At 31.9% G+C, this 72089-nt stretch overlaps 4 protein-coding genes and 1 non-coding gene across 7 annotated transcripts; 2 read left to right on the top strand and 3 right to left on the bottom strand.

The window, feature by feature from the left end:
- Positions 1 to 15153: 15153 nt before the first annotated feature.
- LOC108480928 (acid beta-fructofuranosidase 1, vacuolar-like) lies at positions 15154 to 18986 on the top strand. Its single transcript, XM_017784068.2, has 7 exons — positions 15154 to 15644; positions 15758 to 15766; positions 16844 to 17703; positions 17842 to 18003; positions 18101 to 18321; positions 18411 to 18498; positions 18602 to 18986. The coding sequence occupies exons 1-7, from the start codon at positions 15335 to 15337 to the stop codon at positions 18806 to 18808; spliced, it is 1857 nt and encodes a 618-aa protein (XP_017639557.1). The 5' UTR covers positions 15154 to 15334; the 3' UTR covers positions 18809 to 18986.
- A 15363-nt stretch (positions 18987 to 34349) lies between these two features.
- LOC128282467 (small nucleolar RNA R71) lies at positions 34350 to 34456 on the bottom strand. The gene has a single exon (XR_008272747.1). It is a non-coding gene; the product is annotated as a small nucleolar RNA R71 (small nucleolar RNA).
- A 14223-nt stretch (positions 34457 to 48679) lies between these two features.
- Positions 48680 to 52479, bottom strand: LOC108482562 (NAC domain-containing protein 7). Its single transcript, XM_053029188.1, is given in 5 exon segments — positions 48680 to 49037; positions 49039 to 49485; positions 50126 to 50397; positions 50463 to 50638; positions 52063 to 52479. Coding segments are annotated over 4 exon segments (921 nt in total). The 5' UTR covers positions 50623 to 50638; positions 52063 to 52479; the 3' UTR covers positions 48680 to 48995.
- A 6641-nt stretch (positions 52480 to 59120) lies between these two features.
- Positions 59121 to 63865, top strand: LOC108480442 (pentatricopeptide repeat-containing protein At5g62370). 3 transcript variants are annotated; one of them, XM_017783449.2, is made up of 5 exons: positions 59121 to 62355; positions 62496 to 62573; positions 62850 to 62941; positions 63067 to 63176; positions 63262 to 63865. In XM_017783449.2, the coding sequence occupies exons 1-2, from the start codon at positions 59390 to 59392 to the stop codon at positions 62512 to 62514; spliced, it is 2985 nt and encodes a 994-aa protein (XP_017638938.1). In that variant the 5' UTR covers positions 59121 to 59389; the 3' UTR covers positions 62515 to 62573; positions 62850 to 62941; positions 63067 to 63176; positions 63262 to 63865. The 3 variants fall into 3 exon arrangements, with proteins under 3 accessions (XP_017638938.1, XP_052883398.1, XP_017638939.1); XM_053027438.1 differs by having other exon boundaries at positions 63050 to 63176; XM_017783450.2 differs by having other exon boundaries at positions 59121 to 62364.
- On the bottom strand, positions 63679 to 65653 carry LOC108480443 (pectinesterase-like). The gene is made up of 2 exons (XM_017783451.2): positions 64773 to 65653; positions 63679 to 64661 (listed from the first exon to the last, which is right to left on the bottom strand). The coding sequence occupies exons 1-2, from the start codon at positions 65635 to 65637 to the stop codon at positions 63970 to 63972; spliced, it is 1557 nt and encodes a 518-aa protein (XP_017638940.1). The 5' UTR covers positions 65638 to 65653; the 3' UTR covers positions 63679 to 63969.
- Between the last annotated feature and the right edge of the window lie 6436 nt (positions 65654 to 72089).

The following is a 72089-nucleotide window of genomic DNA, read 5'->3' as shown; positions in this document are numbered from 1 at the left end:
TGTAGACTCTATCCAATTTTCAGCAGTAGATGGATCAACTCCATTTAAACCCAAAAATTCAATGGCACCATACTTACGTAGTTCTTTAATAGAAGCTCGCCGTGTTGTAAGTACAGATGTTGTAGCAGACGCAGTCCCTGCTACTCATTGAAGGGCATCGGCTATAACCCTAAGTAACTGTAAATAATCTTTCTCTCTAACATTACCTATTTCAACGTTAAGTGGTTGATTTCTTACTGGATTTACACTTAGTGTTACTGATTCAATTTCATCCCTTTCATATGATTCATCATCTCCAGTATACATTTATTGATCAGTATCAACAATATATTAATCTAACATCTTTAACTATAAAACAAAAACAAACAAATATATCAACATTCAATCCCGACTCAATTCGACTCAATTATGGCATGTACCTCTAAACTCAATTCTGAGCTCAATTTAGTTTGAGAATAGACTAAATTGAATAGCTCTGATACCACTAAATGTAACACCCTCTAACCCTTATACGTCATCGAAACAGGGTTACGGAGCATTACCGGACATTATAGATCAAATACGAACAATTCATAATTATTTACACATAAACATCATAATATAATTATATAGTCCCTTTATGAACCTTCGAGGTCCAAAACATGTGTTACAAACAAATCGGGACTTAATCGAAAACTTAGAGAATTTTTCACAAAATTTCAAAATTTTTTCCTAGGTTCCCTGCACACACGCCCGTATGGTCAAGGGACACGCCCGTGTGACCCTATACCATGCCTGTGCTTCAGGCTGTGCCCTAACCCGTGTAACTCCCTGACTTACCTTACACGGCCAAGCCATACGCTCGTGTGACTAGACCGTGTGAGACACACGGCTTACACATGGGCGTGTGATTAGGTCGTGTGTCCCCTGCATCTTAAAAAAAATTAAAACAGAATGCTCATGTATTATTGCAAGGACAAAGACACGGCGGCGTGTGTGCCCTGCCTTTAGGAAAAATTTTGAAATTTCGCGGAAAATTCTCTGAGTTTCTGATTAAGTCGCGATTTGTTTCTAATACATGTTTTGGACCTCGAAGGTTCATAAAGGGACTATATAATTATATTATGTTGTTTATGTGTAAATAATTATAAATTGTTCGTATTTGATTTGTAATGTCCGGTAATATTCCATAACCCTGTTTTGGCGATGGATAATGGTTAAGGGGTGTTACAAACCCTTATTGTAAGCTTAAATAATACTTACTGTAAACTTAAATAAAGGTAAAAGAATAACTCTATCTTGAAAATTTATGTAAAAGTCTTAAAGATTGAATTTCAAAAAAATTTAAGTAAATATCTTAAAATTGAATTCAAAACTAATTATGATTTTAATGTATTAAAATTATTGAATTAACTATTAATTTTAAATTTAATGTTAAAGCATTAATTATAGTTTTAGTTTTAATATTTAAATTTTTTCAACATTTTAATTTTAAATATTTTCCTATTTTAAAACCAAATAACAACGTTAGTAATTAAAAAGAAAAATTGAAATTGTATTAAATATAATCAAATTAAATTTTATGAATCTTATTCAAAATTAACTTATATAATTGGGATGAAATTATAATATATATTTCAATTTTATAATAGTTTATGGAAGTTCTTAAATGATAATTGCAATCAAATTTGAGTAGTGCCAAAAGTAGTGCTTAAGACTACCATCTTAGCAACAAGTCCAACAAGCGATTACAACATTCAACACTTTCCTAATTATACTCCTCACTTTTGTACCTAAGATCTAGACAACTCTCTTCTAAGTTTTTCCCTTGAAAACTTAGGACATTAACCAAGTAATATACTTGATTTTTCAGTCAATGCACTCACAAGAAACGTTCCTTAATGAATAAGAATAAGTGCTTTCAAATTTGTACATTATTTATACAAGTCTCCTTAATTTATAGGAAATCGAGATTAGCTAATATACTATATCAATTACAATCAATCTTCCCACAAAACCAACAAGATAATAAGCATAAATAATATATTCAATGAGCTAAGGATAAGACTCGAATCTTCAATTTATGCATCCAAGGTTTTACCTAATTCGATCCAATCTCGCTAAAGTTGGGAAGTTGATTTCCTTTATCCAAATCCAAACCAATCCCTAAGATATGTTGCTATATGTAGTTTGGATCCAAATGATGGGTTTGCAGTTGCTAAAAATATCAGCAAATTTTGAACAAAATCGTACTAGGAGAGCATACTTAAAAGATCCAAATGCTCCTCTAAGTAACTCCCCCTTAATCAACCATACTTAACTATTCTATATTAATATTGATGTTTTGGTTAATAAATTTAAATAAAATAGTTTTTATTATTTAATTTGAATTTAGATCAAGCAAACCCAATCCATGAAAAAATTATATATTTTAAGCTAAAGGGGTATATAAGCTCCTAAACGTTGATAAAAAAAAATCAATTAAGTTCTTTTGCAAAAACATGCTCAATTAAGCACTCCAACTCTCAAATTGCATAAATTAAGCCCTTTGACTAACATTTTCTATCTTTGACTGTTACAACATTGATTTGACTGTTAATGATGCTGACGCGACACTCCAAGTGAGGTATAGTTGTTGATGTATTGCCCTATAATCAAAAATAAAAAATTCAAATTTTAAAAAATAATTTTTTTACAATTTTTACCAGAATAAACTTAAACAAATGGTCGTCTAGGTTCATTCATTTGAAACTTAATTTTTTAAAATTATAAAAAATATTTTTTCAAAAAATCTTTAAAAACTTTTATAGGGAATCTGACCCTTTACATTATTACAAAAATCACACAATTATTACTTTTCAAACTATTATTACAATTGTAGAGAATATATTCTCTTATTACAAAACTTTTGCAGAGAATCTTCACTATTAATCTCCGTCTTTTCTTTGTATATAATCTTTACTATTGATCTCCATCTTTTATTTGCAGAGAATCTTTACTGTTGATCTCCATTTTTTCTTTGCTTGTCTTGGCTTTGCAAGGAACCACCCCAGTTCATTTCTATCTTTACTTTGCAAGGAATCACCCCTATTTATCTCTGTCTTTGCTTTGTTGCAAAACAATTCTTTATTTTTCTTTTTCTGTATTCCATTAAGCTAGGCATTTCAGCCATGAATTTTTTTGTATTCCTTTTTTGTTTTGGCTTGAGCCAACAATGCATTGGCATTTGATTTGGGTTGAAGGGATTTTGCAGTAGTGTGGTCCGAGACAATTGGGTTGCATAATCTTGGATTTTTGTTCAAAAAATCATCCAAGTACTTGGAGTCACATTTTTCATTATCAAATTTGTTTCACCATTTTGTTCTAAAATTTCAAACTAACAATGAGATTCTCATATATGGATCCTATTCATAAAAATAATTACAGGAAACAATCTAAGAGATACACAATTTTGAGAAGAAATGGATAGCTCAGTGGATGTGTTTTTGATTCGATTCTGGCTGGAATTTGTCAAAGAACTTGGGTTATAAATTTTGAATTTTTGTTGGTAGGATATCGAAAGAAGATGGTTCATCCTAGTTCCACTAATCTTGAAATGAATTTGGGAATTTGAATTGGGTGTCATACTTGAAATATGTATGAGCCAAGAATGACTCATATGTTGATTGTTAATAAGGAAAGCGTTGTATCAGGCTATTTGATAATCCCGATGTGTAAAATATGGGTGATGGTCTGTTTTTGTGGTAAATTTGGTTGGGAATTTCTTTGGAGAGTTTGGTTTTTCACCCTAACCTATTGGTCAAAGAATTTTAATTATTTGAGCTGTCAAATAGGTAATAAAATTAGGATCTTTTGGATTTGTGTAATGTTTGAACAATACTGATCCAATTTGAATCAGTATGTTTTCATAATATTGTTGTCTAATGGCTTAAAATGTCATCATTTGAAAAATTCTTTGATAACAATATATGGAGGTTTTTAAAAAAATTCTTCCTCCATAACAAAATGTTTTTCGAAACATTTGATTGAAAAATATTTTAAGGATTTTTGTGTAATTACTTCTTTTGAAAAAAAAACTCTCAACGAGATATTTCTTTTGAAATATTTTTGAGAGATTTTAATTTGTGTAGAATAATCTCTCTATTTTTTTTTTTTTGAAATTTTGGTTGCTTCGGCAGCAATTTGTTTGAGAGGAGTTTCTTCTTTTGATAGGTGCATTTACTTTAGTTAAATTTTTAGTTTACGACGTTAAGTTCAAAATGAATCTAAACAAATGATTTTCTAAATTTAAACCAAATGTCCAGATTCATCCAAGATAGTTTTTTAAATTATATAAAATTTTAAAAATATTAAAACTACTTTTCTTTAAAAATATGATATGTGTATAGATGTTTCAATTCTATTGGTACCTTTCGAATATAAATAAATTTTAATTTTATTAATTTTACGTGTAAAGTTTTTTTTTAAAGTGTGAATATATTTATATTTATTTATAGAAAATTTAAAATAAATTTTAAATGGTTTTTATTAATATTTAATTTTTGAAAACTTTGAAATTTATTTAATATTTTTATAAATTTTAATGATATTTTACAAATTTATAAAAATTAATTTTTATAATTTTTAAAAATAATTTTTTTAATTTTTTTAATTTTTAAAAATTAAATTTGAAATGAAAGAACAGTTCAGTCCTGCAAATATTTTTTTTAATAAATTTAATTTTTTTACTAATGTGGCAACTAACATAGCATTGTCGCATCAAAATTGTAGTTGATGCGGAGTGCCATGCTAATGTTATTAATGGTCACATTAACGTTGTAACAGTCAACAGAAAATATTGGCCAATAAATTTAATTGATACAATTTGAGAGTTCAAAAACTTAATTGAAAGTATTTTCCGAAGAGGAATTAAATTTTTTTTTTTTCAAAATTTAAGGACTTATATACACGTTAGCCTATATTTTACAAAATTAGAACATGTAAATCCACTTTAACTTATGAACAAGTGTTTATGTAAGTGATAAAACAATTGATGTTTATGAAGTAAAACATAAATTTAATTCAATTTGAAACAATATTTTGGCAATATAAAACTAATTAATTGAATATAAAATGGGGAATTATCGTGAATTGTGTTGAATTAAGGTGTTAAGTTTATTAGATGAGGGACCACAAGGAGCGGGTGATTGGGTTCAAATGAAAAGGAAGGATGGTTGGTTGTGTGCACAAACCATTTTGGCATGACACAACCCTAATTTACACTGCTTTTAATCCTATTTTATTTCCTTGGCTGCCTGCAAATTGATTGCCAACCACCCAATTTATTGGTCTGCCTCTATCCACAATTTGTGATCACCAAATCTCCTTTTTCAATATTCATCCATGCTCCTCTCTCCTCACCCACTTCATCTTCTTTGAGTTGTTTATGTAAAATTAAGTGATTAATGATGTTATAAGTATTATAAGTATTAAAGTCTTACGGAAATAATGTGTAGATACTATAGGTCGTATTTATAATTTGATAAAGGGTCAAATTATAAATACTCAAAATTGATTTAATAATCAACTATTTAAGGAGGTAATGGTCCCCAAGAAATATGGTTATCTCATATATCTTTTCCATCCCGTCAGAAAATTATACTAAGAGAAAAACTATTTTCTTGAAAGATCAAAATTTTTTGTGCAATCTCTAACAATGGATTCAAGTACGCTTTCGCATATAGTCTTGTTCTTAATTATCTAACATGACAGGTCTTGGTTTTATTAAGTTCTGTAATAAAATCTTGTTTTACGATTCTAACATTTTGTCGATTGATTTTTTGTCCGTTAATAATCTTCATTACAATCATTATCCATTAAATGAGGATTCATCTATAAGTTATACACATAATATTTAGGTTTTTTTTTGGATGTTTTTTTTCAGTGCAATGGATTTATCTTTTATTTTGTCTCATATTACAGTGTTACTGCAATATCTAATTTCACCGTCAACCGTTATTTTTACACTAATCATAAATACCGTTCATCCAAAGGTTGTTAAGAATTGCAATTCAATTTGTATTGAATTAATGATAACGTTGAGCCAACTCTATTTGTTGTTATCCCTCTCAGTCCATTTATGATACTTATCTATAAATTGAAAGTGACAGTGAGAAGTATGTATAATTAATATAAGAAAATTTCACCTTTCCTGGATCCAATTTGATTTAAATTAAATTTTAAATGAGAATGACTCATATAAGATTTATAAATTATATATATAATTGAAAATTATCTTTAATTAATCAAATATTTTTATTTAATTTCAATATTAAGATTATTTAAAATAAATTAAAGATAAAATATGGGTTAAAGCCAACATTTTGGACACTAAATTTAGCTTTAACCGGTAGTAGCTTCATCATTGGTAAAGACAACAAAACAAATAATAGTATAGATAAATTAGATTATATGACGTTCAAGATGACTATTTTATGTAAAAAGTATTTTTTTTTAAAATTATTCAACAATAATTATAGGTGGAGTGGTAAAAAAATATTGTATATAACTCTTATTAAACATGTGTTCGATTCTTAGATGTGGTTTTTAATTGTTTTATATAATGATTTTATGAAAGTTTATTAGAAGGGTAAAATAAAATTTTAAAAGTTGGGAGGGGAGCAAAGGTAAAATTTTTGCTTAAATACATTATAATTGAGAGGGAGTAAAGTTGGTATTATTCCATTTAATTAAGGGGCTCCCAAGACCTCTATCTACTCTCCTTACCATCACAATAATATTAAGAGAATATTAGTCTTAGTATAAACAGGAAAATGATTCATATTCCTAACTCTAAACTGTCAAGTTCACAAGCATTTTAAATGATTTACTCTAGGTTTGGTGTTTTATGGTAATGATTTTTATTTTCTTTTCTCAAAAATGATTAAATATTAAAAACAACATGCAAAACCCTACACCAAACTCAACTCTTTCAAATTTTACAATTTTTATTTTTATTTTTATTTTCAAGAATTTAGTTTTTTTACATATCAAAATTCACATCTAAATATTAACACAATTAATTTTTTTATAAAATCAAATTTATTATAACGTCATTATGTAGTTACATAGCTACTAAATGAGTTTTTTTTAAATGTCACACCAATAAATTTTACAAAAATAATAATAGTGTTAACAATTGAACTTGAATTTTGAAATTTGAAAACTATAGAGACTCAATAGCTACAAAATAAAAATATAGGGACTAAATTTCAAATTTTTAAAAGTATAAGAAGTTATGGTATATTTTAACCTATATATATTTCCATAAAAGAGTACCCTTCTAAAAAAAAAGTGAAGTATTGGGGAGAAGAGTTATGATAATGAATCGTTGATGCATAAGTCTCATACACTATTAGTGAATAGTAACATGACACTTCATCATTAGCGGAATGTTGTTCATAGAAAATGATATACAAAAAATATTTTTTTGCATTTTCCTATGTATGTTTCATAGAAAAATGCTTGGTCAAGGAGGAATAACTAATAAGTTAATGGAATTGACCTTCCATTTTGAAAAGCACAATTCATTTTTAAAAAGAATTTCTTTGTTAGTAATTCGACTTTTATATAAAAATTATCTTGAACCAAACCTAAAACTATTATATTAATGATAACTTTTTTTGTTTTAATTTTTAAAATATTGTGAAATATTAGAATTTCTAATATTATTAAATATACATATTTAATTATTTATATTTAATAATATAATAAATTTGTAACACCCTAACTCGCTTCCGTTGCTAGATTAAGATTACGGTATATTACAATAGTTAACAAATTCGATAATATCTCAAAACAATTCAAAATCAATTTAAATATCAATAATCAATATCCAATTATTATTCATAGCATATATTTGAAAAAAAAAACTTAAATCGAGCCTATGGAACCTAAAAATCAGTTCGAAAACAAGTAGGGACTAATATGAAATAAAACAGAAAAATGTGAAAAAAAAATTGTAAATAGAGGTCACATGGTAATGTGACAAGACCAGGTGGTACTACGCCACACGCCCTTGTCCTCAAACCATGTATAACTCGATGTTGTGAAATATAAGGTGACACAGTTGTGTCACCAAGCCGTGTAACAAACTAGGATCGTATGAAACATCCTGCACCTAAAATCAAACAGACCACACGATTGTGTGGGGTGACTGTGTGTGATACATGACCGTGTAGCAAATCGTGTCACGGGTCGTGTGTACCTAAGAGTGCCTTCAAAACCAAACAATTTCAATCCAAAACACTTAGGCCACAAGTCATACCATTTCCATCTCTTAAACCTACCTAAAATACATCAAAACATGCCAAAATATACCATATAACATTCAACTTAAGTGCCTAACCAATGTGCCTTCATTGACAACACAGTTCAAACATTTAAAATCCAACTCACAAACATCATTTACCAAATAACAAAACATGTAACTAAGCATTTCAAGAGCATAAATCATACTACTTATGTATACTTGACTATACCAAACCAAAAGTACCTATTAGGTAGTACCTTAACCATTTTTATAAAGTTAAACATACACAAAATGGTTATATACATTTGTACTTATAGACTTTCAGTACATGTCATTTATAACCTAAACCAAAATGATCATTCCACAATAAATGATCAAGATAGGCATCAAGTAATAAGCTACCAAATTCAAGTCACCAAAAATAGGGGTGAGCATTCGATCAAATCGAATGATAAAATTTTGAGTTAATCGAGTCATATTTTATCATCTTAATTTGATTTGAAATTTTCTCGAATCAAGTCGAGTGAGATGGAATTCAAATCGAATCAAATCGAATTGAATATATTTGTTCGAGTTAAATTTTAAAAAATAATTTTGGGTCCTTGTAACCACTGTCACCCATCATAATAAAAATTTTCCACCGTAATCAAATTTTTTATTAACTTTCGTCACCTCATAATTTATTTATTAATATTTTATATACGGATTAGCTTCTTTGCTTGCTTAGTTGTTTCAATTATCTTCGATTCTTGTCACTATATATTTTGGAATTAAAAATATATTAAATGTAAAAATGTGATTTTTAATAAAAGTTATTTTAAAGATAAAATGTGAAATTGATACCAATATAAAATTTTAACACAAATATTTTATGGCATCATTAATAATTCAATTTTAATATAAATATTCAATATGACTAAACAATTCAATAATATAAAAATATAAAATGTGAAATTTAATTTAATAATATAAATATTTTACATAAATAAAATTATTACTATTTATGTTTAGGGATTTTTTGAATACTTTTGACTTTTATTTGAGAGTAAAGAGTGAGAAGTAAAAGTTTGGGGGAAAATAAAAAGTTTTGTAGAGTAAAAGTTTGAAGGAAAGTAAATAGGGGAGTAAAATTTTGGAGGGAAAATATTAAAAAAAAATAGGGGGGATGGATTTGGGATAGATGTGGGGTGGGATAGGAAGGAAGTAAAAGTTTTAGGGGGAAAGTGGAAGGGAGTAAAAGTTTACGAGGAAAATAAAAAGTTTTAAGGGTTTTTTGGAGTAAAATTTTGAGGAAAAGTAAATGGGAGAGTAAAATTTTGGTGGGAAATGGATTTTAGGTAGATGGGGGGGTTGCGATAGGAGGGGAGTAAAAGTTTTGGGGGAAAAGTGGGAAGGAGTAAAAGTTTTGAGGGAAAAATAAAAAGGTTTGAGAGTTTGGGGTAAAAATGTAAAATATTATAGTTTGATATTCGAATTATTCGAATTATTCGAGTTATTCGAATTTGAAAACTCAACTCGATTTGGACTCAAAATTCAAAAAAAAATTCAACTTGACTCGAATAACTCTAACTCGAACAACTCGATTCATTTAACTCGAAGTTTGAATTTTTTTTCAATTTTTCGAGTCAAATCGAATTTTGTTCATCCCTAACCAAAAACATGATTTCATCTCAAAAGGCGGAAAACATCCCAAGATAGCTATTAACATAAACATATCAAAACAACCATTCAAAATGCATTTACATACCAAATCATGGATTAACCATCACACACCACAATCAACCAAAATACCAATTAGAATTGACATCAATACACATACTATATACTTCAAATGGCACAAAATATAACCATAGTGCTTATAACAGATATAACTAAAACCTTATTTACATGCCACTTATAATTGGACCAAAATAAACAATTAGTTACCGAATAAGATGTCAGATAGTGTGATCTCCAAAACCAATCCAATTGATAGCTCGAATCCTACGATCTACAAGGAAGAAAAACCAACATGAGGTAAGCTTAGGTAAAGCTCAATAAGTTCGTATATAATATAGACTTTAACTTACCGTAATGGTTGTAACTTAAACATTTCTCAACTAAATACCATAACCAGATTAATAGTTCATTATTAACCTATAGATATCACAAGTCTTACAAGATTAGTGAGTTCATATAAACATAACATGAAATTTTCTTATCATGTCATAGAACATTACAACTGAACACATTTAAAATTTAATTCAACCATCACCTATTCATTTAACAACTCACATTTCATTTCAAATATTCACATCCAATGTCCCAATTTATACATCTATTTCCATATAACCAAATCATACAACAATTTCATGTAATCATTTCATATAACCATTTCATCTAAATATTTCATTTACACATTTAACATGTAATCATTCTGTATATCACATTTTGTTTCAGTAATTCATATAAATTTCTCCATTTAATGTCTAATTCCATATAATTGTTTCGTATATTTTGTTTCATTTTATATATTTAGCACTCAATGAACCAAATGAAATAATGTCAGATATGCGAAAAAGGTACTCATACAAGTTGTAACTGTAATTGCTCTCATGAGCCATATCTGTAAATGCTCACATAAGCTGTGAAATAGGCCTACTCACACGAGTTGTGAGTAGGGATGTTAGGCTACACAATGCTGCTCACATGAGCTGTGGAAAATCTGCAACAAATGTAGGACCTCAGCCATCGGTAGGACATATCCAAGATCAGTACTCGAAACGGTAAATAACCTTAATGACATGTCATTTGTATCCTAAACATTCACAAAGTTCATATGGGCCATGTTCCATATCTATATCATTTGATTATTTACACGTTATTTCATTTATGTGGTTTCCCATTTTCAAACATAATCTTTAACTTAATTAACAATATTGCAACATAATTCGTTTCATTGCTTACCATTTATTAAGCAAATGAATTCAATCACAACATACGTAAATAGATATTTAATCACAAAAAGAACAAATAAATTTGTTTAATTTAATTTTTACGAACTTACTTAAATCGATTCTGCAACAAACACGACTCTAAGGACTAATCATCAAATTTTCTTTTTCTGCGTTTGTCTATCGATTGATCCATTTCTTGATCTATATAATAATTTAATTCAATTATCCAATTAAAATAATTTTAAATACAAAAATTCACATATTTGACCTTTTATCAATATTTTACACCTCTACCCTAAAATTTTACTTTTTATTCAGTTTAATCCTTAAATTCGAAACTTTTCAAATTGAACACATTTAACCCCAAATCATGCTAATCAAATTTCATATAGTCCTTGTACAACCCATATTTAACACATTTTCATAAGAATTTCATATAATTTTGCTATTTTAACAATTTAATCCTTAAATACAAAATTAACAAAATTTACTTAATCAAATAGTCCTTAAATATTTCATAGCTTCTAAATCTAAAAATTTCTATAAAAAAATCTAATATTCATCAATGACAGGTTTTAAAACCTTTAATAATTTTAAAATTAGATATACGGATTAACTGGACCTAATTACAATGATCTCAAAAATATAAAATTTATTAAAATGGATAAACAAAGGCATACATGCATAAACAAAATCAAGGCCAAAACTTTAAACTTCATAACGATGGAGGTTGGGCGGAAGAAAGTTAAAATGGAAGAGATGATGCTTTTCGTTTATGTTTTTTTTTTTTAAGTTTTATTTATTTTATTAACCTTAATTAATGATTTAAAACATATATAGTTTAATATAAGCTAAAATATAACCGGCCACTAACATAAATATGGTTAAATTGACATTTTAGACCATTTAAATATACTTTTATAATCAATTTACACTAGCTATTGATTTTGTAGTTTTTACAATTTAGTCTTTTTTTCTTAATTAACTATCCAAACGTCAAAATTTATAGACCAAGATTCAATAAACCTATTTAATCACTCTGTAAATATTTTTATTAACTATTTACAGGCTCGGTTTATAGAAACGATGCCTCAATATCTTATTTTCCAAAACCACTTGACTTTAGAAACAAACCATTTGTATTTTAACTATTCTTTCAATTAGCAAAAAAATTATCAAATCAAAATTTAATATAATACTATATTTGACTTATAAATATTAATTAATAATATTTATGGATTCACTCATTAAATTTGTAGTCCCGAAATCACTGTTTTCAACACCAATGAAAAATGAGTCGTTACAAAATATTAATATAATTTATTATTCTAATAAATTATTTAATGTTACAATTTTATTCTAATAATAAAATTTTAACATTACTAATAATATTAAAATTTAAACAATATTCTTTGTTTTTATTGAAAATTATTTATATTGATATATTAATAATAAATACAAATTGCAATTTATAAATATTTAATAATTACTATTTAATAAAAATATGAATAATTTAATAATATAAATATGAGTATTTACTTTAATTATGCTTAACTTCATTTATTCCTTCCGACTCTAATGTGTCACTATCCACTATCATAAAATATATATTTCTTCTCAATTTAAGTTTTAATTATGCATTGTTTATTATTAAGTTTATATAAGATATAAAATATTATCTTATTATAAAATAAACTTCTACTGTGAAAAGGCAATGCTTCTATAATATTTTGTGACAAATATAATTTTGTTGTGTTTGTTTCATTAAGAAAAATTACCAGAAAATGAAAAGTATTTTATGCAAAATCATCCAACACCAGAAAATACCAACTTTTCTAAAAAAATCAATTCATTTTTCGAAATTATTTTTCAAAAGTTATTTCAAATGAAACAAATGAACTTAAATAAAACAAAAAATTGGACTTATAAATAAATATTAATAACTTGGTTTTTGGTTTTAGATTTAGAATTTAGGATTTAATATTTATTTATGTTTAAATAAAATTATTAATATCTACTTAAAAGTCTTGTACTATTTTTTATTTTTATTTAATGATGATGTATCATGTAATAGTTTTTTGGTAAAACGAAGATTTTAACCTAGGAAGATGAACACCGGACTAATAAGCTATAGTTTAAAATGCTATATCATCTTATTATTCATTAATGGTATATGAAATTCTAGTATTATTAGTATGTCAAATATTTTGTTTAGTTTAGTTTTTCTAGAAGTAAATGTTTTTTAATAAAAATAAAGAATATTAAAATTTATATAAATTATTATTTAATGTGAATTGTGTGGATAATAATTTAGGATAATATGGTTTGACATTTGGGGTCAACGAAATTAACAAGGATTTAATTTCTGTTTTTGGTCATAGTATCGTGCCTTAAATGAACAGATTAGTGATGACCGTACGTTAATGCACACACATACGCCATCTATCTAAGTAAGCAGGCATTGCTGAATCATATTTTTCTTCTTTTATGAATAAATGTTTTTCTTTTGTTGGAAACTTCCTTCTCCATTCAACCTATTTCATCCTCCTATTTTTTTTTAGGTAATTTATCAAACTAGTCATTTTTGTTTGTCTTAGATTACATTTTAGTCACTTGTATTTAAAATGTTACGTTTTAGTCACTTACGTTATCGTTTTTATTACGAAATAATCACTCTACCATTAAAATCTGTTACCTCCCAAACGACAGTTAAAATGGATTTTAAATGCCAATGTGGATGTGCAACTAAGTAAATTAATTAATTAAAATTTCTAAATTAATTAAAGTAAAATGTTAATTTAGTTTTCCGAAATAATCAAAACCAATGCATTAGATTAATCTTTGAACTAGAAAAAAGAACCTTTGGTCTCCTTTTTCTTTTAGTTTTCGTTTCCATTTTGACTGAAAAAACCATCCATTTTCATAGTCATCTTTCTTGAATCAAAACAGTAGAAATCAAATTGAGTGCTCTATTAATCGATTGGATTTTTTTATTCAAAATGGATGAACAAAAGACCAATTCAATGGAGGCTCCAAGCATGGATTATTGTAAGTAATGGGTTTGTTTTTGTTCTTTACTAGGGTTTTGGTTTCAAATATTATGATTTTTCTTTTTGCAAAAAGGTGGTTCATCTTTTCATGTTTTTCTGTATATGTGATAGACAAAAATGACATGCTTCATCTTTGTTTATTAGTGTATTGTAGGCAACCACAATAGCAAGCATGTATAGAGGTTGGTCTGTCAGTTTCTTCTTCTTATTCTCTATCATTTGACTATTCTCTTCTTTGATGGTAACAAGTAACAGATCTTAATGACAGAGTAACCATTTTGTAACAAAACGATAACGTAAGTGACTAAAATGTAAAATTTCAAACTTAAGTGACTAGAATGTAACCCAAGGCAAACAAAAGTGACTATTTTGGTAGTTTACCTTTTCTTTTATTAGATATATATGGCTCTATTTAAATACTATTGGTATTTTATATGGAATACACTTCAAATTATATATTTTTGATTGGATAAATGAATGATCTGATTTTATTGTAAAGGTAAATTACAATATTAGAAAAATATTGTTTGAATTTTAGTTCGTAGATTTGTGATATCTAAAGTTATTTTAAAAAAGGAAAAAAATTGAACTATAAAGAGAAAGGGCAATGAGAACTTTGGATTGAAGCAAGCAGTGTGAAGAGAAATCCATGTAGCATCAATTTTAATAGTTTAGTGACTTAAATGAAAATTTTTGATAATTTAATGACTATTGATATAATTTACCTAAAAAAAAAAGTGGTAAAAGGGTTGTCTTAATTCAATTTAAGAATCAGATACTGTTATATAATATAGTTTGACTAGAACTCTACAAACTAGCAGGTAGGAAACAAAAGAAAAAGAAAAAGTCCCACAAACTTTCAACATCAAAATCAATAACAAAAATAGAAATGGTTTTGAATTTTTTAGTTGAAAATTCAATCCAAACATTTAAGCATTTCACCTGCCCTCATTGTTTCGTTTCACTGCACGAAACACGAGATCAGCCACCCTTCCTCCATCTTTCTTTTTTATTTAAAATTTCACCAACTAAATTGGAGAACCACCGATCTTTTAAGCTCTCTCCATCTATTAACTGTCATGGAGGCCTCCTACGACCCCGAACAAAACCCACCACTCCATGCTCCCTTGCTAGACCGGTCCTCACCCCGGACTGGACGTTTTGCAGCCGTCTTTGCCTGCCTCTTTTCCTTGATCTCGCTCCTGGCATTAATCATTAACCAAACCCAACAACCGTTTGAGAAAGTGCAGCCAAGAGGGGTGGCTGAAGGTGTGTCAGCCAAGTCAAATCCATCTTTATTGAACCAAGTTCCCTTTAATTGGACTAACGCTATGTTTTCTTGGCAAAGAAGTGCTTACCATTTTCAGCCCCAAAAGAATTGGATGAATGGTAGTGGATATATATATTTGTTTTCATATATTTGTGATTAAATTTATTTGTTTGGTTTCTAACGTAATGATTTTGGTTTCTGTTTCTATCAACGTCTGGATATTCTGCTTCAGATCCTAACGGTGAGTTTTCACAACCGCATTCTTTTAGTTTATCCCATGTGTGTTGCATCTCAATCTAGCATTTTGGGTTGTTTACCACTATTATGCCTCCAAATTTAAACTGTTTCATCTCTCATAAAACTGCAAATCACTTTTTTACCTCTTGTTTATCATTTTGTGTGGCAAATATGTTTTATTTAAAGATGATTATTTTCATTGTGTCATAAAGCAAAGCATACATGATTTGAATGTGTGTACCAGTTGACGCTCCAGTTCCGGTAGACATTCAAGTCCAGTTCTTTTTATCAAAGCTCACGCCACAAAATGAAACCATTTTAATGCCTACTAATTTAGAAGCCGAGATTGAGGAAGGGACTGTGTGTATATATGTAATGTTTCGGGTCTAGAGAGGACTTGTGACTGAAATGCAATGGTAGGAAAGAGTGATTAGTGGATTCCCTGTGGCTGTAACGTATACAGACTGACCAATCAGGACTACTGTACTTGTTTCATCCTTGTCCTCACTCCTCACCATTTGGCGTTAGCCGACTCTAGCTTTCACCAAAATTTAACATGTGATTATTTTAGGGATAACGAATTCAAAAAAATCATTTTAATTTTATATTTAATTTTGCCTATTTTTTATTTTATATTTTTATTAAGTCATCCTGAAATATATGAAAAAATTAATATTTTTGATGTGGCATACACATAAATCATCACTTGGATGATATGTCAATATTTAATTAATTTTAATATTCTAAAATTATCAAAATAAATTTTTGTAATTTTATACTTTTAAGTAATTTTAATGATTTTTAATTTTAAAATAAATTTTATAATTTTTTAAAATTTTAAAAATTATTAAATATTGATATCTCATCCACATTAGCAAAGTTAAAAATATTAATTTTTTTATCCATTTGAAATGATTTATCAAAATCACAATTTTAAACGTTAAGTAAAAAGAATAATTAAAAGGTTGAAATGATTTTTTTTTTTTTTTGAAGTTAGAATGCTTAAAAAAAATGAAATTATGCATTATTTATTTTATTGTTTGGAGCTAAGAATGCATGTGTTTTTATACTGTTGTTGCAGGTCCATTGTATCATAAGGGATGGTACCATCTTTTCTACCAATACAACCCTTATTCAGCTATATGGGGTAACATCACATGGGGCCATGCCGTATCGAGGGATCTCATTCATTGGCTCTATCTTCCACTAGCCCTGGTCCCAGATCACTGGTACGATATCAAAGGTGTATGGACGGGGTCTGCCACTATCTTGCCAGATGCTCAAATCATAATGCTTTACACTGGCGAAACCAACGAGTCTGTGCAGGTACAAAATCTTGCATATCCTGCCAACTTGTCTGATCCCCTCCTCCTTCACTGGTTAAAATACCCGGGCAACCCTGTTATGGTCCCCCCACCCGGTATTAAACCCGACGATTTCCGGGACCCAACAACAGCTTGGCTTGGACCCGAAGGTACCTGGCGTCTCACCATGGGCTCAAAGTTTAATACCACCATTGGAATATCCCTCGTTTATCATACCACAAACTTTAGGGATTATGAACAATTGGATGGGGTTTTACATGCGGTTCCGGGTACGGGTATGTGGGAATGCGTGGATTTCTATCCCGTTGCAATAAACGGCTCGGTGGCGTTGGACACGTCATCATTCGGGCCTGGAATTAAGCATGTGTTAAAGGCTAGCTTGGATAATACAAAGGTTGACCATTATGCCATCGGGACTTATGCCCCGAAAACGGATAAATGGACACCCGATAACCCGGAAGAGGATGTGGGTATCGGGTTGAAAGTGGATTACGGAAGATACTATGCCTCAAAGACATTTTTTGATCAGCATAAACAAAGGAGGGTTCTTTGGGGTTGGATTAATGAAACTGATACTGAAACTGCTGACCTCAAAAAGGGATGGGCTTCCCTTCAGGTACCTTATAATGCTATTGCTAGCTATAACAAGATAAATCCATACGATTAGTTTAAATTCTAAACATGCAATTATTCAAATATTAAATTAAAAAAAAGGATGGGATTCCCCACTGTAAGTCGTTTCTGTATTTTACAGACAATTCCCAGGACTGTTCTATATGACAACAAGACTGGAACCAATTTACTTCAATGGCCAGTGGAAGAAGTAGAGAGCTTGAGATTGAACAGTACAATGTTTAAGGAGGTGCTAGTTGAACCAGGATCTGTTGTGCCCCTTGACATAGGCACCACCACTCAGGTTTTTGTTTAGCACTCCATATAAATCCTTTAGCTACGTCCATGTTATTGCAGTAACTCATAACTCTCCACTATCGTTCTTGAAAACAATATTGCAGTTGGATATACTAGCAGAGTTTGAAATAGAGCCATTGATATCTAGTACTACGAATGAAATCGGTAATTGCGGTGATGGTGCAGTTGATAGGAGCACTTACGGACCATTTGGCCTCCTGGTTATTGCTGATGCTTCACTTTCTGAGTTGACTCCTATATATTTCCGTCCTCTTAATGCATCTGATGGTACTCTCAAGACTTACTTTTGCATCGACGAAACAAGGTTTGCTTTACTTTATTTAGTGTTTACATTCTTGTTCTGCAGTTTTACGCTAACAAGCATAATGTGAGCCAATAAATTGTATGGTTCAGGTCTTCTAAAGCTTCCGACGTCTTCAAAAAAGTATATGGAGGCAAAGTTCCTGTGCTTGATGATGAGAACTACAATATGAGGGTATTGGTAAGTAAGAAATATTTCTACCAACCTGATATGGGGGTGAAAAACCTAAGTACGTAAAGATCTAAATTTGAGGTAAAACAAAAAAAAAAAAATGTTGATTCAGGTGGATCATTCAATTGTGGAAAGCTTTGCTCAGGGAGGGAGGACAGTGATATCATCAAGAATTTATCCAACGGAAGCCATCTATGGAGCAGCCAGGTTGTTCTTGTTCAACAATGCAACTGGAGTAAATGTGAGGGCCACACTCAAAATATGGGAATTGAATTCTGCCTTTATTCGTCCTTTCCCCTTCGAAAGAGACAGTGTATAGAAATGAATGCTCTAATATCCTTGATCTGTGAGGGTGGGATAAATGTCTTGGTTGCCTCTGTGGCAGGGAAAAAGATTTCTAGTGTTTTCTATTTTTCTGTTCGGGCTGCCATTGAAATTATTTTGTATTACATTGGTTTCATTTCGGAAATTAAATTAATTAAATTTTAGATTCTTAATTTGATCTTCAACTACGTTTATCTTTGTCAACCTGTCTAATAAAATTGTCCGACTTATTTCAACCCTTAGGATCCACCATAAATTATATGAGTTAAAGCTTATAAATGATGATTGAATTTATGTAGGATAATACATAGATATAGACAACTAGTTCTTAGATATTAATTCTTTGAATAATAATTGTCAGGTAGCAGCATTGCTCTACATGAATACTTCTTAGCGGCACTTGTTGATAACTTTGCCTCGCCTATGCGCTCCTTCATGAAGTGGAATATAACAAAATTGTTCTAATACTTTGTTCCTACAATATCAAGCATCCTAACATTAGTAACGACAAAGGCAATTAAAATTCCAACTATCAAGATGTTATCTTGGAACATTTTTAAATATTTATAGTGTTTTAATAATCACAAATGAAAGTGTGTAATTAATCAAAAGTTATCTTTTGGTTATTGATCAAGAGTTATATCACTTTATTTTTGACAAAAGTATAAGTATTCAAGCAATATTACTTGAATAGTTATATTTATTTAAAAGATATTAATTGAATAGTTATGTCACTTTTAAAGATATGATTATTCATAATAGAAACCTACTAAAAGTTATGCCTCTGTGAAAAGAAATGAAAATTCCTATAATTAGGAGTGAGAGTTCATTTGGAAAACATATCAAATTCTCAAAAGTTCTTTCTATCATTCTTCCATCTTCTACTATTCTTAGATTGTTTTATAAAGAATTATTACAGAAATTTTTTTATAGACATTGATTTTCTTGTTATACTCTACTCAGTGCTTAGTGGACTATTTTCGCCACTACAAAATGCAAATAGTCATCAGATTTCATTGTATCCTTGAGGTTCATTTGCTTGAAACTCATTTGCACACTGAGTATAAGTAGGGGCAAATAGAACCTTAAAGATAGTGACTTGATACATGCCTTGAAGCCCTGTCCTATTGCTTCGTTTTTCTGTTTGAGTTGTTGTTCGTGTTCCATTTGTGTATTCAAGATTTCCTCACAGAAATTCCACATTAACAATTTTAAAGTTCTACTTGTTTTCATGATAACTACTACAACACATGAAAGTGGAACACTAAGGGAGTTGGCTTCCAACTTTGTCAAGCTTGATTTGTTTGATGGTGAAAATTTTTTATGATGGAAGAAAAAGATGTACTTCTTACTATCAAATTTGAAGATATCTTAATTCCAAAACCAGAAGAGAATGAAAACGAATCTGTTGTTGCAACCTGAGGAGGGAAAAAATGAGACAACAATTATTACATGTGCATAGGCCACATATTGAATGGTTTATTCAACGGTTTGTTTGATACCTACCAAAACGAGGTCACCATTAAGGAACTAAGAGATAAATTTGAGATAAGATACATGACCAAAGATGCTACAAGTAAGAAATCTAACACTCTTCACCTGGAATGAACCAATATATCACGAGTAAGGGATACTGATAGGTGCTAAAAGTAACATGTTTTAATCTCATTCTTAATGCGTTTTTGGGTGATTATTCGATGTTAATGGTGAATTTTATGATACTAATACTTTAAATTCATGTTTTTATACTTAGGAGAGCATTTGGGAGCAAAATGAGCTAAAAACAAACAAAAATCAGAAAATTGGAACAAGTTATAAGAGCCACACGAGCTGGACCATTTCAGACGACCTAAACAAATGACCGTCCACACAGGATGTAATACCCCTAACCCAAATCCGTCGCTGGAACAGGGTTATGGAGCATTACTAGAATTTACAGATCAAATAACAGATATTCCACATCATACAATATTCATATAAAAAATCAAACATAAAGTCCTTTATATGAACCCTCGAGGACCAAAACATGCATTAGAAACGAGTTGGGACTAAACTGGGTACTCAGAGAATTTTTCGCAAAATCTCAAAATTTTTCCTAAGGGCAGGGGTTACACGCCCGTGTGGTCAAACTGTGTGGTTCACGCAGCCGAGGGAAACGCCCGTGTCTCAGGCCATGGAACTCTCTTACTTAGGTCACACCACTAAGCCACACGCCCGTGTGCTAGGCTGTGTGTAAATACATGAGCATTCTGTTTTGAAATTTTAAAGATGCAGGGGACACACGGCTAGATCACACGCCCATGTGCTAGGCCTTGTGTCACACACAGATGAGACGCACGTCTGTGTCTATGCCTATGTGGACAAAAATATGCTATTTTCCAAGCCATATTTCTCACCCCATTTTGTCATCCTCCTACACTAACACTTTAACACATTCACAAGCTATTATAGGTCATTTAACCCAACTCGAAATCAAGTTCCATACATGATATAGTACCTCATATAATCAAGTATACACACTTACTTAAATTACCAAGTTCATATATATATGCATATCTTATCAAATATGCTAACTTAATTCAATTATCAATATGCCAATATAATTTCTATCAATCAACCATTTCAAACACATACCAAACATATCCATCACAAGCCATTCCAATGGCTAGTTACAATTAAATCATTTATGTGCCGATATTGGCCAATTAACCTATACATGCCATTATAATCATTGTAGAAACCATTTTTTAAAGGGTTTGAAAAACAGGGTTCGACTTTTTGAAAAATGAAAATGGGAGTCGCCACCAACCTTTTAGGTGTGATTGGATCACCTTTATAAAACATTTTGGTCTCTGAAATGCAAGAAAATAGGTTCGGAGTCGATTACGCACAAGGAAGGATTAGCACCTCGTAGACGCCCAAAATTGGTACCGAATTGATTATTTATTGTCCTAATGTCGAAAATTTGAAAAGATTTTAAAACTTGAACAATTTAAAGTTGAAACTTGAGATTCCTTTGTTCCGAAAGTATACAAACATCACATCCAGCATGTTAGGACATGATGTTTTAAATCCTCGATCGTAACTAAAATTATCTCATGATTTTGAAAATTTATTAAAAGGATATTTGGTTATTTAGTCAAACCAAAAAAACGCAACCCAGCATGTTAGGGCACTATTTTTCGAATTTCTAAACACCAAACATTGCCTTATTTAAGAAAAAAAAATTTTCAATTAAATGAAATATATTTTTTAAAACAATGAATAATATAGAATTTAATAAAAAAATAATTTGATATAATACTAAAATTATTAAAAAAATAAAATATAAAAGAGAATTAAAAAATCAAGGAGATAGGGACTAAATAAAAAAAGGTTGAAAACGAATATGAACAAAGAATAAATAAGAACAAACCGTAGAAAATAAGAACGCAAGAGGGAGAGAAATTTGAGTGAATGCTCTCAAGAATTCTTATTGCTTCCCAAAACTCAAGTGTTTTACAATGAAGGGAGAGGCCTCTATTTATAGTTGAGCCTCCCAAAATCCAACGGTACAAATCAATTACATCAATGGTTAAGATTAAAGGATATCTACAAATTAAATCTCCAAGATTACAAGATCATATCTTCAACATTGCATATCATATTTAAGATTGCATATCATATCTAAGATTATATCATATCTAAGATTGTATATCATATCTAAGATTGCATATCATATCTAAGATTGCATATCCTTAAAGATTATATTTCCATATGAGTCAAGCTTATAGATGGACCTTAAATCTTTTCAAGTAATGGGCCATTCCGATTGGGCCAAATTATATGTTTGTAATTTTGGACTAAATTTGGACTTCATTTTTTTTAGGTTTATTATTTTTGTTTTTGGACTTATTTCTGGGCCCGGGCAAAATTGAGTGTCTCTATTGCCCTCTTTGCTCATTCTTTTGTAATGAGAATAGAGCAAAGACTATTAAAGGACCAATTTTGCCCGGGCTCGCTGAGTTTTGAGTTCTTGATCCTTGATCTTCTTTAAATGGCCTCTTGACGGCTTCAATCTGCTTCACTGCAACTCAGGAAGGCGATATCTGGTATCTTTGATCTGCTCCCCGTCTAATACAGAGATGCCAAATCTGTTATCTCCGATTTACTCCCCGTCTAATACAAAGATGCCAAATCTGTCATCTTGGATCTGCTTCGATGTAAACACATGAAGGTTAGATCTACTATGTCTTTAATCTGCTCCCCGTCGAATATGGAGATGCCAAATCTACTATCTTCAACTTGTTCTCTATAAACACAGGGATGCCATGCTGAAATCTTCAATCTGCTTCACTGTAAGCACAGGAATGTCAGATCTGCTATGTCTTCGATCTGTTCCCTGTAAACACAGGGATGCCAAATCTACTATCTTCAACTTGTTCCCTATAAACACAGAGATGCCATGTTAAAATCTTTGATCTGCTTCGTTGTAAGCACAGGAATGTCAGATCTGCTATGTCTTCGATCTGTTCCCTGTAAACACAGGAATGCCAAATCATCTTGGATCTACTCTCCGTCGAATACGGAGATGCCAAATCTGTTGTTCTTTTCTTCGATATGCTCTTTGACAATACAAAGACGCCAAATCTTCTATCTTCGATCTGCGCTCTGCCAATACAGAGACGCCAAATCTATTATCTTCGATCTCCTCTCTGCCAATATAGAGATGTCAAATCTGTTATCTTCGATCTGCTCTCTGCCAATACAGAGATGCCAAATCATCTTAGACTTGCTTCAACATAAACACGTGGAAGCCAAATCAGCTATGTCTTCGACCTGCTCTCCGCCGAATACAAAGATGCCAAATCTGTCATCTTTGATCTACTCCCTGCCAATATAGAGACGCCAAATCTGGTATCTTCGATCTGCTCCCTGACAATACAGAGATGCCAAATCATCTTGGATCTGCTTCACTGTAAATACTTGAAGGTTAGATCTACTATGCTTTAGCCTATTACCCTACTGCTTAGGGGGTTAAGGCGCACCAATCTTCATTGTCCCTTTGAAGGATATGACCTGTATAATGTGTATGAGTTCATGCCTAATGATTAGGATGCTATGATCGAAATGAGTCAAATGCTCCTAATTAAACCTGTTATAATGCAAAATGTTTATGAATATGACCCCTATTCTAGATGTCACTACTCATTCCTTCGTCGTAGCTCATCATTGTTTCTCTCAAAATATCACTCCTACTCAGCCTCCAAATATTATGACCCATCGAAAATGCCTGTAAGATGATCCTCTGATCGAATCGTTTGATTTATCCAATCATAATTTAGACTGAAGAAGAAATTTCAATTTCCCCGAGCACATCCGACCCTCACATATAGAAATTTCTTAAACAATTGTCCTGTTTCAGTTTCTTGTATTATCTAGAAATTTCCAGAGTAATATGCAAAACTTCGTTTGTAAAGATATTTAGTTCATCAATCATTATTTCTATGCAACACACTTTATGAATAATAGAGGACGAATAAATAGATCCAGAGGATAATTAAATTTGAATGAATTTGTTCAAAAATACAAAGGAAATTAATCTGATAGCTTATCTTTGAGAAGAAAGAGAATCTAAAGATAGCAAGCAGGATAAAAGTTAGATGCCCTAGATATCGCCGCTTGAACGTCTATACACTAGCTCCATGAAGACTTTTTTTTTTTGAGTTCAACATGTGTTTAAAAGATCCAAAGTAATTCATTGATGCCTCGATATGTAACATACTTCACTTCTCGTCGAATCCGGTATAACAAGGTCACTGCATGACTTTCCAAATTTGAGCTGCCCTTTCGGGTTTTCAACTCAAAACCCCTTTGGTCTCAAGGCGCCCTTTGCGGGTTTTCACCTTGGCCTCTCCATTTTTTTCTTTTTTCTCTTTTTTTTATTTTTTTCTCTTTTTTTTTTTGAAATAGAAGTCACAAAGTGCCCTTTGCGGGTTTTCACCTTGGCTTCCCTTCTCCTTCAGACAAAGTACTCCTTTACCGAGTCCGAATTCACTGGATCAGATAAATTCTTCCTATCCATTTCTTGTGAAAATCAGTGCACCTCTAAAGAAAGCCTTCTTCGCAACATATGGCCCTTTCCAATTCGGCATCCTTTTGCATGGGAATGATATTTTTCAGCATAAAGTTTCCTTTATGAAATTCTTTTGGACGAACCTTCTTTGTCATAAGTCTGTGTCATTCATTTTTGGTACATTTGCTTAGGATGAATACTTTCAAGTTAAGTTTACTAGAGGTATTCAATTCTTGACTCCATCAAAGCTTGGAGGAAAAATCTTGATTCATAAACCCATGAGAAAGGGATTGCCCCAGCAGCAGTCCTGGTTGTTGTTTGTCAAACCTTACAAAAAGATGGTTCAATGATTCTCAGCAGACAAGAATGAAGTTGCTGACTTTATCCTTCAACCTGGAAAGCTGAGGTACAGAGATTACTCTCGGAGTATACATCCCACCATGACTCGATGATGTTTCTGAAGCATCCCTAATCTTCATAAATTGCCCCCAACTGTGAAGCTTCCAAATGAGTGTAGCAAATAGGAGCCACAACAAATATGGCTGTGGTGCTCCTTTGATACATATAAGATAGAGAATGAACAAAATCTTGCAGATCATCAGTCAAAAACCCAGCCTGGTCTAAGAGAACATGATAGTGGGTCTGCCTCATGATTTCAATCATTCCAGCATGGGTACCAAGGTAAAAATCATTGTTCTTTGGATGAAATACTTTGTTGTCAATGACAGTACCATGTAGCACATTGTCAGGAGATGCTTGCTGAAAAAAAACTTGGTATGATGGTTTTTCGTACAACAATAACCACAATCTTTAGGGTTCCACTTCTCGTCAAGGAACTTGCAAGCCTCAACAACTTGATCAAAACTTGATTGAATTGAGACTCGCTAACCCCATCCCTGAAAATAATGATTTGATCAGGTTTCCTCTTCCCTGAACTTGTATAGAAGTCTAAGAGAGCTTCCTTCATGATACCGTCATCCACTTTGTTAGAAACTGGTTTTGAAGAAAGAATTTATCATTTTAAGCTTCAGAGACTGCGTACGGCCTGATGCCCCATAGCTAGAAATCAATGGCCACCGCCTGGAGCTAACCATCGCAGCTATTGACATGACATCGATTTCAGAAAGCCAAACAATGCACCCATTCCAAGGATGATGGTTGGAACCTTTGAAACAACTGGAATTGAAGTTGTTTGCCCCAGCGTAAGCATAGAGAGTAAGCGGTAGTTTCTTATGCCAATTTTTACCAGTCTCGGTCATCTTTTGTAATTTGTTTTTTCTTCTTTTTCTTTTCTTTTAGCAACCTTTGTTGTACTATGGTATGGCGCATTATCTTTGAAAAGACTGCAAACTTTTGGCATTGTGCAGTTATATATAATCTTTTTTCTTTTCTTTTTTTTTTTTTTAAAATGGATGACTTTTGACTTTGTAATATTGGCATATGAAGTTATCTCCCCTCTTAATAAAGCAGTTGATGTCCACAAAGATTATTCATTGTCAGCTCGAAACTTTTGACGAGCTCGGGCCCACAACATATATGCCCCATAAGTCTTGACTCCCTTAAATTTGGCATTCATTGTACAACTGATGCGATCCCTTTTCATGGTGGACCAACAGTGCCCCAAAACCTCATGTTTATTCTGGCAATTGCAAATCCTCCTGCATGCGTTTTTGGACCACATTTTTGAATTCCCATAATAGTCTCAACAAGGTATTGTCTGTCTCCTTAGCTAATTCTAATTTCACAATCTTTCCTTCCTCTAAGGCTATATTTCCTACCACCACTTCATGGGGTATAAACTATTTTCAACAAATTCAGAAACAAGTCACAATTTCTATCACCTTCAAAGTACTGAGATTCCTCTAAACACATATCACACTCAAAAGAAGCTCTGAATCTGTAGTATCGTTGCCCGTGTCATTGATATCTAGGGATCTATGATAGGCACACAAAAGAATATACAAGGAATAAATGAATTCAAGAATGACTATTTACATGAAATGAAAATTTATAAAGAATGCCAAAGGTCAAAAGAATCAGAATGAAAGAGTATTTACTCAGATAAATAATAAAAGTATGTTTTATTGAAAATAAAAATGTCTGAACATGAGCCCACTTCTCAAAAGAAATCTCATTACTCCTAGGCTTTAGAGCAATAAGAGTGTTCTGAATATTACTCCGTAAAATTCCTAAATATTATAGGAAGTTCTTCTGCAGTCTAATTGTTTAAAGAACTTCCCGGTTCGTAAGGGCGAATGCCCTCAAGGTTTCTTTGTGCAGTCCCTTCCTCATTGATGATTTTAATTTCCAAACACCCCCTTCTCCGGGTAAGCTATCCCTCCTGACACAAAAGTTAGGGATATGTAAGGGAACGTCGTTAATTCCCATTCAACTTCTTTTTCACTCAGCCGTGACCCTCTTCTCTCTCTCTCTCTCTCTCTTTTTCTTTCTCTTTTTGATAACTTTAACTAATTAGAGTCTTTTTATAATTTTGAATGCAAATGATGCGATGAGATGCTATTAGATGCAAATGCATGAATGTAAAAGGATATCGATTCTAATTCAATTTCATTTTAGAAAACGTTATTTAAGGAATAAAAATCTTTTCATAAAACGAATTACAAATACGCTTTCGCCCGTAGGCCCAGAGTTTTAACCCTATCTAATAACAAAGCTAACTTTCGACCACGATTTGACTGTAGCTCATATTGGTGCTCAACGTGCTGGCCCTTTCTACCAGTATCTGTAAATGATTAGCTATCTCTTGAATTTGAATTATGGCTTCACCTATGAAGTAAGCTCTACAGCCAAAGACACTTTCTCCAATATCTGTAAAGTTGCTCTGATTACCTTGAAAGAAAGATTGGCGAACAAGTAGCCATTCCAGCTTCGCAGCATACTGCCTTAAAATGATATCAAACATCCTCAGTGCTTCTTGAGAGTCTTTAAATTTCTGCCTCCACAGAACATTTCGAATTGCTTGCATGGATATCTTTGCAGCATAGCTAATCTCCACTTTAAAGGTCTTTAAACGATACGATCTTCTTTAATCTCTTTCTTTCATGCTCATTTGGGTTGTCCCGGTCATCAGGGCTTGCATTTCCATTATTTCTGATAAGTACAACATCCTAAAGTGCCACAGTAAATTCCAGCTTGTTGTTTGGTAGAGGTCCTATAGTAAGTGAGCCTTTCTACCATCATAAGCAAAATTCTTTCCATCAAATTCAATTTTGTAGGTCTTAAACCCTTACCATCCACGAGGTGACTATCTTCATCTGTAATGGTAGAAGTGTCCATCAGTACTCCCCACGCTCACCTTGAATTGTTCATCTATCTTCATGTCAAGCAAATACTACAATTCCCCATAACTGTTGTAGAACAACTGCTTGGCTTCGTTACTCCATTAATCCCATATTTCCTTTAACTCTTGGAGGTTATTTTGCATCACACTAATGAGAGTGTAGTCCCATAATTCTTATCTGTATCCTTCGATGACACTATTTCCTTTTTCTATCTGGGTTTTCTCTGACCATGCACAAACGAAAGAGTTGTCCTCTACTTTATTAAGATATTCGTTCCCCATTACAAAACTTTCTAACTCAGAAATCGAACCTTGAATTGACACCTTTTAATGATAAATGACATGCAATGATAGTAAAATAAGAAAAACAAGTCAGTGTCACATATATAAAAAAATATAATAAATAAGAACTTATAAAGGTAGGCACTAAAGGTCATCATCATACTACCTGAGGCAAGCACTTAGAGTTCACTATATGTAGTTCGGTTCTAAAGCAAGGGTACCTGAACCAGCAGATTCCTCGATCCTCACCAATTATAGGCTCATATGGACCAAGTTCGGTTCAGGGGGACACATTTCCCTATGGTCATGCGGAGATGAAAATCTCACGAAGACATAGGTACGGATGTATCCTGGAAGCAATCCACTAGCCCATGCGGACGTGAAAACCTCACGAAAGCATAGCTTCTCACTCCCACTTAAGGGTGTGACCATAACGGTCATGCACATGCAATGTGTGCGTAAACAATAACAAACATATGCAACTAACACATGTAAAAATGACATATTTTAAAAATTTTCCAAATTTCCGACTTTAAGACAGAAAATCATCAATTTTCGGCTTGACTCTCTTATAAGTCCCCAGTGGAGTCGCCAAGCTGTTGAAACCATTTTTTAAAGGGTTTGAAAAATGGGGTTTGACTTTTTGATAAATGAAAATGGGAGTCGCCACTAACCTTTTTATGTGTGATTGGATCACCTTTATAAAACATTTTGGTCTACGAAATGCAAGAAAACAGGTTCGGGAGTCGGTTACGCACAAGGAAGGATTAACACCCTCATAACGCCCAAAATTGGTACCGAATTGATTATTTATTGTCCTAATGTCGAAAATTTGAAAAGATTTTAAAACTTGAACAATTTAAAGTTGAAACTTGAGATTCTTTTGTTCCGAAAGTATACAAACATCACATCCAGCATGTTAGGACATGATGTTTTAAATCCTCGTCACTAAAATTATCTCATGATTTTGAAAATTTATTAAAAGGATATTTGGTCATTTAGTCAAACGAAAAAATCGCAACCCAGCATGATAGGGCACGATTTTTCGAATTTCTAAACACCAAACATTGCCTTATTTAAGAAAAAACTTTTTCAATTAAATGAAATATATTTTTAAAACAATGAATAATATAGAATTTAATAAAAAAATAATTTGATATAATACTAAAATTATTAAAAATAAAATATAAAAGAGAATTAAAAAATCAAGGAGATAAGGATTAAATAAAAAAAGGTTCAAAACGAAGATGAACAAAGAATAAATAAGAACAAATTGTAGAAAATAAGAACGCAAGAGGGAGAGAAATTTGAGTGAATGCTCTCAAGAATTCTTATTGCTTCCCAAAACTCAAGTATTTTACAATGAAGGGAGAGGCCTCTATTTATAGTTGAGCCTCCCAAAATCCAACGATACAAATCAATTACATCAATGGTTAAGATTAAAGGATATCTACAAATTAAATCTCCAAGATTACAAGATCATATCTTCAAGATTGCATATCATATCTAAGATTGTATATCATATCTAAGATTGTATCATATCTAAGATTGCATATCATATATAAGATTGCATATCCTTAAATATTATATTTCCATATGAGTCAAGCTTATAGATGGACCTTAAATCTTTTCAAGTAATGGGTCATTCCGATTGGGCCAAATTATATATTTGTAATTTTGGACTGAACTTGGACTTCATTTTTTTGGGTTTATTATTTTTGTTTTTGGACTTATTTCTGGGCCCGGGCAAAATTGAGTGTCTACAACCATAATTGATTTACCATATATATACCAAAATGGGCTGATGGATAGTGTGAGCGATCTCTGCCAAGCTTCCAATCCAACGAGCCTCCGAATTACTATAGAATAGGGGAAAATAAAACAGAGTAAGCATGAAATGCTTAGTAAGTTCGTATAACATGGTAATTAACTTACCACTCATTTATATTCAATATAAACATACAAGGCACATTCAATCAACTTGATCACGAGCCCTAACACATATCCTCATCACCCTTGTTAGTCATATATTTCATATATATATATATCAAGAAACATGTATGGGCTCAACAATAATTAGGTTTCCATGTACATATATTTTCCACATCATGTATTCATATAACATATACAAATCATATCCTTGTATTTCAAGTACATTTTCATAATAATTCGTCTCAAGTTCAGACTATTTCATGTCTGAACTTTGCCTATTAAATCAATCAAAATGTTGATGGTTAAACAGGTAGTACGATCGAGGTATACAAATATATAATCATAAATGAACATATTCATCAAACAAATTCCATGTTCATATAGAATTATCTCATATTTGCATATATCATATATTTCAGGCAGAACGTGTAATAATTCAATTCGTGTTCATATTTTCTCATGTCAGGATTTTGCTCGTTGAATCATTGAAAACATTGATGGATACACAGGTAGTACACTCGAAGTGTACAAATCAGAAATCCGTCAATTAATATTCAGGAGTGCTTTTTAAAGTACATAATCGGGAAATCCTCTCTCGAGCCATATAATAGGAAGTTCACAAAGAGCTATTAATCGGGAAGCTCACAAAGAGCCTATCAAGAAGCTTATCCGGGCTATATAACAACAAGCCCATAAGAGTCATAATCAGGAAGTTTACAAAGAACTTTTAATCAGGAAGCTTACGAAGAGCCTTTAATTAGGAGCTCTGGATAGCCATATATCGAGAAGTTTAAGCGAGCCATATTAGGACACTCACAAAAAGCTGCATATGTGTCCGTAATATATGCACAATCACAACCGATCATATAACAGGACGCTCACAAAGAGTTGCGGTAGTCCGCAACACATGCAAGATCACTACAGATCAGGATGCTCGCAGGAACCATATAACAGGAAGCTCGAGAGGGCTTATAACGAGACGCTTTTTCGAGCTGTGGTGTGTCCATAACACATGCAGGACCACAACTAATCAGGAAATCTTGTATCCATCAAATTCCATTATTCAAACGAGATTTAATATTTATCGAGCTTTTTCGGATATATAACCAATTTCATATATTTGGCATTTATACAATTCAGATACACAACATTTAATTTGAGCATATAAATATACACAATTTAGTTACACGAACTTACCTCGATAAACGTTCGTGTACGTAAAATCTACTAATCCGATATTTTTTCTTTTCCTTATTCTAACTTAGAATTTGGTCCATTTGAATCTATATGAATGAATTTAACATTAATTCATGTTCATTTCAATTCAATTCACATCTTAGGCAAAATTACCATTTTGCCACTAAACTATTAATTAATGACGATTTCATCCTTAGGCTCGAAAAATGAAATTCATGCAATTTAATCCTTATTCCAAGCCTAGCTGATATTTACATGTAAAAATTACAGCCCATGTATTTCATAAAATTTAGAATTTTTCCATGAATTTTACATCTTTTCAATTTATTCCCTAAATCATAATTTCATAAAAATCCCCTTTACAAAAGTTGTTTATCTATTAACAACCTTTCATTTTCTACCATAAAACTTCATAATTCATCTATGTTCATCCATGGAAAAACCCTAGTACCTTGATAACTTTGCAAATTAATCCCCTGATAGCTAGATTAAGCTATTACGATATCGGAAATATAAAAATCATTAAAAACGGGACAAGAAAACTTACTTAATTGATCAAAGTAAGCTTGCTTGAACTACTTTCTCTTAGCTAGGGTTTCCATGGAAATAATTCGAGCAAGATGATGCGAAAGATGATATTTTCATTATTTAATTAATTATCATCTTTTATTTTTTTCACCTTCCAATTTCATCCTTTTCTTTATTTTATTTTCCATGGATGAATCATCATCTTTAACCACTAAGCATTTTTAAATGGTATATTTACCATATAAGGACTTGTACTTTAAATTTTTATAGCTATTTAATCCCTTTTGCTATTAGAACTCAACTTTTGCACTTTATGCAATTTGGTCCTTTATCAAATTAAACATGTGATCTGTAAAATTTCTTTATGAAATTTTTATACGACATTACTATCATACTATAGACCATAAAATAATATAAAAATAATTTTTCTTCCAAAATTAGATTTGTGGTCTCGAAACCACTATTCCGATTTTACTGAAAATGGACTGTTACACGGGATGTCAAATGGCCATGTGGCAAGTCGTGTCAATTTAGCAAATTGCACCCAAAACAGCAAAAAATGTTATTTTCAAGGTTTTTCGAGTATTCTAAAACCTATATATGACAAAAATAAGAAGATAATATGGAGTCGTCATAGAATATTCAAGAAAACAACTTGAAAACACCATTGAAGCATATTCTGAAGCAGATTTCCATCAAGATTAAAGACTCCTAGTTAATATCTTAGGAAATTATAATGAGTTTCTTTATTTCTTTCAGTTATATTGTTTCTTGATTGTTTTTACTTTCAAGCATGAATTAATTTTCTAAATATCTAGGGGAGATGAACCTTAAGATATATTTTGTCATTTGACTTTTATTTTATGCAGTAAATATTTAGATATTGTTCTCAATTATGTGTGCTTAATTCTTGGTTTGATAGTTCTAGATTATTAACTCATGTTTGATGTGTTTAAATCAGAGGAGGAATAGACTCTATTTAAAAGTAAATCTTGCGTAATTGAGTTGAGTTGCATGTAATTCTAGAAATATGACAATATAAATCTACCAGATTAGAGTAAAATTTAATAGGGGGACCCATAAATCGAGATAATGCAATAATATAGGTTTTAATTAGAAGTGAATTTTAATTAATTAGCCTAGAGTCAATTGCTTTTGTTCTTAAAGAGAAATATTAGCATAATTTAGGGATTTCTAGGATCAAGATACTAAGTGAAGAAATTGCGTAGTTTAGATTGATAATGACAGATGAAATCTAGGTGAATTCTTTCCTGGATATTATTTCACCCCTTGGTTATTATTCGATTATTTTCCTGATTTGTTCTTTATCACATTCGTAATTTAATTAATTTTAGTTTTAATTAATCATTCAAATTTATCCGTTAAATAATAGGAAGACGATAATTACTAGTACTTTTAATCTTTTAGTCTTTATGAGAATGATATCTTTGCTCACCATAGCTATACTATTAATTGATAGGTGCACTTGCCTTAGTCGGATTTTTAGTTGGTTTACGATTCCATCAAGTTTTTGGTGTCGTTGCTAGGGACTAAAATATTAGGAAAACTTTATTTCTATTAATTTAAAATTTTTTAATTTTAATTTTAATATTTTTGTTTTTAATTTAATTTTTACATTCTAATTTTTTGTTTGTTTAATTTCGGCGAGTTCTTTTGGTTTATGATTAGACGAAACCCGTTAGAACTATTAGTGTTTGATAGTGAAATTGAAAAGATTGCTCGTAGAAATTGTAGAAAGGTTAGTGAAGCAAAGTAAGGTCAATATATTTTAATAAATGATCAAGAGGAAAATGATATTATTGTGGAGATGGATGATAATCAAAATAATCAGTAGCCTCCAACATCTTTTGCCCCTTATACTATATTTGATTATGCTAAGCCTACTCTGATTGGGGCTAAATCAGGTATCATCAGATTGACTATTGTTGCAAACAATTTTGAGCTGAATCCAAACACAATTCAGATGGTACAACAATATGTTCAGTTTCATTGGTTGCAAGATAAAGATCTAAATGCTCATTTGCCTAACTTTCTATAGATTTACGACACATTAAAGATTAATGGCATTTCTGATGATGCCATACACTTATGGATATTCCCATTCTCTTTGAGGAGCAAGGAAAAAAAGTGGTTAAATTCACTTCTATGAGGTTCTTCACAACATGGGATCAGATGATTGAGAAGTTTCTGTTGAAGTACTTCCCACAGGCTAAAACAACTAAATTGAGAAAAGACATCTCTTCTTTTTCTCTAATTGAGTTGGATACATTATATGATGCATGGGAGAAATATAAGGATCTTATGAGAGGATATCCTCAGCATGGGTTACCTTTGTGGTTACAAGTTCAAACCTTTTACAACAATTTGAATCCCTCGACTATGCAACTAATTGACGCAACAGTTAGCGAGACATTGAATAATAAGACACCTGAGGTAGCTCAAGAGTTTATTGAGGAGATGGCACTAAATAACTATAAGTGGCAAGTCATGAGAACGAATTCGATTAAAGTAACCAGTGTTTTTAATATTGATGCAGTTTCTATGTTAGCAAATCAAGTTGAAGCTCTTGGTAATAAAATTTATGGTTTGAATTTTTCTAAGCGGGTAAATCCAGTAGTGTAATGAGATACGAATGGAGTGGGGATGATTGATTCAGAATGTTTACCCTTTGGTTCTAGTATGGAGCATAAGCAAGTCAACTTTATAGGTAACAATTTAGGCCTCAAAATAACCCCTATAGCAATAACTATAGTCCAAGATGGAGAAATCATCCAAATTGTTCTTGGAGTGGTCAAGGAAACCAAAGGTCATAACCCTCTCCGAGTTTTTTGCAATCTTATCAGTAAGAAAAGAAACCAAACCTTAAGGAGATGTTAGCTAAATTTATTTCAGTGTCCAAAACTAGAATTTAGAATACTGATGCAGCTCTGAAAAATCAGTAAGCATCAGTTCAAGGGCTTGAAAATCAGATTGTGCAACTTACTAAACTGGTTTCAGAGAGACAATTAGGTAGCTTACTTAGTAACACTGAAACTAACCCAAAGGAGCAAGTCCACGCAATCACTGTTTGAAGCGTGGAAGGGTTAGTCGAGCCTAAAAAGAAACTGAATCTAGAAGTTGTTGAGAAAAATGATGGGGTTGTGGAAAGCAAGAAAGAACATAAGCCAGTGGTCGTAGAATACAAACCACGAATTCCATATCCGACAGCATTAAAGAAAAACCACATAAATGAACAATATGGTAAATTTCTTAAACTTTTGAAAAAAAATTATATATTAACTTACATTTTAGTAAAGCTATTTCGCAGATGCCTAAATATGCAAAACTTTTAAAGGAGTTGTTAACAAATAAAAGGAAGTTAGATGATTTGTCAACTATGGAGCTCAATGAAGATTGTTCAGTCATTCTCCAAAACAAACTACCCAACAACCTTAAAGATCGAAGGAGTTTTACTATTCCTTGTCTTATTTGTAGTTTAAATGTTGAAAAAGTTTGGCTAATTTGGGGGCTAGTATAAATTTTATGCCTTATAAAATGTTCAAACAACTTGGTCTCGAGGAACCAAAACCCACTAGGATAAATATTCAATTAGCTAATAGATCAATTAGGTATCCTAAGGGTATTATTGAAGATATACTTGTTAAAGTAGATAAATTTATATTCCTTATTGAATTTTTTTATAATGACATTGATAGTATATTAATGTAACCATGATCTTAGTTTAACCATTTTTAGCCACTGTTAGAATTGTTATTGATGGTAATGGTGAACCTCTGTTGAGTGTAGGTGATGAAAATGTTAGTCTTCAAGCACATGATTTTGTTAGAGTTCCAAAGAAGCGAGATGATACTCATTATTCTGTTAATATTAGTAATCATGTGGCTCAATATTCTTTATAGGAGTTTACTAATGAATACATGTTCGAACAATATCCATCTCAAGGTGAAAAAAATCAATAGACGAATGGAGAGTGAATGGTGCAGCTTGATGAATTATATTTATGGCGGACAAAGGCTAATGAAAACCCAAGAACGATCAAAGAAATAACTAAGCAATGCCACAGTGTACATGTAAAGAGGACGAACCAATTCAAAGTTGGAGATAAAGTGTTGCTAGACAAATCAGATCCTCGAATGTCTCCTTCAGAGCTTAAGGTCGAACCCATTTGTGGTACAAAACGTATTTCCATACGGAACCATTGAGGTAACACACCCTGATTTCGGCACATTCAAGGTAAAAAGTCATCGTCTCAAACTTTATTTTGGTGGTAATACTGATAACGAGAGAAATGAGCTCCAGCTCTAAGACTTGCCTTAATCGTTAGCTTGAAAAGGGAAGTCAAGCTTAGACTTTAACAAGCGCTCCTCGGGAGGCAATCCGAGTGTGTTTTATTTTTTTTAATTATGTTGTATGTTTAGTACACTTTTTTTTATTATTACTTAAAAAATTCAAAAAATTTTGAAAGAAAAATTGAAAAAATATTTAAAAAAAAAGGTGATCCACTTGGGCATGTAAAAATTGGAGCTAATTTTTTAAATTTTCTTTTAGCTCATACGGGCACAGAGAGTTACATGGCTGTGTGATCCACACGAGCGTGGGAGAAATGAACGAACACCCCACACGGCCTAGATACACAAGCGTGTCCTAGCCCGTGTGGATACTGGGCTTATTTTTACCTTTTTTATCACACATGGTCTAAGTGATTCCACATGACCTATACACATAGTCTGAGTGATTCCACACGATCGATACACACGGTCGTGTGGCTCACAAGGCCTGACCATACGGCCATGTGACTTACATGGCCATGTAGTTTTTTTCTTTTTTAAAGTTATTTTTTCTTTCGTGTTTTTGTTCCTTTGTTTCCTACTCTAAGCCCTTTCTTTTTTTATTTTATTTTATGGATTGATATCTTTTATTTTATATTATTATGCATATTTTATTATGTTTTTTCAATTGTTTTTTTTCTAGTTTGTAATCTCTTTATCTTATTTATTTTTGTCTATTTTCTTAATAGTTTGCTTGTAAACATGTACTTCATTTAGAATTGCCTACGATTTCAATTTTCACTATTTTGACGAATTCATCTAAATTCAGGGTAGTTTCAGTTCTCTTCCTCCCTTATAATATTTTCCTTATTCTGTTTCTATCTATTTTTACATTGAGGACAATGTACATCTTAACTGTAGGGAGGCTATTTATATGATTATGCGATAAAATCCCTGAATTATTTATTTTCAAGTAATTTTCTCATAGCTGCCATTGAAGTAATTTCTTTTAATTTGGAGTTTTTATTGATTTTTTTGAATAATTTTTGGATTTTTATACATTGTTTTATTTATTCTTTAAGTCACGAGAGAATCAAGTATGTTAAGTTATTTTTCAGAAATATTATTTTACGTTGTCTCCCTGAATTTTTAAATATTATCTTTAAATTTTAAATTTGCAAGTTTGACATCAAAACCATAATTTTTTGTGAGCTTTTGAGCCTATAGAGCATTTATTTATTTCATGCTAATTTTAGTTTTGGTTGTGAGTAGAAGTGTACATGGGCCGGGCTACCCGGCCAGGCCCAAAGGCTCGCCCGAAATGTGGGAGGGTTTGGGCAAAAATATAGGCCCAAAAAATGGGCTTGGACAAAAAAAATAAGGCCCGTTTAAAAAAATGGGCAAGGCGTCGAGTAAGGTATTTTAGCGGGTCTGCCCGACCCTTACTGAATTCACTAAAGGAAAAAAAATCGCATATTTTTTTTATTTTTGAATGTTATTTTCTTGTTGTTTTCTCCATATTTTGCTACCATTTTACTATTATGTTGCTATTATTTTGTTGTTATTATTTGGATATTGTATAAATTTTATTTTATTGTTAATTTTCTTATTATTTTAAAGGTATTTGTTAATTTTTATTATTTTAGAAGCATTTGCTTGTTAAGTTGCATTTATCTTAGTGTTATTTAAGTCTACATATTTTTCAAAATTTATTTTCAATTTTTGGGAAATATTTATTTTGATATTTTTAGTATTTTAATGTATTATATATATTTAAAATAATATAAAAATTATCAAAGTGGCCAGCCGGGCCTTGAGTTTTAATATTTTTATTTGGGTGGGCTTGGGCAAAATTTTAGGCCCATTTTTTGAGCCTGGCCCGGCTCGAGCCCAATAAATGGGCATGATTTTTTAGTTGAGCCCGACCCGAACCCGATCCGGCCCGGCCCATGAACACCTCTAGTTGTGAGTATGTCAACTTGATTTGTTATTTTAGAACTTACTTGGGTTATGCATGTCGAGACAACATTATTGATTTGATATAATGAGATGATAGAGGCACTTAGGGTTTAACCCACCTAACCTTTAATCAGTTTACATGTTGTATTCACCCCTAGTAAACCACGTTGATCCTAACACACTCTTTTCCTAACCCTTTAGTGTTAACCCATAACCCATATCTATGTTGTAAATTATCCATTTTTATTGACTCTCTTTTTGTCGGGATTTGATTTGGTTAATTGCTTAACTATGTTTTATTATTCTAATTATTGAATTTATTTTGTTTAAAAAAAACAGAAAAGGAAAAAAAATCAACAAATCAAAAAAAAAAATTTGAGCTTGAATCGTTAGCTTAATATTGTGTTGAAAAGCTCATTTTTATTATTTATTTCTTGTTGATGTGAATTCTTTTAATTCAACATTTGATTTTTTTTTTCTAATTTGGTAACTTATCAACTTGATTCTCGATTTTAACTAACTTTTCTAACTTTTTCCATACCCTTGACCTAAGCCCCATTACAACATTGTAAAGACTTCTTGATTGGTGTGCCATCTTATTCTATAGTGGTGGAGATTTGATTTTCAAGCAAGCCTATGGTAATAACATTTCTCGTTTGACTGTTGAGTGCACATTATTTGAACCTTAAACACTTTAAATGCTTTTCATGTATCTTAGTGAGGATGTTAGTCATTGTTAAGTTTGAATTTCAAGTAATTTTTGAGATAAGGGAGATGCCTAATTTTTTTTAAAGTTTAAAATTCTCTGCTTGGATTACTTGTACTGTTTAGTGTCATTTTAGTGTGAATTTCCAATGTATGATTATCTTTAAATTATCTTAAGACATTATTGGTGAAAACAATAAATTGAGAGAAGTTAACTTGATTGTGAGTTGAGGATTTTGCTTGAGGATAAGCAAACGCTTAAGTGTGGGGATATTTGAAAGGTGCTAAAAGTAACATGTTTTAATCCCATTCTTAATGAGTTTTTGAGTGATTATTCGATGTTAATGGTAAATTTTATTCTCCTAATACTTTAAATTCATGTTTTAATACTTAAAAGAGCATTTGGGAGCAAAAGGAGCGAAAAACGAATGAAAATTGGAAAATCGAAGCAAGTTACAGGAGCCACACGAGTTGGACCATATCACACGGTCGTGTTAGCTACATAGGATGCCACACAGCTATGGGGCAGGCCATTTCAATTTCACGAATTGCACCCCAAACAATAGAAAAAATTAATTTTTAGGGTTTTTAGGCTTTCTAAGATCTATATATAACAAAAATAAAAAGATGGGATGGAGTTATCATAGAATATTCAAGAAAACAACTCTAAAAACACCACTGAAGCCAGTTCTAAAGTAGATTTCCGTCAAGATTGAAGATTCCCATTTAATATCTTAGGAGATTATAATGAGCTTCTCTCTCTCTTTTTCTTTTTTTTTTACACACTTTCTCTCACTTTATAAGAATATCTAGCTCTAATTATCACTTTGTTGGAGAAAATCTAGAGATGGTAAAGAAAAAAGATACTTAAAAATGGAATATGAAACTTTAGATTTTATTTTTGACTTTCTCATATATAATGACTTCATTACTTACAATCATTTATATAGATGGCGTAAGTGACTATTAGATTTCTATACATTCATACATTTTAATCAAGTAATTAATGTTACTCTTTATTTATTTATTTATTTTTCCTCAGTCAATATTTATATAAATTAAATTTAAAGACAAAATATTGTCATAAGAGTTGCAAACCCCAAACAAGCGAATAAATCACCTAACCAAATACAAAAAAACAAGTAATACATGGTAGCCAAGAACCAAACCAAAGCTCCATAACACAAAACATGATGACTTGTAGACTTCCCATAACAGAATGCAAACAGGAATTGAATCACCACCCGAAGCAGTCATACTCAATTCAAGGCTTTTGATCATCCCTTGCAACCACACCAGAATCAAACTGAATCGATTCAAACATCTTAATCCAATATAAAACATCATTCCACCAAACCTTATGTAAATAAACATTTAGCCATCACACCTTGCCTATAATCCAACCACAATTCACATCAACAAGAGAAAGTGAAAACAACACTCAATCAACTAACACATCTTACAAATAAAAATATGTAGCTATCCAAGATTATAAATCGAAGAAGCAAATTTTTAAAACCAACACAAACTAAGGGCATAATCCCACAACTCATAAACACATTTATACCAACCTTGTCCCTAATATAATACACCATTCTCTTACCCCCAAAGACATTTACATGCTCCTAACTAAGACAACTTCCCCAAAAAAAAAAAAACAAATAGAACTAAATTTAAATTACTCATTTGAATAGCTCCCAATGATCCAAGAATAACAATTTAACCATACACTTAAGAAAGAACCTTATAACTTGATGTTCAATCTACAAGCTTCAATATAAGCCAATTCTTCAATAATTTCCTTTTCATGATCATCAGCCTTCAATCCCAACTGTTTTCCTAGTTCTCATGCCTTTTTCACTTCCTTCTACATCATTTTTCCAATTATTAAAGTTTGAATCGAAAAGTGAATCTTTTGAAAAATTTCCAATATGAGAGTAAGGTTTTGGGAACTTGTTTTTAACCTTTCTCCCTCTTCTTTTTTTTCTTAACCTTTAAATTTGCTAATCTACATTCTTCTAATTCAAATAATTACTTACTTTTCTCGCTGTTTTTTTTATTACTGCTAAATTGATGCTTAATATTATTTTCTTTCAGTAAATATGCATCTTCTTCTAGCATAGCATTAAAAGGCTCTTTCTCACATAAATTTGGTCCTTCATACTCATTGATCCCTATATCGTCATCATTATATTAAAAAATTCTCGCCTTTCTATGCACCCTTTGATCTTGATGCCTTAATTGACCAATTTTTTTTAGTAAAGGATCATCTAAAACTCGTATGGCAATATCCCTAATGGAATTTCCTTTCACATGTTAGTGCTATAAATATTATAAATATATTAGCTAATACAATGGTAAAATTTCATTTTAACTTTTATAAAAATTTATAATTTAATTCTGCCCCTTCAAATTTTTTTTAACTTTATCCCTTTTGTGACACTCAAGTTAATACGTTCATGCATATTAATAAATAACTATTAATTTTTTTTAAATTCATCCATTTTAAGCAATTGATTGGCATTACATTATTCAACAAAGGATAATGTTAATAGACATTGCTATATGTCTTTACGTACGATTAATTATTTGTCTACCATTAAACCCAACTGTGGAGTGTGTCTCATATGTTAGGTCAAACCAGAGTCAAAATAGAAGCAACATCATGACGAGGAATCACGTGACATCACAATGATGTGATGATGTTCAAAACAGAGGCAAGGTCGTAATGAGGAGCCTAGGACGTCACGACGTCATGACGAATTTCAAACTTAAAACAGTTACATATTAGACTCTTAGTAAGGTTAGTTTTCACAGTTAAACTCTGATTACACCAGAGATATTATAGTCATATTAGAACTTTAATATTAGCCTATTTAAAGGGCCCTAGTTACCTTAGAAAAAATGCGAACATAACACAACATTAGCGAAAAGATCAAGAGAGAGCTTTCAAAGAGCTTTAATGAAATTTTGTGTTTTAGCCAGAGAATTTTGTATTCAGGGTTAAGATTTGTTTTGAATTTTTGTATATTGTACTCTTCAACTATTTGCTCATTAGTGAAGTATTTTTTGCCCGTGGTTTTTATCCTATTGATTGGAGGAGTTTTTTCACGTATATTTGTGTGCCCAATTTTCTCTGTTCATTATTTCTCGTTGTTTATACAGGTTGATCAATAACAAATTGGTATCAGAGCTTGGTTAGGGTTTTGTATTAACTTGTTCACGGATTGTGATAATGAAATTCAATATTGAGAAGTTCGATGGGATCATAAATTTCAATTTGGGACAAGTTCGAATGATAACAATTCTGGTTCAAAACGGCCTGAAAAGGTCATTATAAAGTAATACCCCCAAATGTAGATCAGTCGGCATAGGAAGAGCTTGATGAGAAGGCCCTAATTCCAATTCAGTTGTACCTTACAAATAATGTATTGCAAGATGTGCTTATAGAGAAAACAACATTCATCTTATGGAGGAAGTTAGAAACCTTTTATATGACAAAATCTCTAGCTAATCAATTGGTGTTGAAATAATGTTTGTATACGTTCTATATGACCAAAGGTGTGTCCATTAGAGCTCACATAAGTGAATTCGTTACTCTCTTGAATGATTTGAAGAATGTCGAGGCTAATATAGATGATGAAGATCAGACTATGCTATTATTGTGCTCTTTTATGTAAGACTTTTAGGGAGGCCTTGTTTTATGGTAAAGATAAACTCTCGTTCGAGGATATGAAGGGAAACTTGTTAAGTAAAGAAAACTTGATAATGAGTTAGGTTCGAATAACAAGTCAGATGATCAAGCCTCAGTTTTGGTTGTGAGAAGCAGGACTAGATCAAAGTCGAGGAATCGATACAAGATTTATGGCTACTGCAAGAAATTTGGTCACATTAAAGCATAATGTTATAAGCTGCAAAATAAGAATAGAAGGGTTGTTAAGACAACGAGAAAGGAAAGTAAAAGGCCAAGGTAGCTAATGCTAGTGTGGTCGAAGATAATGGTGATGATTGGTTGCTAGTGTCTATGACTAAAAGGTTTAAGCTTATGTCTAAGTGGGCCCTGAATTTGGGGTATGCTTATCATATGTGTCCCAACAAGGACTGGTTCTCCACATATAGTCTAGTTGAATGTGGAGTTGTGCTCACAGAGAATAATTGACCCTGCAAAATAATCGATATTGGTATTGTTCAGATCAAGATGTACGACAGGATTATCAAGACACTGTCAGGTGTCAGACATGTGCCTAATTTAAAGAAAAACCTCATCTCCCTAGGTATGTTAGACTCGAAAAATTGTAAAATGACTATCGAGTCAAGCGGTGTTAACGTATTTGATAGAGCTCTCGTTTTGATGAAAGGTTAGAAAACTGACACTCAATATATTTTGCAAGGTTCAATAGTGACTAGTGCAACAACAATTTCATTGTATATTACAGAGTTGGAGTCAAATCAGTTGTGGCATATGCGACTTGGTCATATGAGTGAGAAAAGTATGACCGTTTTGAATAAGAGTCTTCGAATTTCCAAGTTCAAGCACCGTTTGGACTTGGTTAGTATCATCCAAAGACTAAGCTAGGCCCATAATAGGGCCCGACAAATGAGGCATGTTAAAATACGAGTCAAAGTGAAGATTTGTGGAGTGTGTATTACATTTTTAGATCAAACCAGAGTCAAAGCAAAGGCAACATCATGACAAAGAGCTTGGGACGTTATGACGACATGATGAATTTCAAACTTAAAACAGTAATGTATTAAACTCTCAACAGGGTTACTTTTCTCTGTTAAATTCTGATTACACTAGAGATATTATAATCATATTAGAACTCTAATCTTAGCCTATGTAACACCCTCAACCTAACCCAAATCACCGGATTCGGATATTGGGTATTACTTCACATTTCATTTAGCAAAATTTCAAAATAGTTGACGGGTACTCTTTACTTAACTCATTTTTTTTATCAATTTATTTAATGGTTCAATATTAAATAAATAAAGAAAGGTATTTACAAATAAAATAAAATAATACATCAGACTAGTTACAACTTTTTACAACATTAAAAGTTTGCTAAGATAGACTTGAGGAATAATCCTACAATAAACCACTAACCAAAGATGTTCACTGTATGCATAATAACACGGACCGCCACTACCTTGGCGCATTCCTGATATAGTCTCTCTTGGTGAACTCATTCTTTCAATAATATCTAAGACATAAACATAACATTTATAAGTTAGACGAACTTAGTAAGTTTGAAATACAAATTACCTTTAAACCTTTCATGCTGAATTCTTCATCCTGATTATTTAGATTACCCATTTCTATCTTTGACAGATATCTTTACATCGTCGGATAAATACATGCTTATACGCTATATAATTTCTTAACATGTCATCTTTCATCCAAGTACATGGTTGACTCCAGATCTTACCAAATGATATTACCTTTTCTCTTCTCTTCAGACAACTATCTTTGGTTATTCCAGAACAGTTAATCACATGTACTATTCTCTTGGCAAATACTACTTGCTGATCTTACATTTGGTGGATTTCTATACTGAATTTTCTAAATCAGATCATTAACCAAATCATACCCTGATTCAACCCAATAATATACTCATACTGATGAGGAACACTCTAGGTTATTAAGAAGAAATCCAAACATCTATATTTCACAGCATAAAAATACCAGATTTATTGAAAACTTAGATTCCAACTATCCCTAGATAAGATATGATACTACTCAAATGTGATAGATATTGGATATTCATATTTCAATCTTTCATAGCGTAGTCCAAATTCATACTAACAAACGCGTATGCCTTTTTTAATTTGAATACGCTCATATTTTAATCTGACAGACTATTATGATGATTCTCTTTACAAGTACAAATGCAATTTCTCATTCAAAATATATCTCATATAGCTTATCAAACTTTACTACCAGATCAAATAACCCAATCTATTTTGAAAATCATCAGATACTCATCATAGAACTAACTATCAAAAATAACTTACCCAAATATTAGCACAAAGGCGAACAACCTAACTCTACATACATATACGTATCACTAAATATACTATATAGACATATCGAGACTCTCTATAGAGGTAATTGAGATTATGCCACACAGGCTTAGCAACTCACGCCACACAGGCAACATTCAAAATCACGTGTTTACTGTCTCGGCAAACTTTCACAGAAGGTGCTATGGGTTTCTCTCTCATGAACTTTCACATAACTTCATGTCGTGATCTACTAGTTCAATCTACACATTATCGAAGGCATCACCATGAACATTCATATCTTACTATAGGTCTTAACCACATGGACTTACACATTCTCATGCCGTGATCTATCAGTTCAACCTTCATCTTACTAGAGGCATCACTATGAGTGTTTTCATATCTGTTAGCTTTAGTTTTTCAAGTATTTTGATGTAACAAAAAGTATATTAAAAATTTCCTACGTAAATTTACAAATATTATTTATAAGTCCTTAAAATTATTTTCAAAGTGTTGGACAATATAAACATTTAAAAAGCCTTAAATTAACTTAATTTTTAATGAGTTTTTGAAGTCTGAAGGACTTCTATCGATACTTAGAAGGACAAGTATCGGTAGAACACAAGATGGAGAAACCTTGAAAAGGATACAAAATTCTACTAGTAGAGTTGGGAGTTTTACCAATACAACCATGGGTTCTATCGATACAACCCGGACTTCTATCGGTAGAATGCACTCCAGTAAGTAAGGTAGTTTTGGCTTGGGACTTCTATTGATACCCTGGTCCATTCTACCGATACAACCAAAATGCTACCAATACTTTAAGGACTTCTCCTGAAATAAATCAAGTTAGTAGCCAAAGTTCAGCATCTCCTATACTTCTACCGAAATAAGTCAAGTTAGTAGCCAAGGTTTAACATCCTCTACACTTCTACCGATACTCTTATGGGTTTTACCGATACCAAATGAAACCATTAGAGTTTTACTGATACAAGAGAACTTATATCGATAGACGAACCCAAAAGTCATATTTTGGAAAGACTTCTACCGACACAAGTTTCCTTCTACCAATACAATGAAGTTGTACTGCATTTAATTCTTACTTTTATGGCTGCAATAACTCCATTTTGTTTCTAACGACTACAAACATCCACAAGGTTGTTAGAGGACTTAAATACAAGGTCAAGGCTCCCTATTGAAGTAAAGAAAGACAAGAAACAAGTGCATAACTTCCAAGAACTCAATTTTCCAATCTTTCTCAATCTTTTACTAAATATTTATTGTACACACTTGTGGGTTAAGTTTTCTATCACTCTTTTAAGTGTTGTAACTTTGTGTGAGAGTGCTTAATTGTTGATTATCTACCTTTTAGATGTATTATCTTATTCATCCTTTTTTTTTCTCTCATTTTTGAGGTGTTACTTAAGGTTTTGGATAGAAAACCTTAAGGGGAATTGGTTCTATCTTACCTTTAAAAAGATAGGGATTTGTAAGGTTAAACCTTGCCCTTAAAGGTTCAAATCTAGTGGATTTGGGAAATCCTTAGTTGAGGAAAGCTAAAGTAGTAGATGTAGGTAATTGAGGCTGAGCCACTATAAATACTTGAGTCGTTTTATTTTTTCCCTTTCCCGAAAAAGTTTTATTTCGATCTCAACAATATCATACATTGTCATGAGTCTCAACCACATGGTTTTGCACTTATTTTCGTATCGTGATCTGCCAGTGTGGTTAGCAATATACTTGCCTTACCATAGGCATCACAAGGGACGTTTTACCCATAATTTACTTACCCAGATTTGCTCATACACCTGGTTGTTTTGTACTTTTACTTATCAGACTTTACTTGCATAATCACCACCTACTTTCTATCCAGATAATACTTCTTACATATAATCATTACACATGCAGAACTTTTACCATGCATCATTAACACCATTACCCATTATTCATATTTTATTAGCATATAGATACTTCTACTGGAACAGTACACATGCAGGAGTCAAGATAGAGACTCACCTAGTACTCAAATAAATTGTAGCTCAAAGCTCCAGACTTGGACATCTACCTCAACCTAGCATCAACACTGCTTAAAGAACATAGAACCACCATTAAAACCCTTTACAAACAACTAAAAACAATTTGACTACAAACAACCCTCATTTAGAATCCTTTTTTTCACAACTCACTGTTCATATGTTTCCTAATACACTTATTCTCTTAAAAACTTAACATACAGAGCTATTAGACTTACTAGGAAGTAGATATTCCCCTCATCAATTCAAAAACCTTAACTTCCAGCTTAATAAGGAAGAAAAACCAAAGAATAAAACTGTAGGAAGAAGAACCATCCCCCCAACCAACCTTTCTCACCATACATATATATATGTCCAGTTCTCTTAGTGGAACTTGACAAGTGTCAATTGTTTCTAGAGCTTGTTTTTATAAATGGCCTACAAAGTCCGAGAGAAGTATAAACGAATATCATGTACAAAAATTATTTGATCAGTCAATTTAGTTGGCTCTTAACCAATTCACATTATGAAACCAAATTAGCACAATGACCAGACAAACTTGGCGTACTATGCATTTAGTGGTATCCCTTACCAGACTTACTCTCCGGTTAACTTACTTTCTTAAATAGTAGAATAATTTGAGATAGAATCTTTGATTACTTATGCAGTGGTTACCTTACGTCATTTCGTATCCGCCAAAAGACAATAAACAGGTGGACTACACTACAAATTAATAATTTCAAACTTACATGCCTTCTAATCGGGTCCTCCAAATCTGGGGCGTGACGGCCTACTTAAAGGGCCTTAGTGACCCAAAAAAAAGACGAGCATAACACAACATTAGAGAGAAGATTAAGAGAAAGCTTTAAGGGAATTTTGTGTTTTAGCTAGATAGCTTTGTATTTAGGGTTAAGGTTTGTTTTGAATTTCTCCATCTTGAACTCTTAGTTTGTTTGCTTGTTAGTGAAGTTTCCTTTGCTTGTGTTTTTTTATCCTCTTGATTGGAGGAGTTTTTTCACGTAAATTTGTGTTCAAATTTCTCTATTCCTTCTTTCTCGTTGTTTATACGGATCAATCCCCAACACCAACTATGAGAAAGAAGTAAATAATAATACACAATAAAAGAAACCTAGCCAGCACACCACTTAACTTCCATTAATGTTTTAGGTTGATATTGAACTATTTGAGTGCCTTGTGCGCTTGAAAAGAATTTATACGCACGCATTTGTATATGCCCCATTTGCCAAACTTTCCAGCAAAGTATTCAAGTAATCATTTCGTGATTTCATATTCTGCAATACTGTTTTTTTTTTTTTTTCATATTCTTTCCTTCAAGTTTGGATGATATTTTATAACAGCTTAGACATTTATTGTGGTCCCTTTCGCATGAGACATTTGTTCAATACTTATTATCATATCAAATCAGACAAACATCTTAAGGGTTTTGAATAGTAATTAGAAAGCATCAGCCTGCATGCATGCTTGCTGCAATATTTCATCTGCCTGCACAGTTTTTTTTTTTTGGTAATCTTTTTTGTCGTTAATTGAAACAAACATTAATCTTGGATGTAATATAAAAGTCTAAACAAAAGGCAAATGAAAGTTTTTCTAACACTATTTCATTAACATAAACATATGTATACATATATGATCAACAGCCGGGTCAATCAATAAGCAACAATGTTTCGGGCTATTATACGTAACCCATATGCCACAATAAAAAGAAGGCTTTACTTGCATAAGACAATTAAAGCTGCAACCAACTTAATTCCTCGAAGCAACACTCCACCTAGCCACATATGACATTAATTTAGTACTACTAGGGAAGATCTAGGAGTTCAACAATTAATGTTAAGGTGTGTTTTGTTCGTATAGTTTTATTATGTACAGAGGATTAAAGCATAACTTACTTCCCTTTCTTATTCAGCGAAGAATGAAGACAGTGCATTTGAGTAATTATTTTGATTGGCGATATATCTCTTCTTCTTGACTAAGCTGAGAAGCAACAAAGGTGTCAAGGAGGCGCCAATCAGTGGTTTGATCCACGGCTTGCTCATTGCTGTGGCTCCCAAAGAGTGCATTCAAGTGTTGGTGATGAGTTTTTTGAATATGATGGTCCTGTGTGAGGGATGAGCACTGGCCAAATGCAGCCATTGGATTGCAGCTTAGAGGATCCCGTGACTGGAGGTAATGGTCATGGGGAACTTGGTACTGCAAATCAAGCTCTTTCTTGCAGGAATAGGGAAGGTGGTGGTAAGCGTTATTAGATAGGGATGTTTGGTTTGGGGAATCTAGATCGGGAATGAATGGGACTTGATCATCATAACAATACGAAGATTCATGTTCACCGACTTTGCGCATAGCTGTTATTCTCTTCTTGAATACCCTACATACAACCCATCCTTCGTCCTGCATTAATCAGTTTAAGAAAAACATAATTTTGCAGAAAATTTCATCTCAAAATAAAGTATAATAAGTGAATAGGTACATATATCTATGAATTTGGCACTTTATTACTGTTACAATAGCCAAAAGGAGGGTTTCTTGCATGTCTTCCTCATGACTAATAAGTATATCTCTACTACTTTCACATGTATATCTAGGAAATTATGTTTCAGAATAATATTTATTTTTATTAGTAAATTTTTATCATTAAAATATGTTTTATTAAAACTAAAATTACACTTTGTATCGCTTTATTACTATATGTAAATTATTTAGTTTTGCATTACGCTTTTACATTAACATTTAAATTTTTATTATAATGATCAAGTTAATTAAATTTTTTAATTATGCTTAAAAGTTTAAATCATATTAATTTTGAAATAAAAATATATTTTTAATGAATTACATAAAATAATCTGTGAGGTTAAGGAGGAGTAGGAAGGTGATGAAAATGGTTATACTTTTCAGGGGTCTTAAAAACGAAAAGGGTTAAATTGTATCTCTTCATAATTGTAGATGAAGGTATAAAAAAGAAGCGTGTGGTATGTATATATACACACATAATTAGCGAGAAGAAATTGTAGTAGTAAAAAAGAAGACTTGCCTGTGGAGTCCCATTTTCATAAGTTTCAAGGCGATACTCATGCATAATCCAGTCAGACTTTTGTCCATTTGGGGCTCGACCTTTATAAAACACTAATGTTTTCCTCATCCCAATCAAGTCATGCTTAGAATAAATAGCCTTGTCTCTGCCCGTCGCTTTCCAAAACCCAGCTGCCGTGGCTCTATTTGTGCGACTTCCTGTTGGATATTTCTTATCCTTATGGCTGAAGAAATACCATTCATTTTGCTCTTCTCTCCCTATTCTGCATATCTCTGCTCAAAACACAATATAAGCATAAAGATTGCGAAAAAACATAAAGGAAAAAAGGGTTAGATACCTTGAAGATCCCAAGGCTCAATTTTATAGAGATCAACATCTTTAATTACATCTAGGTCAATCTTTCTTAATAAGATTTTCTTTCTAAGGTAATAATCAACCAGTTCTTCTTCTGTGGGATGGAAGCGAAAGCCTGGTGGAACTTGTGGAAGTACATTCATTTTCTTTTTCTCGAGCCTGCAAAGCCAAGAGATCGTAGTGCTTATCAGCATCTTTAATGTATATTAACACATATTAAACGATTGAATGAGCATGAATATGTATTTAACATAATGCACAAGTTACAAGTACATTAATTTTTTTTATGACTGACAACGAATTTCATTAAAAACTAATAAAAAAACAAATATTTCCTCCTCTTTGGTAGTTAAAAAAGTTTTAACATAAGGCATACCATAAACCTGTTTTTCCCAACCTAGAATGGAACTATTTATAAATCATATAAGCAATATATATATATATTATTTTATAATCAATGACGTGCCCTCAAAACTTCAAAATTCAATTCTAATTAAGATCCTTCCTGCATTGAATTTCTTATTTGAATGTAGAATAACTTTGAAACCATCTTTGCAATAGATCAATGTGGCAATATTAAAATGGTTCTGTTTTTAGAATGAATCAACATATGACTAGTCTCAAAGTTTGATAAATCCTTAAAACTGAAATTAGAATAGCAAGAACAGTTGATGAAGTTGCAAGGTTTCCATGAATAAAATGAGTAGATAGTATCATAGTAGCAAAAAAGACGTATAGTTAGCAAAAGATATTTTCTCTCTTGGGTTATTCTAAAGTTCATCTAATAAAAATTTGAGAAAAGTAATGCAATAATGGAAATTTTGCATGTAATAATCATGATAGAATCAAATAGTTGAAGCTTAAGAAAGAAAATGAAGTTAGCTTTATTCTTTTTCTTCAGCTTCCTTTGAAAGAAGAAAAACAAACTTGAAAATCATGGGATTAATGCATATTTTTTAAGCATCTGAAAATGGTATAACCATGCAGTCATGATCAAATGTATTAAAGTTCCACCTTTTATTAATTATTAGCACAGAAAAATCTTGTAGATCTGCAGCTCAAACAAGTATTTAAATGTAAAAACAAACAAAAATAATCCATACATCTAAAGGGAAAAAAACCATATTAGTAGAATTGTCATGGAAAAATGGAGACAATGAGCTCACAGTTCAAATACAGATCTGGGGTGATTGAATCTTCTCTTCCAGCAAAAATCAAGAGTTGGATCGAACAACCCTTTTTACTTTTTTCTCCCAAATATGACGGCAGTATTAGAAGCTTTTATTCCAAATTTGGACAGGAAGGCGACAAAAATATAAAGAAACAAGCAAGTATGTTTTACGCCTGCCTGAAAGGGGAGTTGTCGGATCGAATCCCGATAAAGAAAAAACAGAAGAAAGGCCACAAAAAGGGAAAGGGTTTGAGACTTTAGAAGAATGGGAGGATGGAGAAGGAGAAGGGTTAAATAAGAAGCAAAAGAAAATGAAAGAGAGAGAGAGAGGAACCCTAATGATCAAAGAATGGGTATGATCTATCTATCTATCTATTTTAATAAGCTAATCTTTTCATTATCATAAGCTTACGTTGTCTATCTTTCACTGCCGGTTTGGAGCTAAATTGGTGCAAAAGCTTAAAAAAGGTGGCGCAATATCGGCTAAGACAAACACACAGAGAGAACTTCCTCTATTGCCATCTCCACCTGCTGCAAATGATAGAGACCTAGGTCTTGTATTGTAAGAAGGTGTTTGGTAAGAAGGTGTTTTGTTTTTCTTTTTTTCAATTTAAAGGTGGCTTATATTATAGAGAAATCCCCGTTCAACAGCATGCCAAAAAAAAAAAAACAAAAAAAAAACCAGAAAGGTAAAAGGTCTACTCTAGACTGTGGCTGAAAGTGGGTTGGTGGCCCTTTATTAGCCCCAAACTCCATTCCTAGTCCCTACCATTTCCTCCCTTATTTTCAAGTCTTAACTGTAATAAAATCGCAATGATAATGCTGGAGTCATGTTGGATTAAGCCATTCATTTCATCACTTTTTTATTTTTGTTTTGTATTGCGGTCCGGTTGCATGGAAATATTGGTGTGATTTTCAGTCTTGATTTGGCTAAACAACGAACCAAGGAGTGCAAAAGTTGGTGGCTTCACCTTCATCATTGTCACAGATTTAGGCAAGACATATGCATTATGGCAATGACCAAACAATACATAATAACTGTCTTTAATACACTTCAAAAACCATGTGAATGATTAAGCTAGCTAGCGTCCAAACCATTTTTGTCAAATTTCTGCTCGTGACTCATAAGTTTCTTCACTGTCATAATGATGGAGTCTTTACATTAAAGCTTTAATTAAAGAATAAGCTCCTTATCTCAACCGTTTGATATTAGTACCACATCAATATTTATGGTTTTAGAAGTTGTTTTGAAGTGGTCCATGCAGAATTACTGATTAACCACATTAAAAAGCTTCTAGTAAGTTTAACTGATATCCAAAAATTTTTTAAGTAAAGTTTTCAATATTTTATCATTAAGTTAACATAGATGGATGTGAAGATATATATATTTTATCATTAAGTTAACATAGATGGATGTGAAGATATATATATAAGATTTTATGTTTATTAAAATAGAGATTTATATTATGTGTACTTTTTATGTCTATAAATATATTTTTTGAAGAAACATTATAAACATTCTATCTATCGATAAAAGTTATACATTCTCTTAATCTCTCTATTTCTTTGTTCTTTATTTTCTTTTATCTTTATTTCATAATACATCCCAATTTGTTTGTTCCTAACTCTCTTTTATTTTTAATTTATAAGATGCTATCAACACAATTCTCTTCTAATTTTTTTTTCATTTAGGCTCCAGCTCTTTACCTCAACCGTTCAGCCAAACAATCTTTAGATTATATGTGTTATGAAATTTATAACAATCTTTTATTCCTACCTAATCAGATTCATTCAATCGATCGAGGACTGAAGATCAAATTTATATTTCGCAATCATGGACAACAAAATGTAGCTTTTTTCAGGAAGTTTTTTTTTTATTTAATACTTTATATTTAATTTAATATTTTAATTAGTTAATTCATGATTAATTATAATTATGTTGATTAATTTATTTTATCTCTATGTTCATAAGGATGGTAAAGGAATAGTTGTCTTCTTAAATTTTCTTGAAAAAAGATTACAAAAAGAGAAAAAGAATTGGACCAAAGAAAAAAAAAGGGGCCTAAAATAAGAGCCAAAGGTTTCAAACTTGCAACCCAAGGGTCATTAAAAGCTGATAACTACAAAACCAACTAAAAATCTGACTAAGGCAAATGCACATATTAATTAATAGTCTAGTTATGGTAAACAAAGATATAATTCACTTAGATTTCATTTGTCATTATCAATCTAAATTACACAATTTCTTCACTTAGTATCTTGATCACAATTTCTTCACTTAGTATCTTGATCCGTAGAAATTCCTGAATTATGCTAATATCTCTCTTCAAGAATAAGAGCAACTGACTCTAGGTTGATTAATTGAAATTTCTTTCTAATTAAAACCCCTATTATCGCATTAACTCGATCTATGGATTCCTCTATTAGGTTTGACTCTAATCCGGTAGATTTATGTTGTCCTATTTCTAGGATTGCATACAACTTCACTCAATTACACTAGATCTACTCTTAAATAAGGTCTATTCCTCCTCTGATTGAAGCACATTAAACATGAATCAATAGTTTAGAAATATAAACCAAGAATTAAGCACACATAATTAAGAACAAGATCTAAGTCTTTACTGCGTAAAATAGAAATCAAACGATAGAATTTATGATAAGGTTCATTTCCCTAGGTATTTAAAAAATTAGTTCATGCTTGCAAATTAAAAACATTCAAAACACAATATAACCATAAGAAACAAAAAAACTTATGATAATCTCCAAAGAAATCAAATGCGAATCTCTAATCTTGATGGAAATCTGCTTCAGAATCCGCTTCAATGGTGTTTTTTGTGTTGTTTTCTTAAATATTCTATGACAGCTCTCTCCTATCTTCTTATTTTTGTCATATATAGGTCTTAGAATGTCCAAAAAAAAAAAACCCTGAAAATCGTGTTTTTCTGCTGTTTGGAGTGCAATTCGTGAAATTGACACTACCTGACACATGGTCGTGTGGCAGCTTGTGTGGAATGGTCCAACCTGTGTGGCTCTTGTAACTTGCTCTGCTTTTCCAATTTTTGGTCGTTTTTCGCTCTTATTGCTCCTAAATGCACTCCCAAGTATAAAAACATGAATTTAAAGGATTATAAGCATAAAATCACCATTTATATCGAAGAATCACCCAAAAATGCATTAAGAACGGGATTAAAACATGTTGCTTTTAGCATCTATCAAATATCCCCACACTTAAGTATTTACTTGTCTCCAAGCAAAATCCTCAACCCACATTCAAGTTAACTTCTCTCAATTTATTATTTCCATCGATAATGTCTTAAGATAATCATACATTGGAAATTTACACTAAAATGACACTAAACAGTACAAGCAACCCAAGTAGAGAATTTTAAGCTTTAAAAACATTAGGCATCTTCCCTATCTCAATAATTATTTGAAATTCAAACTCAAAAAAAGAATTAACATCCTCACTAAAGATTTACTCAAAGCACTCAAAGTGTTTAAGGTTCAAATAATGTGCACTCAATAGTCAAACAAGAAATGTTAGTACCATAGACTTGCTTGAAAATCAAATATCCATCACTATAAATGAGATGATTCACCAATCAAGAGGTCTTTACAAGGTTACAATGGGGCTTAGGTTAAGGATATGGAAAAAGTCAGAAAAGTTGGTTATAATCGAGAGTCAAGTTGATAAGTTACCAGACTAGAAAAAAAATCAGTTGCTGAATTAAAAGAATTTACATCAACAAGTCATGGTCACATGTCTTGTGAACATTCAACCATCAAAAGTGAAGGTCAAAGGAATGCTTTTCTCAACGGAATTTCTTCTTTTCTTTTTTATTTGGAACCCGAGCTAATTTTTTTAGATCTTCTCCCTTCTCTGCTTCCTAACGCAAGGGCGATAGAGACTCTACTTATTGAGTTGCCTTCACTTGAGTTCTAGTTGATGAAAGACCTTTTTCCTATTCCACTGCAAGGGTACGAAACTACGTAGAAGCAATGTCCGCTAAAATTAGTCTTTCTACTATATAGGAGACCGCCTTCCCGAACTCAACTTAATCAATGGCACCAACAGCTGAAATAGCATAGGTTTTCCCATTTCTTTTTAGAGGATTCCCTTATATTCCTTGTGTGGGATGATCCCTTCTAGCCACCCGTAGCCCTGCCTCCAACCTTGAGCAATTCTTGTGTGACTTATGAATTCCATTTCCTCTACTTAACAGTAGAGTAACTTTCTTCCTTCGTTGCTTCAGAAAAGAGAAGAGCGCCAACGGTAAGAGTTAATTCAGCTAAATCAAAGGCACGTGGGAGCCTTCCTAAAAGAAACAATATGAAACTAACGATTCAAGCTAAATCAATTTTTTTTTCTTTTCTCTCTCTCTTTTTTTAGCGAAGTAAGTTCAAGAATAAAAGTGATGAAATATAATCAGGCCACTAACCAAATAAAATCTCGACAAAAAGGGGCTAATAAAAAGGATAATTTTACAAAAGTAATATGGGTTATGGGTTAATATTAACGATTTAAAAATGTGTTAGGATCAACGGGGTTTACTAGGAGTTAGTTCAACGGGTAAGCTATTTAAAGCTTAAACAGGTTAAATCCTAGTTGCCTCTATCATCTCAATATATCAAATCAATAATGTGGTCTCAACATATATAATCAAGACAAATTATAGAATAATAAATCAAGTTTATATACTCACAACCAAAAATAAAATGAGCACAAATAAATAAAATATATGCTCTATACGTTCAAAAGCTCACAAAAAAATATGGTTTTGATGTTAAACTTGTAACTTTAAAATTTCAAGATAATACTTCATTTAAGGAGACAACCTAAAATAATATTTTTGAAAAATAGCTTATAATGCTTGACTCTATCATGATGTAAAATATAAATCAACCAATGCATAAAATCCACAAATTATTCCAAAACAAAATTAATACAAACTCTAAAGTAAAAAAAAATTTAACTTCAATGATAGGTGTGAGAAAATTACTCAAACATAAACTACAATTTAGAGATCTTATCGTATAAAAATATAAACAACCTTCCCACACTTAAAATGTACATTGTCCTCAATGTACAAACAGGTATAAACAGAATAAGCATAATATCAAAAGGAAGGGAGAGAATTGAAACTACCCTAAATTTAGATGAATTCACCAGAATAATGAAAATCGAAATCATAGCCGAATCTAAATGAAGTACATGGTTCGAGCAAACTAATAATAAAATAGACAAAAATAAATAAGATAAAGAAATTACAAACTAGAAAAACAATTGAAAAAAATACTAAAAAACATAATAAAATAAAATAAAAGATATAAATTCGAAAATAAAAGATAAATAAATAAAATAAAAATATATAAATCCAGAAAATAAATAAATAAATAAAAATAAAAATAGGGCTTGGGATAGGGGAAAAAAGGAATAAAAAGACAAAAAAAAAAAGATTTAAAGAGGAAAAAAAAGTACATGGCCATGTGAGCCATATGACCATGTGGCCAGGCCATGTGTGCCACATGGTCGTGTGGATAGGCTGTGTGGAATCAACCAGACCGTGTGATTAAAAAAATAGGTAAAAATAAACCCAGTATCCATACGACCATGTGCCAGGCCGTGTGCGATAATCCTTCCCTTCTCCCACGCTTATATGCGAGGCCGTATAAGTCACATGGTTTACCACATGCCCGTGTGCGAGGCCGTGTGGGTCACACGGTCTACCACCTGCCTGTGTGCTAGGCCGTGTATCTTACACAACCATGTCTCCAGACCATGTAACTCTCTGTGCCTGTGTGGGTTAAAATAAAATTGAAAAAATTAGCTCCAGTATGCACACAACCTGGGACACACCTGATCTGTCGTAATTTGGTGAAGCAGATTAAACTAGTTTTCACAGTTAAGGAGCTTGAATACAAGCATTTTCATTACATTTTAGTTAAGTTTCTTTAGTTTTACCTACATTTAATAAAATGTGCAAATTGAGTCTTTTATTGACTTTAAGGGTCGAATGAGGCCTAAGGGACAGCTAATACTTCGTGAGTGTGCAGGAGATCATTAGAAGGCATTTTAGGGTGATACTAGATGCTATGTCACAACATGGTAGGTCTGATGTCGCAACATAAGGAACATGATGAAGAAAAATGAAGTCTTTCTTCGATGTCGCGACATAGACTGAGGGTGTCGCGACATACCCCTGAAGATGGCTACACAGGAGCATACTAGTTGCTATGTCACGACATAGGTCCTGGTTTGTCGCGACATCGACTCTTAGATGAAAATTAAACACGAAGCAGGGTCACTTTGGTCTGCACAACCAAACTGAAAGCTCGAGAATATCAGCTAACCTAGGGTTAAGGACGACGAAAACCTGAAGGCTATAAATAGGCTCATTTGGCACATGTTATAGACACCTTTCCATTAACCTAGCTTCTCATTTTAGATATAGTTTCGTTTTCTTTCTTTTTTAGGTTTTCTAGAGTTTAGGTTTTTTGACGTGACTGGTTGTAATAATTGGGATCTCTGTTGGGTTGCAATTGCTTCACATTATAAGTATAGATTGAGCTTTAGCAAATAGAATTTTGAATCCATTGTTTGAATAAATCATTCATTGAATAAAATTTTGTGGAGTAAGATTGTCATTCAAACTACATTAACAAATCTCATGTGTCATCTTCTTTTTCGCTTTACTCACTTAAATATTGTTATTAATATGTTTTATTTAACATTAATTTGGACATTGAATTAGGAAGGTAAAAATTCTTTTAAAACCAATTAACAACAATTTTGTCCAGATCAACGATAGCCACTTTCAACCATTACAACAACGCTCGGGGTGAATTTGGATGGGCGGTGCGTTTACTTACAATTAGTGTAAAAATAGTTGTGGTGGTGAGAATAAACACTGTAGCGTGAGACAGAAAATAAGCTAAATGCACTGCACTAAACCCACTGTTCATCCAAACCCACGCTCAATCGGTGAAGATACTAGCAAATAGTAGAGGAATTTGTACGGCTAAGGAAAGAAAGAAAGATTTAGTGATTGAGGACCTATGATGCAAGGGGACTCCTCTTCTACACCAATAATTTAATTCAATCTAGAAGTGTAAATTATTATCTTCATAAATTTAATTAATCTATGTTAAATAAAATCTATTAAGTAAAACTCTAATTATCCAAAAATATCTCTAATAAGAATCATAATAGAATAAAAAAAAATCATAATATAGTTAAACACAACAGCACCAAATTCACCCCACCATCTTTTTGTTAACCAAGTTATCTAAGGGCTAGTTACAAGATTAGTCCCACATTAATTATTGAAGATCCAATTTAATACTAAAATCAAAATTCAATTTAGTTTAAAAATTATATTCATAAAAAAAACTAAAAATCTAAAATATATGTTTTTATCAACTCCAAAATCAGATTTTAAGCCCAAAAAGCCGATTTAATAGCCCACTCTCAATGGAAAAAGGGCAGGGTGTAGTAGCAGAAAAACCCTGCGAGTAACGAGCCCAGGGTTTTAAACTAACACAACCGGAGCCGAAGCGCTTTTTGTTCGTTCGGCCTCAGCGCTCTACTTCTTCTTCTTCCTATTTCTTTCTGCAGTTTCTTTGGGCCAATCATACTAAGAAAACGGGACATTTTTGTCTTCCAAAAGTTTCTGTTATGCCTACTTGTTCCTTCTTCTTACTAGTGCTTTAAACAAAACTCGCATACACCGTTTCTAAACATGACGAATAAGAGAGTTCTTTCACGTCACCTCTTCTTCAAAACCAGAAGAGCAGTAACAACCTCAGCTGCTCTTCCATTAGACCCCTCCTACGCCACCATTTCATCCATCCCCGCCGACCATTTTTCCCTTTGCCTCTCCTTCTCTGAGCAACTCATTAATCGTGGCTTACTATCCTCTGCTCGGAAACTCTTTCAGCGCGTCGTTTCTAACTCTTCTCCTGTCTCTGATGCATTATCAACCGTTGATTTCGTCACTTCCCGTGGCTTGGACCTTGATTTATCCACATACGCTGTTCTCATTAAGAAGCTTGTGCAATCAGGGCATCTCCTGTTGGCCTACTCTTTTTACTCAGATTATATTATTGGTAGAGGTATTATTCCCGACTCCTCTATTGCTAATTCTATAGTCATTTGTTTGTGTAAGTTAGGGAAGTTAGAGGAAGCTACAATTCTTTTTGATCGGCTTGTAACGGACAATTCTTGTGAAAAGCCTGCCTTTAATGCTCTCGTTAGGCTGCTATGCTCGCAAGAAAGATTTTTGGATGCATTTGATTACTTTATTAAAATGATTAATATTAATGTTAATTTGGGTTGCTGGTATTATAATGTGTTGATTGATGGACTATGTCAGAAAGGGTATTTGGAAGAAGCGATTCAAATGTTTGATTTAATGCCTGAAAGAACAGAATCGTTACCTACGCTTCATTTGTACAAGTCTTTGTTTTATGGTCTTTGCAGACAAGGGTGGGTTGTGGAGGCTGAGTCTTTGTTTGGAAAAATAGAGTCGCAAGGTTTCTTTGTGGACAAGACGATGTACACTTCATTGATAAATGTATACTGTAAGGGTAGGAAGATGAAAATGGCCCTGAGAGTTTACTATAGGATGCTTAAGACAGGTTGTAGGCCGGATAGTTATACTTATAACACATTGATCCATGGGTTTGTTAAGATGGGTTTGTTTGATTACGGTTGGGTGTTATTCAACCAGATGATGGGACAGGGACTGCAGCCAAGTGTGGTCACTTTTCACGTTATGATAAGTAATTATTGCAGGGAAGGGAAGGTGGATTGTGCTTCTATGCTTCTGAATAACATGATTAGCAAGAATTTAGCTCCTAATGCCCACTGTTACACAGTTCTAATTACATCCTTATATAAGGAGAATAGGATAACGGAAGCAGAGGAATTCTATGAAAGGATGCTTAATGGTGGGCTTGTTCCGGACCATGTTTTGTTCTTCAAACTTATGAAGATGTACCCTAAGGGGTATGAACTTGACATTGCTTTTATGGTTCTGAAGGCAATAGCTCTAAATGGGTGTGGGTTTGATCCATTATTACTTCCGGTTTCTGCTAATGAAGAATTGGAGCAAAAGATTGTGATTTTGATTGAGGAGATCTTGAAAAGCAACTTGCATCTAGCCAAAGTTGCATTCAATGTACTTATAAGTGCCCTGTGTGAGCAAGCACAACAGGATAGTGCTTCGTATTTCATGGATAAAATGGAGAGTCTAGGATGCATGCCTCTCCTTTTTACTTACAACTCCTTGATAAAGTGTCTTTCCCAGAAGGGTCTTTTTGAGGATGCTGAATCCCTACTCAATCGTATGCAAGCTCAAGGTATCTTTCCAGATCAAGCAACCTGTTTGATAATAATAAATGAACACTGTAAACATGGGAATCTGGCACCAGCTTTTGATATCCTGGACCAAATGGAGGACAGAGGAATGAAACCTGGGGTTGCTATTTATGATTGCATAATACGTTCTCTTTTCCGGAAAAAAAAGGTATCTGAAGCTAAAGATATGTTCGTAAGGATGCTTAAGTCTGGGGTGGATCCTGATGAGATTATTTATTTAACAATGATTAATGGCTTTTCAAATAATGGAAGAGTCATTGAAGCCCGTCGGCTATTTCATGAAATGATTGAGGCTGCTATTAGGCCGACATCTCATTCTTACACTGCTCTGATTAGCGGGTTAGTCAAGAAAGACATGACTGATAAGGGATGCATGTATCTTGAAAAGATGTTGGATGATGGTCTTGTGCCTAATGCTGTACTGTACACCTCTCTCATCAATAATTTCTTGCAGAAGGGAGAGTTTGAATTTGCTTTTAGATTAGTTGATTTGATGGACAGAAACCAGATTGAGCTTGACCTGATCTCTTATATTTCACTGGTCAGTAGGTTTTACAGAAGCATCAGCAGCAGGAAAAGATGGTTCGCTATGAGGAGAGGGTCTGAAAGAGCAAGAGAAAAATTGTTCCAACTGCTCCATCGTCAATCTCTACTGCCAAAAGAAAAGAATTTAAGAGTTTCTGATAGTTCTCCTGAAGCTATGAAATGTTTTGCATTGAAGCTTATTCAGAAGGTTAAACAAACAAGGTTTATGCCAAATTTGTACCTCTACAATGTTATAATTTCTGGATTTTGTGAGGCAGATAGGATGCAGGATGCATATGATCATTTTGAATTGATGCAAAAAGAAGGCGTGCTTCCCAATCAAGTGACTTTTACCATACTTATGGGTGGACATATTAAAGCTGGTGAAATTGATCATGCCATAGGCTTATTTAATAAAATGAATGCAGATGGTTGCACTCCAGATGGCATTGTGTACAAAATTTTAGTAAATGGCCTTTGCCAGGCTAGTAGATTACTTGAAGCGTTGTCACTTTTACATGTGATGCACAAGAGGGGGCTCATTCCTAGCAAGGGTACTTATGAAATTATACTTCAGTATTTTTGTGACAGTTATTTGGCCGTCCCTGCATTCAAGATATTCGAAGAGATGGTTGTCTATAGTCCAGGCCCACAGTTATATTATTGTAACTGGTTGCTTTGTATCTTATGTGTACAACAGAAATTGCGGGAAGCATGTATAGTATATGATTCAATAATTCAAAGGGGCAAATATCCTTATAAGCCAACTAAAAGTCTCTTCATCAAAACATTTAGAAAATGGTGAGAAAGGTACTTTGATTTAATGATTCAAGATAATATCCCAATTTAATTTACATAGTTGGTAAGCAAATCATTTTGTGTAAATTTTTACTTTAATTTTCTGCATGGTTCTCTAATATTTTCTTTTATTTGAAATGTAGCAAGATGGACTTCAGCTGACGGCAATGTTGGTATTAAATTATTAATCCCTCTCTTCTGTTGGCTTCAAGAACAAAGAGGTTAGTTTGCTATTGCTGGTGATGATGACCCGATAGATTTTGGTTCTACCAAAAAAAAGTTTGTTTTCTGCAATTTGGACATGAATTTTCAATTTTAAAAAAAAAGGCATCATTTCTTGTTAAGGTAATATGTTTGAAAAGGAAAAAATATAGGTTAGCTTATTCGAATGTGATGTAGCTGCATTTGGCATTTCCTTGTCCTCTTTAACAAAACCTTTTCTTCTTTGGTACGAATGACTTTTCCTATAGTTCTGATTCCAGTCTGTTTTTTGGCAGCGAAAGATATCATGGCTTGATGCCAGTGGAGTGTTATTGAAGACGTGCCAGAAGGTATTCTTTCACAAATATAGGATGAGATGTTGCTTATGGTGAGTACTTTTATTTTCCTCAATGTTTTTATATTATCTTTAATGTTTTCAATTTTCAAATATTTGTAGAATAAGTAATATCTATATTGTTTCTTGAATACTTAACAGTGTTGTTGCTATTACAGCCCTGAAAAATCAAGGGAGAAGTTTAAACTTTAGGCAGACATAAGAGTTTGTACTTCAGTGTTATGAGTTTTCCAGATCCTTCAGATTCCTGGTTCTATAGAACTTACAGGTAATCCAACATGAATACTGTATTTATACTATTAAGGATTTGTTCTCTACAACGCTCAACTTAGTGAAATATCTGCTGATGGCAGGGATAAAGATAAAGTGTTATACAAACTTTCCTGTGTTCTTACAACTGGTAATATGGCCCAATTTAATGGAGAAGCTAATATAATATGAAGAGCGTGAATGATGCAGAGTGATGGCTGTTGTAAACTTCTGATGAAATGCACCTTTTAGTGTGAGGCTTTGCATTCTGCAAGGGTGTAGGTTTTCAACCTTGCAAGTCGATTTATGGCGTGAGACTGCTGAAAACAAGTAGTGCGCTTGGGTCGGGCATTTGACAATATTTACTTCTGAGAAGCAAGTAAATGGGTACTGCTATACGGAGTTTCACTTTCACAGAGTTTTGTTGATGGAGAAAGCTCGGTTTCTTGCTAGGAGGCAACTGTTATAATATGCATAGAATAGATGAAGCTTCCCTTCAACTTGCAGGCTGATGTTATGCATAAAAGCTGAAGGACACACTTTGTTCTGTTCTTTTACCTTGTTGATTTGTTTAGAAATAATTTTGGTTGATTTCGGGTTCATACTGCATCATATATGTATAATTTGTTCCTCTGTGTATTGTGGCCGGGAAAGAAAGATTAATTTATTTATTATGCATGTATGACAAGGATAAATTCTTCTACATAATCATGTGGATTTCAACCAGTATAAGAAAGACGCGGCAGCAATGAAAGAACAAAACAATGTTTGGGAACAAATTGAAAATGAGTGATACGGTTAATATGATGAACTCAAAGACCAGAAGTGAATGGTATCCCAGCGTTTGGCAACCAAGATGTTCCGGCAATGAAGTTAGCCACTGTGAACTTTGATGCTTCAGTAGCACTGGTTATAACTCGGTAACCTTTCCATTTTACCCTTCTACTTGTCGGAGCAGAGGGGCCTATGTTTTGGTACTCTCCATAAAACAAGGTATTTAGAGCAAAGTCACCATCCCATTCAAGCCAGCCCGCAGGATCCACCAAGGAATCAAGGTAAGTTTTCATGAAAACAGTACGTGAGTACTCCTTCCATGGCCGTCCCAAGAACGTTTTGAATGAACTAAGCACCGGGGAAAGGTCAGCAGTTGCCATCACTCGTGATCCATGGATTATAATGCCAGTATTTTGGTTAGGATCGGTCCTGCCTTGAGCAGTTACCGTGTTCTTTTGCTTATCCATTGGCGTCCTTGCATAAATCATGCAGTTCTGCAAAACCACAGCTGCATTTCCAAATATGAAGTCTACTGTGCCATATATGTAGCATTCTTTGTAGAACTGTCGCTGAGAATGGACGTAGAGTGTGTCTTGGTATCCCTCGAAGCCACAGCGGTAGAAGACAGAAAGATCAGAGCCTGATCTCAAGGCCACTGCTTGGTGCTTCTGCGGTCCAGCGGTGTTGCGGAATGTTATGCCACGGGAAATAAACCCTTCACCCGTTACCGCTGAATACACAACATAATATAAACATTATTAAATTATTTCCAAGAAATAGTTATGAACTTATAATCAAAGGTTTACAACAGGAAATTTAGAAATCCTGTAAGCAAAATTACCAACAGTTGCAGAGTCAAAAGTGGTGGAACCATCTCCAACGCTTCTGCTGCCAGTAATAATGGTGTTTCTCAGTCCGTCTCCAACCAACATAATATTCTTTAACTTAGTGCCAATTTCAAGGTTTTCTTGGTAAATCCCACTTTTTACACGTATCACAAATCTACTTTTCCCACTCCTTTTTGAGGCGGCATCAAGTGCTTCCTTAATAGTCCTATGGTTCCCCAACCCGTCTCGAGCCACCACAAGGTCGGGCGTTGGCGAAGAAGACTGCAACAGCTTTCTGTCACCGGCCTTGAGCCAGCTAGGAAAGCCGTGTTTGTAACTTTGGGGCACAAATGAAGCGTTACTAGTCAAAGCCAAAGCATTGCTTATTAGCTTTGAGACATTGTTGGACATGATTAGGGGTAAGACATAATCAGAAACCCTTAGCTCAACGAACCCTACCCGACAAGTTTCAAGGTTGGTGAGGGCAGTACTTAGCCAGGTTTGGACGTCGAAATCGGTGCATTTGGTAGAGTGTAAGGTTTGGTTGATTTGAAGAATGGTTTGTTGATAGAGTTTCAAACAATCAGCCCATGCAGCTTTCTCTTTATCATTTCGACATTTCTTGCCTAGCCACTTGGTATGAGTCTCAGCACGGAGTGCACGTTCCAAGGCTATTCCCACTGCCACTTTGCGGAACTCAGATTTGGTCTTGGGCACCAAGGGTTTGGTTTGTTGGCGCATAAAATACTTGCAAGGCTGAGGGTTTGGGGTTTTGTCGCACCAATAGTCCATTGCATTGGTGACGACCGATGAAAGGGTTGGCGAAACCGCCATGGACATGATCATAAATAACACAAAGCAAGCTAGCTTAGTTGCCATTTTCAAATTCTCTAATTTGCTCTTGAGCTTTCAGTGTCGTTGTTTATATAGGAGAAACAAGATATGGTGCAGGCTTTTTGACAGGGTGGCGTAAGTTTGAACACTAGAAAATGACAATAATCATACCAACCATGTTTAATTAATTAATATCCAATAACCATTCAAACAATCTAAACTCTTCTCTTTAATCTATATATTGTTTATTCATGTTTACGGAAGGCATATTTGGTAGTAGGGAAACACGTCTTTTGGTACATGCTATTTCTTATCGTATCCAATTAAAAACCAAATAACAAATATTTAGCTAGATATGTGTATGTGTTTTAAAATAACATATAATAAATAATGAAATGTAAAATTTGAAAATAATAATAATAACACATGCAATAAAAATATTACTTTGCATTGTGAGTAAAATAAAATTTAAATAGGTAAATATATTGGATTAAGAATATTAAATGCATTTTAATTATTTATTATAGTATTATCATTTTTAAAGTTGGTATCAAGTTAATTTGGGACGCTAATTCAATCAATGAAATTATCAATATATGGCACACACGATGCGGGTGAAAAAAGTTATGTAATATATTTATTAAAATTGACATAAAAACTATTTTTGGATAATTTAAAAACTAAATATTATATTGGTTGAAATGGTATGATTGAAAGAGTTTATGTTGATGTTTTGGGTTCAAATCTCATCATAATTTTTTTTTCATTTTATATTAAAAAATAAAAATGCATTCTATAAATTTTTTATATATAGTATAAATAGATATACCACCCACCAATATATCTCAATTACATCTATATAAATATATTTATATGTAAATATAAATTTTAAAATTATTAATTAAGTTTAATAATTTAATTTAATAGCTTTAATTTAAAATTTAATTATAAAAAATCAAAATGGTTAAGATAAAAATTTAAAAAGTAGCGTAAAATATCAAATTTTTATACCAATTGATGTGGATGGTATGCACTATACAAGCCGGTATTGACTAAAATTGGCCGAAATACACCAAAATTTTAATCAAAATAAAATATAAATTACTTGATACTAATTGAGGGTCGGAACAACAAGTACCAATACGATATCGACTATCATAATTTCACCCATATGATACGTAAAAATTGTGATTTAGGATGTGTTTAAAGATTTTACTTTTAACGAACCAAAAAATTTATTTTTAAAATTTCATTTAATTTAAAATGAAATTTCATCATTTAATTCTTTAAATGTATAATTCAAATGTTAATATTAAAAGAGTAAGTTGATATTGTTTATTAAAATTTATATTAAAATAAATTATCTCATTATTTTTGTTAAAAAACATATTCAAAATATTATAATTAATTTTTATACAAATAATATAAAATATTATATTAATAAGATTAAAATTATAAATATGATAAAATAATAATAAAATAAATATTTTCAAATATTTATTACTATTAAATAAAATAATTTTAGTCAATATAAAATTTTACACTAAAATTATATACTTAAGTTTTTAATTTATCAAACACCTAATTTTGGATATGTTTTGACTTTAATTTGTATTGCTATAGCTGACTTTAATATATAAATAAATAAATAAATAAAAAGGAGCTGACTTTGAATTGTGAGGAGACAAAACCGCAAATTCCGGTTGCTAGCATATTCATTCTGTCACAAAAAAATTTGATTTGTTATTTTCTTATTCAAAAGAGATAAAGAATAATGTGAAATTATAATTTCATACAATTCCTTCTCTGATTTTAATACATGGTGCTATAACTAATTGTTTAAAATATGCCTTTTAAGTTTCTATACTCTTTGCAAATTTAGAATTTAGTTTATATACTATTATTTTTAAAAATTTAGTCCCTTACTTTTCATATTTTAAATTTAGGTATAATTTTTAACATTTTTAAATTTTTTTGTTAAATTTGTTAATTTGACATTTTAAATTTTTTTAAAAAAGCTCGCTTAATAGCTATGTAACTAAAAATTGGTTATGTAATGAACTTGAATTTAATAAAATAATTTTGATAGTGATAACAATTGAACATGAATTTTGAAATCTAAAAATAGAAAGACTGGATTCCTAAATATATATATATATATATATATATATATATATAAACTAAATTCAAATTTATAATGATTATAAGAAGTTATGGCATATTTTAACCTAATTAATTTCTTAAAGCGATCAGGTTAAATAATAAAGGGATAAATCTCAAAATTATACATGAACTTTGATTTAATGTGTAATTGTATGGTGCAATTATACAAGAGAAACTTTAATTGTGGTTCAAATATATACTTAAGCTTTAATTTTGATTTAATCATACACATTTAAATAAATAAATAAATAAATACATCAATTTATTTTTATATTTGAAAAATATAATTATTTATGCATAAACATAAAATGATATGAAATCAAAATTTCATATATAAAATTATACAAAATCAAAGTTCATATACACAATTACATAATTTATATATAATTTTGAGATTTATCTCAACAAATAAAATATATATTCATAATTCATAAAAAAAAATATCATGGATGTTAGCATTTAAGGAGTTGGAATCAGTCTAGTCTTTCGAACTTTGCACTTAACAACCAAAATGCTCCGCACTCAGTTCTCTCTATTTTCTAATAATTATAATATTTATATTTAGTTTGAATGCACTTCTTTTTAAATTAATTCAATAAATATTTAACAATGTTTTTTGAATTTTCAGCTGGTTTGTACAAATCTACAAAATTGATTGCTTTAGTGTAATTAGATGCGAAGCCGTGCTTCATTTTGGTCTATATCTTTCTTCATGTTGCCGTGATTATAAATAAGGGTAATATAAATTTTAAGTTAGCTAAATTATTATTCATGTAAGACCCAAATTTTGTCCGGGATCCAATAAAAACAAACCCAAAAATTAATCCAAACTCAATTTAGCCCAACAGACTAAAACCCTAAGTCCAGCCCAAACTTAAACAATTTTCAGCAAAAAAAGGAGGAGAAGAACCCTAGCCTCGCCCCACCTTGGCCCGCCACTATCAGTTGTCTGCCACCAGTACACCCACTTGCCTCCACTCCTCTATACCTGCAAAAGAAGACAAAAAAGGACAGCAAAGAAAAACACCAAAAAATGAAATTCTTTGTATTAATTTTTTTGAGATTTTGGGCTATATAAAAGCCCTATGTTCATTGTAAGGGGGGCTCTCTGGTTTTTCTTCCGAAAATTTGGAATAGAAAAGCAAAAAGATTTAAAGTTTTAAGGTAATTTTTGTATTATTTATTTAATTTTAAGTTTATTTTTTTTGTTTTTTTACATAAATACAAAAAATAAAAAGGGAGGGGAAAGGGACTTACCGAATCACGTCGCCGAAACTCCTCCCTCCCTCGTCAATTTCGAACTCCAAAGGGAAAAGGGGGATCGATGGTATTTTGGGGGAACCGTTTGTAAATAGGGGGCTTTCTTTTTTCCTTTGTTTTCAAGAGAAACGGGTATGGATTTTTGAAGATAAAATAAAAAAAAATATTTCTAAGGTGATTACTTGTTGCAATTTTTTTATTCAATTTTTCTTCTTTCATTCGACACAAACACGGAATATAAGAGACGACGAAAGGCTTACCAGAGTTGCATCGTGTTTTCGCTGTCGAAGGGTCTTGCTTTGTTGGTTGCAATCAAATTTTGGAGGGTGGTTGAGGGTTTGAGATGAACCTTTCGGTTGAAAAGAAAAGGGGAAATGGGAGAGGTACGTAGAGAGCATTAAGGATTTTTATTTTTTATTTTTTTAAAAAAAGGGGCAAAAGTAAAAATGATTTTAAAACAGTTTTTTTTTTAAATAGTACAATAAAACAACATTGGAAAGGGGAAAGTCAGCATGCGACTTGGGCCATGTGCATTGTCCCTTTAGATGGGGAATTTCACTTTTAGTGCTTCCCCTTCACGCCAGCTTCTAAATTGGCCCAGTTCGCATTTTATGTTCTTGTAAACTTACCCTGGAATTTGCATACTGTCCCAATTTGGCCCGCGACCAGATGCTGCATTTAGGAGTTTGGATCTTTTTGCGCTTTTGGTCCCTCCTTATTTTTCGCGTGTTCGATTTGGTCCTATTCTCTTTATCTTTATTTCAAATTTGCCCCGAATTTTTGTTTTCAATCCAATTTAATCCTTTTAGTTAATTTTCCATTTTATTATTAAAATTGATTAATTATATTTATTTATTAATTTTATTATTATTGCTATTATTATTATTATCATTATTTTTATTCATTATTGTTATTATTTCTCTTGTTGTTTTCATTATTATTTATATTATTGTTAGTACTATTAGTACTCTTTAGTTTGTTATTATTATTACTATTTCGTCATTATTTTCTATTATTGTTATTAATATACTATTATCATTCTTATTAATGTATTACTATTACTTTTTACTTTATTACTATATTATCACTATTGCTATCATCACATTATTAAACTAATTAATTTCGTATTGATTTTGTCATATTATATATTTTCTCTTTGTATATATTTACATTATTATTGCTATTATTATTATTATTATTATTATTATTATTATTATTATTAGACATAATATATATTTTATATTATTATCAACTTTAAATATTTTACATATGCTATTTCTTTTAAACTTTTGTATATATCGTTTATATGTTAATGATTTTAAATTCTTTTATTGTTATTTACTTTGAACTTTATATACATATCACTTATCTTAAATCTTATCTTAAAGTTTTACTGTGTATTATATTTATATGTAAATTTTCATTTAGACTCTTAAAAAAAATTCATTAAAACGAAAGAGATGTTTGATATTCGACAATCCATGGAATTGTGCCCTAACATGCTGGTTTGCAATTTCTCGTTTGCTCAAAATAATCGAATGTCTCTTTAGAATTTCATTCATATTTTCTAAAAAACTTATAAAAACAAAGGAAATGTTCGGTATTTAGTAGTTCAGGGAATAGTGCCCTATCGTGCTGGGTTACAAATCTCCCGTTTGTTCAAAATAATCGAATATCCCTTTGGAATTTCACTCGTGTTTTCTAAGGCAAGGCAATGTTCAATGTTTGGTAATTCGAGGAAACGTGCCCTAACTTACTGGGTTTCGACTTTCCTCGTTCACCTTAACTAACCGAATATCCTTTTGAAATACAATTTTTTTTATATAAAGGCAAGCTCGCTCTCGAAAATTCAAGATGTCGTGTCCTAACTTACTGGATGTGACATTTTATATTTTGAGACGAGAAGGTCTTTAACATTTGAGCATTTTCTTTACAAAGAGGGATCGTATTTTAAATTCTTTCAAGTTTTCAAATTTTCGACACTAAGACACTAATTAATCAACTAGGTACCAATTCTTGGGCGTTACGAGGGTGCTAATCCTTCCTTGTGTGTAACCGACTCCCAAACCTGTTTTCTTGATTTACGTGGACCAAAATTGTTGTTTAAATAAATCAAACCATTTATTGAAAACAACCACTTTTACAAGGTGATCCAATCACACCTAAAAAGATTGGTGGCGACTCCTATTTTCGTTTTTCTCTAAGTTGATAGGCGTTCGTTTTCCAAAAAAATGGTTATGACAATTCACATCTTTTATATTAACATCTCTCCACTCCTGCAACCTATATCTTTGTATTAAGGTCAATCATACACGGTTCTCCATAAAGATTAGGGACAAAATCCTAACATGAAGATAATACCTTCAATTATTGGAAATTACACTTTAAAAATTTCTCCCAAAGAATTATCATCCTACAAATCCACTATAACATACTATTCTAAAAAAAAACAAATTAATGAAGTAAAATTAGATGGTGGGCAATGAATAATAGTTAAATTAAACTCCAGCTATGTTTATCTGTATTCTCTTCTTAATTAATCAAGGTATAATTCATGGGTTGTAGTACATATAAAAGGATAAGGTCAAACTGGTTTCATAAGAAACAATGTTCTAAGGATTAAGAAAATTAAAAAATGTGTGATTAGTGGTGATTAATCTTTGTATTAAGTAAAAGTTTTGAATTTAATTTTGTTATTTTTAGTTTTATATTTTTAAATTTTAAATTTCAGTCATCATCTCAAACGATAATTGTTAAAATCATTTATTTAAATTTTGTTGTTTTCAAAATCTAATGCAACAAACATATTATCATATGTATAATATCATATTAACTTGTTATTTCTACATATTACTCACTAAAAATCTAGTTAATGGATTAACCACTTGTCATTTTGCATTAAAAATGAAATTTTAGACTTTAAAGAAGTATAGAGACTTAAAATGATCCAATTGGAGAATATAACTAAATCTACAATTATACATATAGTACAAGACAACTAATTAAATTTAACTACTACTGTTTGGGTGACTACTAAAGTTTCAAAATTCAAAAGTATAATGATTAAAATTGAT

This window comes from Gossypium arboreum, chromosome 1, assembly GCF_025698485.1.
Source record: "Gossypium arboreum isolate Shixiya-1 chromosome 1, ASM2569848v2, whole genome shotgun sequence".
Lineage (NCBI taxonomy): Eukaryota > Viridiplantae > Streptophyta > Magnoliopsida > Malvales > Malvaceae > Gossypium > Gossypium arboreum.
The sequence above is the reverse complement of the archived record's forward strand: the minus strand, read 5'-3'. Positions and strand labels throughout refer to the sequence as shown.

What these genes read in the sequence shown, in the direction of transcription:
- LOC108480928 (XM_017784068.2), top strand. Translation starts at nt 15,335, where the DNA reads ATGGAGGCCTCCTACGACCCCGAACAAAACCCACCACTCCATGCTCCC. An exon ending in ACATAGGCACCACCACTCAG is followed by an intron (nt 18,004 to 18,100) that starts GTTTTTGTTTAG and finishes ACAATATTGCAG; the next exon opens with TTGGATATACTAGCAGAGTT. An exon ending in ACTACAATATGAGGGTATTG is followed by an intron (nt 18,499 to 18,601) that starts GTAAGTAAGAAA and finishes ATGTTGATTCAG; the next exon opens with GTGGATCATTCAATTGTGGA.
- LOC108480442 (XM_017783449.2), top strand. Translation starts at nt 59,390, where the DNA reads ATGACGAATAAGAGAGTTCTTTCACGTCACCTCTTCTTCAAAACCAGA.
- LOC108480443 (XM_017783451.2), bottom strand. Translation starts at nt 65,637, where the DNA reads ATGGCAACTAAGCTAGCTTGCTTTGTGTTATTTATGATCATGTCCATG. An exon ending in TTTTGACTCTGCAACTGTTG is followed by an intron (nt 64,662 to 64,772) that starts GTAATTTTGCTT and finishes TTGTGTATTCAG; the next exon opens with CGGTAACGGGTGAAGGGTTT.